At 35.7% G+C, this 72,089-nt stretch overlaps 4 protein-coding genes and 1 non-coding gene across 5 annotated transcripts; 3 read left to right on the top strand and 2 right to left on the bottom strand.

Moving 5' to 3' along the window:
• The first annotated feature begins 12,036 nt into the window (after nucleotides 1-12,036).
• On the top strand, nucleotides 12,037-12,597 carry LOC104235576 (large ribosomal subunit protein eL27x-like). The gene has a single exon (XM_009789368.2). The coding sequence runs from the start codon at nucleotides 12,073-12,075 to the stop codon at nucleotides 12,478-12,480; it is 408 nt and encodes a 135-aa protein (XP_009787670.1). The 5' UTR covers nucleotides 12,037-12,072; the 3' UTR covers nucleotides 12,481-12,597.
• A 616-nt stretch (nucleotides 12,598-13,213) lies between these two features.
• Nucleotides 13,214-13,350, top strand: LOC138874277 (small nucleolar RNA snoR137). Its single transcript, XR_011401318.1, has one exon. It is a non-coding gene; the product is annotated as a small nucleolar RNA snoR137 (small nucleolar RNA).
• A 15,460-nt stretch (nucleotides 13,351-28,810) lies between these two features.
• LOC104250098 (scarecrow-like protein 23) lies at nucleotides 28,811-30,575 on the top strand. The gene has a single exon (XM_009806651.2). It carries the CDS (start codon nucleotides 29,060-29,062, stop codon nucleotides 30,368-30,370), a length of 1,311 nt encoding a protein of 436 aa, XP_009804953.1. The 5' UTR covers nucleotides 28,811-29,059; the 3' UTR covers nucleotides 30,371-30,575.
• Nucleotides 30,576-31,137: 562 nt separating this feature from the next.
• On the bottom strand, nucleotides 31,138-40,119 carry LOC104250097 (COP1-interactive protein 1). Its single transcript, XM_009806650.2, has 6 exons — nucleotides 39,956-40,119; nucleotides 36,363-36,480; nucleotides 32,683-35,928; nucleotides 32,330-32,572; nucleotides 31,949-32,107; nucleotides 31,138-31,630 (listed from the first exon to the last, which is right to left on the bottom strand). Exons 2-6 carry the CDS (start codon nucleotides 36,441-36,443, stop codon nucleotides 31,412-31,414), a joined length of 3,948 nt encoding a protein of 1,315 aa, XP_009804952.2. The 5' UTR covers nucleotides 36,444-36,480; nucleotides 39,956-40,119; the 3' UTR covers nucleotides 31,138-31,411.
• Nucleotides 40,120-48,520: 8,401 nt separating this feature from the next.
• Nucleotides 48,521-55,176, bottom strand: LOC104250096 (gamma aminobutyrate transaminase 1, mitochondrial). The gene is made up of 18 exons (XM_009806648.2): nucleotides 54,923-55,176; nucleotides 53,412-53,545; nucleotides 53,091-53,175; nucleotides 52,941-53,013; nucleotides 51,771-51,868; nucleotides 51,563-51,655; nucleotides 51,199-51,272; nucleotides 51,067-51,105; nucleotides 50,890-50,978; nucleotides 50,731-50,807; nucleotides 50,570-50,644; nucleotides 50,161-50,292; nucleotides 49,994-50,081; nucleotides 49,830-49,908; nucleotides 49,463-49,553; nucleotides 49,300-49,378; nucleotides 49,104-49,219; nucleotides 48,521-48,923 (listed from the first exon to the last, which is right to left on the bottom strand). The coding sequence occupies exons 1-18, from the start codon at nucleotides 54,977-54,979 to the stop codon at nucleotides 48,852-48,854; spliced, it is 1,551 nt and encodes a 516-aa protein (XP_009804950.1). The 5' UTR covers nucleotides 54,980-55,176; the 3' UTR covers nucleotides 48,521-48,851.
• Between the last annotated feature and the right edge of the window lie 16,913 nt (nucleotides 55,177-72,089).

The raw sequence follows: 72,089 nt of genomic DNA, 5'->3' as shown, positions 1-72,089 counted from the left end.
TCCGGAATTCCATTCCAGCTCTGGGATCAAAATCTCACTATCGAACCGGAAACTTCAAAATTCGACCTTTCGGCATTTCAAGCCTAAATTAGCTACGGACCTCCAAAATACAATCCGAACACGCCCCTAAGCCCGAAATCACCCAACGGAGCTAACGGAATAATCGAATTTCCATTCTGAAATTGTCTTCATACTTTTCCGACTACGGTCAACTTTTCAATACTTAAACTCTAATTTAGGGACTAAGTGTCCCAAAACTCTCCGAAATTCAAAACCGAACATCCCGGCAAATTAAAATAGAATAAATAAACTCGGGGAAAGTAGTTAATAGGGGATTGGGGCGTAAATTCTTAATATGACCGGCCGGTTCATCACAAATGATGAAAAATAATATATTTGTTTTTGGTGTAGGGACTCAAGGGATAGAAGTGCATAAAGAGAAATAATCAAAGCTGAAAGGAGAAATCAATCAAAAATTGATTGAAGTATCTAAAAGGAAAAGAAGCAGATTGATTGAAGCGTCTAAAAGGAAAAGAAGCGCTGAGAATCCAACGAGAAAATCAATTAGAGATTGCCTGAAGAATTAAAAAGGAAATGAAGTATTAAAGATGGAAAGACCCAGATTTAAGGAGCAAATCCATCGCTATCAAGGCTAGAAGATGGAAAGCTGTCAAAGTCCATATATCAAGGAAGAGTAACGAAAATTAACCTTATTCTTAGAAAGAATCAATCTCTTTCCAAAGATCAAATCTCTTGGGTTGGCAAATATCTTCAGTAATGGCCACATACTAAGTATTTATACACAACCTTAGAACTTAGAGATTTATACTTTGATCGAACCAATTACCCTCTCTTTGTTCTACTGTAAACAAATATTGTAGCTCTTCTAGATCTGTTGTGTAATAAGTTAGAGAAGAAAGAGAGAAAAATACTGGCGAGGCATTGTATCAAGAAAAGACGAGTGATATAGAAACTGAGCAATTGGTGTAAACTACACCATTCACTTTGTACTCAGGAAACTCAATCACTGAAAGAGAACTCTCTTGCAACCCAATGAGATTGTACTAGGATTCACATTAAATCCGAACCAGTATAAAAACTTCGGTGTCTTTAATCCTGCATTTTACTTCTGTGTTTCTTAATACCTCGCCATTACATCTAGTTGACTAATTGGAAAACTAGTCAACTTATAATAATTAATTTTAAAAATAAGCAATTCACCCTCCCCTCTTGTAGTTTCAGTTTTGTTTTCTACCCTCCAACTTAAGATGTCATGTTCACTCCCATTATCTCTATCATGCGATTTTGGCTTTTATTATACAATAATTTGCTTTGCATCTGTCTTGAAGGTTGATATTGATCTAGCTATATGTTTTCAAGGAAGAGGGTCGCCAAATAAAGCTTGATGTCATAAGATTGAATAATAATTTTGCTGTTATGCAGAGGTTGTATCGACCTAGTGACATCTTTTGCTGTAAGTTCTTGCATTTTTTACTTAAGGAAATTTAGCATTTCTTTTTACCAATTAAGAAACTAATTTTGATTAGTAACAAAATCGTCTATGCGACGCATAATTTTTGTGAAAGATTTGTGCAGCAAAATAGTTAAATGATCTTGGTATTTACTTAAAATGGGTTAGTTTTTCTTCACTATTGAAAATTAGCTCTTAATTGATTCTTCTTAACAGAACATGCAAGAAAACTTTTCTGTATTTTACAGAAAGAGGGAAGAGCATCAAGTTGATGACAAACACATACTTCCATTTAACAGTATATACCGACTTACGGAGCTTTAAATATTTTAACTTAGAAAAGTCTGTTCTTAATAAGGGTAAGCCAGTACGGTATCAGTATATTATGTCGAGAAAGAGACAAACTCGAAAATAAAGAACATAAAGAACACCAAATTTTAACGTGGGAAACTCTTCAAATTAAAGGTAAAAATCACGGGATCACAAAGATCTAAAAACTACACTATAACAATAAGAGGGTAACAAAAGTTCTCTAAATTGGCTACACAACAAGTACCAAACACGGAGCAACAATAGCAACAAGAGCAACAACTAATCAATTGAAGAAAGAAGAGAATCCACAAAAACGAAGTTGTTGTTCGAGGCTCGAAATCAGATATACGGGCCTCCAAATCTGATCTCTACCGTTCAAATCAAACCAAGGTGTTATGAATAATCAGTCAAAATTTCAGCCCAATCCAATAGTTAGCGAATCAAAAAACGTGATTTGAAGTTGGCTGGTTGGAATAAAATTTGCAACAAAAATAAATATTTTTCTCCTCTCTTCTCTCTTGATGAAAGCTCTCTAAAAAATTACTCTTATGTGCTTAAGTCTTTTAAAGACTTGTACCAATGAGCATAGAATAATTCTTCGAGGTTGTTCTATTTATAGATCATGAGTGGTGCTTTCTCTTAAAGCCAAAACCCACTCAAAATAGGAATAAACACTGAATCAAATTCCGAATAGAAATGGAAACCAAAAAAGAATAGGATTAGACCATTGGGCCTTTGGCTGGACAACATGAGAATGTGCCCAACAAACTCCCCCTCCAGCCAAGGGGCCAAATGTGTCTTTAAGAAGAGGAACTATTGACAGGCTTCATGCCTGCCAATTTTCTGCAAAACGCATGCTTATCTGCAAGCTTAACTACAAAGTCCTCATGCTGCTCCATATAATTATATTCGTCTAAATCTCCATGAAAAAAATCAGTGATGACATCCATCTGCTCAACTTCTAAATTTAGACTTGCGGCTAAGCCTAGAACCACCATCTTCACAATAGGGGAGAAAATTTCATCAATGTCAACTCCCTTCTTCTGGCTAAAACCTTTACCAAGTAACCTCGCCTTGTACCTAGACGTAGAGGTATGGTTATCTTTCCATTTGTTAGATAAAACTCTCTTATCTTTAGGCAATTGCACTAACTCATTTGTGTCATTCTCATGGAGTGACTTCATCTCATCTTCTATGGCTTCGATCTACTGATCTTTGTGAGTATATTGCATGACTTCATTATAATTCTTAGGTTCTCCCATGTCAGTCAAAGGTACATACTCATCAGGAGGATAGCGCATAGATTTTTGCTTCTCCCTTGTAGATCTTCTAAGAGAGGTTTCAGGAGCATTCGAAGTAGTTACTTGAGCAAGAACGGGTTGCTAATCAACCACAACTTCATAAACTGAAGCATCCATAACATTTACACCATGATGATCATTTTGATGTTGATCACTATCTCCATCATTGTACCATAATTGGTTTTCCTATCGCATGAAAGAAAGGACAATATATTTACCATAATTAGGTTTTTTTCTTAGAAGGAAAATATAATTCTTCCATAGTTGGCTAGTCCCTTTTTCTTGTAGGAAAAGGTTTGGAGCTCTATAAATTGAAGATCCATCATTCTCATTCATTAGCATCCAATATGTAGCCATATGAGGTTTGAGAGTCGTGTTTAGGGGGAGAACTTTACGGGACAAGTGTTAGTGTGTTACTTGTGTTTACCTCTTCATGAGGTTGTTCTCTCGATATTTTGTACTCTATTTTATTATAGTGTATTGCTTATCTCCTCCGTGGATGTAGGTCAGTTGACCGAACCACGTTAAATATTTGTGTCTTTTTTGATAGATTTCTCTTTTGTTGTCGGACTTATCGTCGTTCAAGGTTTGCATTACTAGCTTCTGCATGATACCTGATTTTTGTTATCCTAACAAGTGGTATCAGAGCAAGGTTTATGACATGGTTTAGTTCTAGTCGCAACCTATTTGACGATAATCATGATTTTTATTTGAGAAATTTGACCGGAGTGCTACACACATTGAGACAAACTTTGTAGTGGAGATTTGGAGATGCGACCTGTTGAAGGCTATGTGAAGAAGGTGGATCAAGTTTATTTTATCAGAAAATTTAGGTCAAGGGGGAGAATTGTTAGGTGTTTGTCCAGATTTTCTTACCATAATTGGTTTTCCTATCTCATGAAGGAAAGGACAACATATTTACAATAATTGAGTTTTTTTTCTAGAAGGAAAATATAATTCTTCCATATTTGGCTAGTCCCTTTTTCTTGTTTGGAGCTCTATAAATTGAAGATCCATCATTCTTATTCAGTAGCATCCATAATGTAGCCATATGAGGTTTAAGAGTCGTGTTTAGGGGGAGAACTTTACGGGACAAGTGTTAGTGTGTCACTTGTATTTGCCTCTTCGTGAGGTTGTTCTCTCGATATTTTGTACTCTTTTTTATTATAGTGGATTGCTCATCTCCCCATGGATGTAGGTCAGTTGACCGAACCACGTTAAATATTTGTGTCTCTTTTGGTAGATTTATCTTTTGTAGTCGGTCTTATCGTCGTTCAAGATTTGCGTTACTAGCTTCCGCATAACACCTGATTTTTTCGATCCTAACACGGTAATCCTTCTTTCTAAGAGTTCTTAGTCCTAGAGTCCTCATAATCCATTAGGAAGAAGGAACCAGAGATTCAAAACTAAAAAAGATATCATTGTGAAAAAAATTCAAAGTTATTAGATCAGTAACACACCAATATAGATACAAAGTCAGAGAACATAATAAAAAGGAAAAAAAACAAGAATGACAAATTAAATTTGTGGTAGGCATTTATATAAGAAGATAATGAGTCCAATTAAACTATAAGCAATCCTAAAAGAAGAAAAAAAAATTTACGTGAGAAAGTAACATAAAAGAAAATAAAATTGCAAAGATTTCTTTGAAGCCTCATTCACTTTGTTTTCTTTTGTGACTTTTTGGTAATAACAATGTAATGTTGGAATATCACTCTTTTATTCAAAAAGAAGTTTAGAATCTCAATGTTTCTTGCTCTTAAATCTGCATTAATTTCCTTCACCGGTGCATTGATGTTGTTTCAGCCATTATGGTACATTGAAATTAAAAAATAAAGAGATGTAAAGTTGGGGATCGAGTGACTTTGCAAAAATTACATTGAGAGGTATTTGGTCCCCCATTTTAGTATTTCATTGCCAATGATAATTTCACTTGAGGATATCATAGTTTGTTCTATTCTTTATTTTGATTGAAAATTTTCGACTCTTGCAATCATTGGGGGAATATATATCTTAGCAAAATCGACTTGCAAATCACAGATATTTACAAGGCAAAAAGGCGTGTATTCCATGTCAAAATTTTAATTTTTTATTACTTATGAGTATGACATGCTCATCTTACTTGGTAAGAAGCAAGAGCATTGATTTGGTTATCTATTAGATATTTTTCTCTTTCTAAAATTATAAAATACATTTAAAACATGAAAAGATCTAACATATCTATCATTGTATTTTATAATTTTAGAAAGATAAAAATCTAATAGATCAACAAATCAATACGCTCTTGCTGCTTATACAAAGAGACATGATTGTTCAGCAGATCTTAGACATATGACTAATATTCAGCAGGCTCACACTCTTGAGAAAAGGGTAAGCAAATTCAAGTAAAAAATTAAATTATTTTATCATAATACTTTATCTGCTCTCTGAGACATGATCTAATAATAGACAGGGGGTAAAGTAAAAATACCGGAGAAACTGGAAAAAAGAAGGGATAAGAAAAAGTTCCAGGCATTATTGATAATGGAAATAATGCCTATTCCGCAACATTTGAATACTTGTACTTCTTGAAAATATATAGGTGCGCAAATGATACTTACATCTGCAATGATACATGACAAAAAATTGAAATAAAATTTATTATCTTCAAGAAATGAAATTTTTAAAAAAGAAGAGGGTCGTTGAAAGTCTCCCGACGCATGATACGCTATCGTGCGTCATCTGTGAATAGCCATGGCTAGGAAGAGAGGACGACCTGCAAAACAACCCCTCGTGACAGTAGGTAGCTTTGTTAGCGCAACTATAATTGCTGAAACCATTGAAAGAGGAAGATCGCAGCAAGTGGTAACACCGATTGGCAACCTTTCCTAACTAGGTCAATCGATTTGGGGGTGAAGAGTGCCAATCCAGATGTACACAAGAAATTGATCTTAAGCCCACATGCAACACCAAATCAACCAAATATGACCCTAAATCCTGTTATTCGAGAAATTTCTACGGGGGAGATAAGAGAATCAAGAGATACTCCGCTAACTAGGGCGGAGGGAGGAGAACAACATGCAAATGACAAGGCTCTGACAAAACCTGCAGCACCATGAACAACTCGTTTTGCTGGAAATAGCTCTATTGAGAATGGCATGCACCTAACTTACATTGCGCCTGAAATTGAGAATGGGCAGTTTGTCGTCAACATAGATAAAATTGAAATTGAGTGTGAAACTGAGAAATGGAAGAAAGCTCTTATTGTCTATATAATTGGGGAAATGCCTAGGTACAATCATATGAGCAAATACATATCACAAGTTTGGAACAATGTGGCTGAACCAAATTTGTTTCTTCATGAAGAGGGATATTATATCGTTAATTTCAGAACCTAGAAGATTTGAAGGAAGTGTTGTACGGAGGACCTTATACCATCAAAAGCAAGCCAATTATTCTAAAACAATGGACTCTAGATTTTGATTTCAATGATGAATTTTTGACAGAAATTCCACTGTGGGTGAAGTTTTTAAAACTTCCGATGAACTGCTGGGGCACAAATACTCTAATTAAAATGGCTAGCACTATTGGTAATCCATTATTTGTAGACCAATACACAGCAAAACAAACCAGGGTGTCATATGCTAGAATTCTGGTAGAAGTAAATGTCACAAAGAAGCTGCCTACTGAAATAACAATGAAAGATCCCTCTGGTAGAAAATTCCAACAGCAGATTGAATTTGAATGGAGACCGGAATTTTGTGCTGAGTGTTCACAAATTGGTCATGACTGTAACAAGCAAAAAAAATGAAGTGAGAAATGGCTCATTGCAAAGAGCCAAACTTAAGGTGGTTCAAGCATGGAAGCCAAAAGCAAACCAGCAATCAGTGGAGAAAATGCAGAACCAACAACAACCTTTACAGCAGAGTGGAACCAATGAAATGGGCAAGTAGAATCTTGAAATTGCAATTGCTGAGAACATTCAAGCAGGATGGACTCATGTGCGAGCAAAAGGATCCACTTCAAGTCAGAAATTACCTGAATCAAGCAGACAACAGGAAATAGCATATGGGTAAGACAGGCAACAGAATCAAACTTATGCAACAGTGATAGTGACCAAGAATGGTTTTCAAGCTTTACCTACAAAAGGAATAAGGGAAGAAAACACTAGACCTCCTGATATAGGAGGGGAACTCATAGTATCTCAATGATATAGCTATTTTGGAATGTTAGGGGTATCAATAAGAGGTACAAACAGAAAGAACTTAAGCAGTATCTCATAGATAAACAAATTAGATTAGCTGGTTTAGTAGAAACTAGAGTCAAAGAAAATAAAGCACAATCTATAGCTAGCAAGGTGGAACCTAAATGGGATAGACTAACTAACTATACAGAAGCAATCAATGGGAGAATATGGATTCTGTGGGATGCCAAAAGCTATGAAGTTCAGCACATAGCAAAGGCAGTCCAACTTATTCATTGTCAGGTGACAGGTAAACTGAATGGTATGGTTTGTATGCTCATAGTGGTATATGGGTCAATACAGTAGATCAAAGAAAAACTTTATGGTCTCAACTTGAACATCTGGCTCCCAAGATAAGATACATTGGCTTATATGTGGAGATTTTAATGTTGTGCTAACTCCTCAGGATAGGCATAGTAATCCTATAACTATAGCTGAACTGAAGGACTTCTCAGAATGTTACAATAATCTGTTGCTAACTGAAATACCTTGGAAAGTAGATTATTATACATGGACTAACAATCAAAGAGTGGATGACAGAGTATGGAGCAGACTTGATAGGGCAATTGCAAATGATGAGTGGATAATGCAGTATGGGCACTTGAATGTAACCTATGGGGAACCATTCATTTCAGACCATAACCCTATGCTTATACCACTGAGAGTACCAAGGAGCAATATTAAAGTTCCCTTTAGGTTCTTCAACATCTGGGCAGATCATGAATAATTTAATCAAATTGTAGCACAAGGATGGGCCAGAACTATGGCAATTAGAAAGATGAGGAATGTGTGGTTTTAAACTGAAACAACTGAAGCCAATCTTCAAGCAACTAAACTCAACAGAATTTAAAGGAGTTTCAGAGAAGATTACACAAGCCAGAGAAAATCTGAAAGAGATTCAAGAAATAATGCAGAGCCAGTATTCTGATACTCTAGCTGATTAGGAGAAAGAATGCCTACATCAATTGGAGAAGTGGTCATTGATAGAGGAAAGTGCACTGCAACAAAAGTCTAGGGCTACTTAGATTAGACTGGGTGATTCAAACAACAAATATTTCATAGCCATAATGAAGGAAAAGAAAACTCAGAAGCAAATTCTTGAGCTCAACTCCTTAACAGGTGGTAAACTACAAGATCCAAAAACAATCAAAGCTGAATTTGTTGACTTTTATAAATCTTTGATGGGAACAGCAGCAACTAACTTACCAGTTGTCAATAGATTGGTCAGGAGGAATGGTCCTTGTCTATCACATATGCAACAGAAAGATTTGTGTGCCCAGTGTTACAGAGGCTAAAATCTATGAAGGACTGAATGCAATTGGGGACTGTAAATCACCAGGGACAGATAGTTTCAATGCTTTGTTTTTCGAGAGATCATGGCCCATTATCAAGAAAGATGCATGTGAAGCAGTGAAGGAATTCTTTGATACATGGATCCTAAGGCCATAAATTGCACCACTGTCACTTTTCCCTCAAAAGTTGCCAACCCAGATCGTAAAGGACTATCAACTCATAGCATGTTGCACAATATTGTAAAAGTTGATTGCCAAAGTCATAACTGGAAGAATGCAAAAAGTTATGAATCATATCATCACTGACTCATAAGCAGGCTTCAGTCCAGGGAGAAGAATAGCAGACAACATAATATTAGCTCATGAGCTGGTCAAGTCATACAACAGGAAGCATATTTCTCCTAGATGCATGATAAAGGTGGATATATAGAAGGCTTATGATTCTGTAGAATGGGTATACGTAGAGCAGGTTCTTAAGGGACCGGCTTTCCCTGAGAAATTTATAAAATGGATAATGGCTTATGTGACAACAGTTAATTACTCTATCTTATTAAATAGAGAATCAGCAGAGCCTTTTAATGCAGCTAAGGGCTTGAAGCAAGGGGACCCAATGTCACCATTCTTATTTGCTATTGCTATGGAGTATCTGAGTCGACTACTCAAAGGATTGAACCAAGATAAACAATTCAAATATCACCCTTGATGCAGCAAGCTTGGTATCACTCACTTGTGTTTTGCGGATGACCTTTTACTATTTGCTAGAGGAGACCTAGAATCAATGCAAAGGCTCCACCACTATTTCTGGACATTCTCATCTGCATCAAGATTACATGCTAATTTGTCAAAAAGTGCAGTCTATTGTGGGGGCATAGATCCTAGGCAAAAGGCAGCTATCATTCAAGCTCTTGGTTACACAGAGGGGCAATTACCCTTTAAGTACTTAGGGGTTCCACTGGATACTAAAAAGCTATCCATTCTTCAGTGGCCGCCCCTCATTACAAAAATGGTAGCAAAAATAACATCTTGGACAACAAAAAAATTATCCTATGCTGGCAGAGCTTAGTTGGTCCAAATAGTGCTGTTCGAAATACAATCTTATTGGGCTCAGTTGTTTACACTTCCAGTTAAGGTTGTCAAATTAATTGAGGCTTACTGCAGAAGTTACTTATGGTCTGGTGGAAATGTGCTTACCAAAAAATCATTGCTTTCTTGGGAAAAGGTATGTCTCCCTAAATCTGTAAGGGGACTTAACCTTATCAATCTGCAGGTGTGGAATAATGTTGCAATTGCCAAGACCTACTGGGATCTAACTCATAAGCAAGATAAATTGTGGATCAAATGGATCCATGCTTATTATGTTAAGCAGCAAAGGATTGATGATATGAGTATCCCTCATGGTGCAAGTTGGATGATCAGGAAGATTTTTGAAGCTAAATAGATAATCAATCAACTTCACAAGCCACTTGATGAGCAAAAGAGTATTATTAAGCATATATATTTACAATTGATACCAATTCACTCTAAGATGGATTGGAGATGCTTAATATTCCAGAACAATGCTAGACCTAAAGCCATATTTACTATGTGGCTACAGAACCATGGAAGATTGCTAACAAAAGACAGGCTGAAAAAATGGGGTCTCCATATGGATGAGATATGTGTGTTGTGCCAGGCTGATAAGGAAACAAGAGAACACTTGTTTGCAGAATGTTCATATGCCAACAGATTATGGAACAGGTTATCTCAATGGGCTCAAGTCCACTCCATTGTTCCTAACACTTGGATACAGTTCTTCCAGCTCATCATTCATCACTTGAAAGGGAAGACATCTTTAGCAATGCTACTTAAAATGATGTATGCTGAATACATACATGTGCTATGGAGAGAAAGGAATACTCGAATATTTAAGGGTGCAAGTAGAGAACATGAAGCACTGGCAAGGGAGGTTGTGAGCATATATTACTTTGGGGCAGAAAAGAAAGTGAAGGGGCTCATACCACATTTATACTTTTGACAAAAAAAAAAATAAGAAGAAAAGTAGTCATAGTGTTTTTGATTTGAGTTTATTAGATTATACATGTATAGGGTTAGAAGGAACATACAGTGTTAGATCTAGGGTAATCATTGTAGATAGCTGAAATTGCTATGCTATGATTTGTAATGTTTTCCTTGGTGATTAATAATAATTTTAATTACCAAAAAAAAAATATATTTATGCAGCAAAGAAAGATGGACTGCATAATACTCAAAGAATGACTAACTATATATATTAAACAAGCTTATAAATGCGAAAAGTTTTCAAGCATGTAGCTAATGAAAGTTAATTATTTATGGAATATTGATAATTTATATGCTCTTTTAAATGTTTTGCAGGAAAATAGACAGAGGGCGAGGCTAACTGATGCCAATTCTGGAGCATGTCTTGAGTGCTAGATTAGATTTATCGATGCATATGATTTTGTGTTCTGCAAATTAAATTGGATATGATACTTTGTGTGCTTCCTCTCTTTACTGGTGTACATTCCCTCAAGGAAATCTCATATTTTTGATATTCCTGTGTTACGTACATTCCCTCAAGGAAATCTCATATTTTTGACATTCCTGTGTTACTTTTAATTGTTCTCGCTTGGTCATATCTTAGTTTACATGGCTTCTTCACTTTTTATTAAATTAAAGTAAAGTGTATCAGAATATTTCATATTCCATAAACAATATATGTCGGGCCCGAACCTTTGCCCGGGCAACACATATCTAGTTTAAGTATAAAATTGACCTTAATTTAAAAAATCTAGACTAGCAATTCGATTTTGAGCAACAACAACAATCCAATAGAATCCAAAAGTAGGATTTGAAGAGTGTAATGTGTACGCAGACCTTACCCTTACCCTAGAGAGATAGAGAGGTTGTTTTAGAAAGACCATCGGCTCGAGATGAAGAATAGAAACAAGTAAATATCAATAACAAGGTCAGGAAATGATACCAGCAATGTATGAACTGGGAAAATCAAAAAAGTAATAGAAATAGCAACAAGCATTAACACAACAAGGTAATAGAAAATCAAAGCAGAAGATAGTACTAAAAACAACCATAATACTAACACTCTAAGAATCGAAGACAATGTACTAGTCGGCTAGCCCTCATAAACATGGAACAGATCAGAATAACACACTACGGCCTATTACCCTTCTACCCTAATTTTTCACCTCCATATCCTCCTCGATTTTGAGCAACTATACTTTAAATTTTTTATAAATTTTGATTATTCTTTAAATAGGGGTCTTAAGCTATTTGTGCACTTCGCCCGACTCGATGTCCAACTGTTATAAAACCCAAGTCCATTACTTAAACCCAAGGCCCAAAAGCCCATAAAACTTAGGGTCTCATTTGCTGGCTATCCTCTCCCATATATATAAACAAACAAAAACCTAGATAGGGTTTTTATCCATCGTTCACAGCTTTTACCAAATCGCAAAAATGGTGAAATTCCTTAAGCCAAACAAAGCCGTAGTCGTACTCCAAGGGCGCTACGCCGGGAGGAAAGCTGTGATTGTTCGAGCCTTTGACGATGGGACACGTGACAGGCCGTACGGTCACTGTTTGGTCGTCGGCGTATCGAAATACCCAAAGAAAGTGATTCGTAAGGATTCTGACAAAAAACAGGCGAAGAAATCACGGGTTAAGACTTTCATTAAGCTCGTTAATTACAATCACATTATGCCTACGCGTTACACATTGGATGTTGATTTGAAGGAAGCTGTTACTGTTGATTGTCTTCAGTCACGTGATAAGAAGGTTACTGCTGCTAAAGAGGCGAAAGCTAAGTTTGAAGAGCGATTTAAGACTGGGAAAAATCGCTGGTTCTTTTCCAAGCTTAGATTTTGAGTTGATTTTGCTCTTTATTTGGTAATTTTGCTGTTCTGATTATTGAGTATTTTGCTTTGATTTTGTTTTGTTTAAACGACATTTGATTTGAAATGATAGATCTGTGTTTTATCTTTAGTTATTGTTGTTCACGAGACTAATGTTTTCTATATATTGATGTTCTGCTTGATAAGTGGTTTGTGGATTGACATTTCTATTGTTTTGCTGGAAATGAACATCACCACTCGTAATGGATTTAGGTTATATACACTGTAGATTTTATACTATTCACTGTATTATCATTTCTTTAGACCAACAAATTAAGATTTAAGTTATATTCACTGTTTGTTATAGGTCATTTACTCATTTAAGCTAAAGATATAAAGAAACAAACACGAACTCGTTAATTAAATTGCTTTCTGAGGCGTTGCGTGCATTGTTCTATTAATATTCAATGGACGTGTCAAGGAAAGCATAGAATAATGTCCATCCAAACTGATTCTTGTGATTTCAGCGAACTGATTTCTTATCTAGTTGGCTTGATAGGTGGATTGCAACATGTAATAATTTGAAAGTGCATTTTCTGGCTGGGCTCAAAGAAATCAATTTTAAGTTCCTGAAAAGAAGTAACCTCGGCATTCTGCTCGTATGTTTTTGTTCCCGGGCTCAGACAACTTTTCCCCACTTGTGGGATTCCACTGGGTGGTGGTTGTTGTTGTTGGTGTTGTTGTATGTTTTTGTTTGTGTATATGTGGTTGCTTCATATGGTGAACTCTCTCTTAAAATTGAAGTGAGGGGTGTTCAAGTTTCCGAAGCATAAATGAATTGTCAGTATTAAACAGCATGGTGTTTATATCAGTTGCACCTTGCTACCTGTCTCCTGCTACATTCAATATTGTCATTTCCATGTTTTAGGATACTCTATAGTAGATCTTGTAAAGTAATGGTTTAGATGCTTTCTCATTCCTAATACTGAATGAACATGTTTTTAAAATTATAGCAAGTGCAATTTACAGTATAGCTATTAGCACTGCATAGTTAAATTTGATGTTATTAATACGGGATCATTTGTTAGACAGTAGTAAATTGTGCTGAGGCTCAAGGAAGCTGTTACTGTTGAAACCCTTTAGTCAGGTGACAAAAAGGTGTCTGCTGCTATAGAAGCTAAGCCAAGTTGACTTACCAAGCTTAGGTTTTGAGTTGTTTATTTGGTAATTTTCTCTTCTGGGTATCAAGGAATTTGTTTTTTCTTGTTTTGATTAAACAACATTGGATTCGAAATGATAGATCTGGTTTTATCTTTAGTTAGTATCTGCTTTTTGTGAGAGGTTTGTGGACTAATCTTGAAATTGCTTTGATGGAAATGAAAATGACTACTCGTAATCCCTATAAAAGTATTTTTTATTGTAGGTCATTTAATCAACTTTGTCAAGAAGTTGAACACCATTTTTGTATACAAGTTAAACATATAAAATTAAATCGCTTTCTTTGCGTTACTTGTGCTGTTCCATTAATATCCAATGGACGTGTCGAGGGAACCATAGAATAATGTCAATCCAAACTGGTTCTCTATTGATCCAAGTGAACTGATTTGTGCATATCTAGTTTGCTTGATAGTTGGATTGCAATATGTAATTCCCAAATAGTGCATATTCTATTTGTGCTTGCAGAAATCAATTTTTAGTTCTTCAGAAGAAAACTCGGTCACTTGTTTGTGTTTGTCAACCCGGTCCTTGTACCTAGCATAGTTTCATATTCAGTCAAAACATGTATTTTAAACTTCCTTTGACATTGACTGAGCTTATGTGGTAGTATTTGTTTTGCTGAGTCAAAAAAATAAGTGGTTACACGCTCTAAATTGCAGAGTGGATGTACTAATTTTAATTTAGAAATATTATAAATCATAAAAATAACAATAAAAAGCAAAAAAGAGTAAAATAATTGCGCTACCTTCTTTCGGCCCAACTTGTCTTGAACCCCTTCCTTGTCTCCCGTTTTTCCCATCTGCTTCTCCACCTCCTTCCTATCGGAAAACCCCCTCCCCCCCCCCCCTCCCTTCTGAAGCCATACCATCCCGATTTTTTCTTCTTAATTAAGATCATATTGAAAATGAAAATAGAGTACTGCATCAAAATTCCCATATGAAGGTTCATTTCAAACTAAATCAAATGCTATCTCTCTAATCTCCCTTTCTCCTCATTAGGTACGCTGCTAGTAGGAGAAGAAAAAAGGATTTTGCGGTATAAAAATTGAAAGTATATTGTTCTCCAAAAAGTGGTTGTTTGCCCCTTTTTTATAACTATACTTTCAAACTAAATTCTTGTGAGGTACACTGCTCGTTTGTTGTTGGCCCGCCTTTTGTGTCTCTGTTCTTGAGGATTTACTTTGTTGAAGCCCGTAAATTCCAAGATTATCATGCTGATATGAATTTTACTTAAAATAGTGAGAGTAAGGAGATTAAGCAAGATAGAAATTTTTTATGAAAATTGAAGAGTTTTATATATGAGTTGGGGTTTAAGATTGTGCTTAGAAAGGAGGAAAGAGAGCAAAACGTTGGAGGCGACTCTGTGATTTTTGGTCTGTTTTACTGTGATAAGGGTCGTTGACAGCAGAGGAAGATGGGGATGGATTTGTAATATATATAAAAAGTAATATTTTAATTAAATAAAGATGTGACGTTAATTTATCTGATGTGGACATGATAATTTCTTTGGGTGAGTGATCAACATGTAATGCCGGAGGGGTTTAGAACACATGTTTTTGACTGAGTTCATGTGTCTGGATGAAATTATGAGGGTGTTTGGCTAAGCTTATAAGCTGGTCAAACTAGCTTATAAGCATTTTTCGGCTTATCTATGCGTTTGGTAAAGTTAAAAGTGCTTATAAGCCAAGTACTTATAAGTTAAAAAAATAAGCCAAAAGCTTATTTTTAGCTTATAAGCACTTTAAGTTTGACCAAGATTTTTATTAGTTTATCCTTAAAATATTTATTTGTAGAACAAAACTCCTGCATCGATACTCACTGCCTCAAGTATTCAACCTAAACCCCCCTCCCCTCCCTTCCCTCCCCCTCCCCCACCTTTTCAAGTCCGCAATTCTTATTGACTATTTAAGATAGGCATATTCTCTATTCCCTTGCATACTTATATCTATGTAATTGTGTATTAATCTTTGAACTGTATGTAATAAATGATGACATCAAATTTTTGGTGTATTGTTTTCTAAGTGTTGTGGTGACGAAGACAATGTTTGTTTTTCTTCAAATAATTTGTCCTATTTAGGTATATTTTTTAGCAAGACATTTTTGTCAATTTATTAATTATTATAACTTATGATTATATGCTTATCATAAAATAAATTATATTTATCATAAAAATTATCTTATCTAAGCACAATTGTATTTAAAATAAAATGACAAATAGAATATTTTATATTTGAATCGATCTGGAATCTAAAATTTTGAAAAAATTACGCCCTTAAGTGTAAATAGTTCTAAGGTTATTTAAGTCATTTTAACAAAAATAGTTTATCAGCACTTTTTTATCAAATACTGCAGCAACTTATTATCAATTTCAGCACTTGTACCCAGACACGTAACTGCTTATTTATTAAATCAGTTTCAGCAGTTAAAAGTGCCTTTCAGCACCTAATGCTTATCAGCTACTTCAAATCAGCTAATCCAAACGGGCTCTATGTTAAGTACAGGGACCGAGATGACAAACACGAACAAGTATAAGTGTATGTCAGGCTATTCTGCCTATGGTGAACCTAACAGCCCACCCCACTAATAATACTATCAGCTTTGGCCTAGGCCTATATGACTTTAAAATGTGCCACTAAGGTCTAAGGCTTGTGTATTTATATACACAATATCTCTCGTGTTTTATTAATGTGGAATTCACCTCACAGAGGTCTCTTAATTGAAGTGAGTGATGTTCAAGTTTCCGGAGTGTAAAATGAATAGTCAGTACTAAATATCATGATTTTTTTTGAGTAAACAGGAATATTATATATTAATAAATAGTTATTGCGTACATAATCTTCATAATTTGTGTCACTAAGGACACTTTGATTTCCTAAGCTTGCTAGGATATTAAAAGCATCATAAGATAAAGTCTTAATACAAACATAGAGTTCCTCTTGATCACTTTCTACTAGAGAGTTTACATAACATAGTGATAATACAAAAACTTGTTTCCCTTTCTGCCTTGCCTTCTTTGCCAAGTGATGTGCAATCTTATTCCCTTGCCTGAAGGTATGTTGGAGGATCACCTTCTGCTGGTGCATGAACAACCTGCATTTATCAATAATGTTGTTATATAATTTGTTCCCTTGTTGTATTGAATGAATCACCTCCGTGGAGTCCGTCTCTATTTCTAGCGGGAACATTCCCCATTCTTGTGATGTTTTTAGCCCCTCAATGAGTGCCTTCATTTCTGCTTGTACTGAGCCATTAGCCTGGTAGATTTAGCAAATCCAACTATCCAATTCCCATAGGTATCTCGGATTACTCCTCCAAGGCCAGTTTTTTCGTTATGATTTTTAAAACTAGCGTCGATATTTAGTTTGAACCGCCCTCTAGGTGGCTTGTTCTATTTAATCTGTATGGGGATTTTGGTACGTGTTAGGGCATTTTTCAGTGAGAAGCATAAATTCTGTTGCTTTTTGGATGATATGGTTAATATTAATAGGATAGTCCATGTTGTTTTGATTGTTATTATTTATGTTGAGCCAAATATGCCAAATGGCAAAAGGGAAGAAATAATTCCAGTTAATAGCACCACTTAGTTGAAGTTGATGTTATTAATAACGCAATATGATATGGATAGCATCATTAAATTGTTAGGCTAAGTGCTCGTTTGGACATAAAATTTGATGGAAAATTTTTCCAAAAAATTTTAACTTTTTTTCTAAATCAGCGCTTGTTCATAAAATTTCTAATTTTCACTGGAAAATGCATTTTGGAAATTTTAGAAAATTTGAAAAACTGCAAAAAGCTGTTTTCCAAAATTTTCACTCAAATTACTCACAAAACTATAAAAACAACCTAAACTGAAATTTATGTCCAAACACAACTCTAAATTTCAAATACCATTTTCACTTGAAAAAAAATTTCACCATTTTTTCAAATTTTACAATTCTTATGTCCAAACGCCTACTAAATTATTTGAGTTTGTGTTCTTGCCTTTATTTAGCTTGCTAGCTTGATAAAGGGATGTCTGGATGTAATTTTACTAAATGTTTTAAAAGGCGGGGCGTGAGGCGAGGCGTAAGCCCTGAGATATGAGACATAAGTCCCATGGATGTTTAAATTTTATAAATTTTAAGAATTTTAAAATAGTGTAAAATAAAAAATAATTACAGAATTACATTAAAATCACAAAAATATAACAAATAATCTATTTAAAATATTTATGAATTATAATTCAACTATGAATAATACGAAAAGTATGACATATATCATAATATGTAAATTAGTTGCAACGTCGTTACAACTCAAACATCAAAAGTAATGTATTCGATATGAAATCTTATATGTATCTCTTAAGGAGTAATGAATCTTGAAAGAATTTCGATATTATAATTTGATTTTTTTAAATAATCCTTTTATTTAATATGCTTTCTATTTGAAAGAGAATTTATATAAAAACATAATTCACAATTTAAATACGATTCTCTAGCATAATTTATTTTTAAATTTCAACAAGTTAATAAAGTGACACATAATTCACCATATAATACCATGATAACTAATTATTTGTAAATAGTTACTAGTTAATACTGAGCTATTAAATTAATAAATATTGTATCTCGTAAATGTGAAAAAAAAATATTTAGGAAAATAATTATAAAAATATTATGGACTATTATATAATAAAGACATAACAAAAATTAATAAATAAATACGTTTTAAATGAAAGATTTATTTAAATTTACCATCGTAGCAGTCTTAGTAGATAACATGCAATAATTTTTATTTTAATTATGACATAAAGTAGTCTCAACTTAATAATTTATTTTTTTTAAAAATAATAATTTTGAATAGTCAATGATTTATTAAGAGAATTTGAGGATTTACACGGTTAGTTACACGCAATTGCATAAAGTTTTATTAGGCGAGCCCAGTACATTGGGCATGTTCTATGTATTTTTCATATACAAAATACTTTCAAAATAACATATGTACGCATATATAAGCATGCCAAGTGTTTTAGTATTTTTTCCCAATTTTTAAAGATTTTTTTAATCAATTTATTTCTCATTTTAGCAGTATAAAAACAAATAATTATTCCCAAAATTATCATTTTGGTGGATAATTTGTTTTATTTATCATATTTATACCAAAATATAGTTAATATAATTTTTATATATTTTTACAAATTTATTTGGTATTTTTAAAGCTAAATTGCATATAATTGCAATTCTAGCCTACTTTAAGATTTAATAGCATTTTTATAATTATAAAATTGGTTCCAACATTTTTAAATCAATATTTATATATTATTAACTGATCCAGTACTTTAATTTACTTTCAAAAATATTTTACTATTTTTTATAAAATAAAAAGGGAAAAACTGGCTATTTAAAATCTGGCCCATTTATATTTCAATCATAGCCAAATTGACCCCACTAATTGACCCAATTTTGAAACCCAATTGGACCGGCCCAATTCTAATCTAACCTGACCCCGACCCAACCAATTAACCCGTCTGGCCCTTTCTTTCAATCCAGGTCATTGATCATTTAGATCAACGACCACGATTACCCCTTACCTTTTTCAATTCACTAACCCTACCCTAATCCCCTCATTTCCATCTCTTATCCGCCTTTGAATACTCTCCCTCTCTCAAACTCTCTCGAAGGTTCCTGAAACCCTAGCCTCTCTCACCTCCCTTCAACCGCAATCTCACCGGAACCCATGGCTTCTCAGGCCATGGATGGCCTGTACTCACCCTCCTCCACCATTAAATCCTTGGTGTTCGAAGTTTCGAGGTCCGACCTCGATGGTGTCCTTTCATATCTCTACAAGTTGTATTGCCTCTCCGGCCTGGCTCCAACGTATTCAAGCATCAGAAGCCTATTTTTGACCTCTCCGACTCAAGACCGGAGCTTCTTCCAAGCCTTTCTCATTTCTAGGGTTTCTTTGAAACCCTAAGCTATTCGAGGTTTTTCTCTTGTTGTTTTCTTATATCTATGCTATGTCTGTGCTCTACTTGAGTTCTTAAACGTTTTCCCTAATTTTCTTTCAAAATTACTTCTCTTCGATTTAGGGTCTCTGAAAAGGTTTTAAAATGTTTTCTAACTCCTCTTCTTCTTCTCTTTGTGTGAATTTGTATATGCTATGTTTTTATGTTCTCTTTTCTACCTCGCATGTCCTTCTCCTGTGTTCTTATGTTTGCCTTTATTTTGCATGTCCTTCTATTGTGCTCCGTTCTTTCTTCTACCGGTTTCTATATCATGCTTTCACATGTTTATCTTATGTGTTCGTTTACCCATATGTTCCTTTACTTTATTTTCTACTAAGCTTTTAGGTCTTTAGTTGCCTTCTTCTGAATTTTGTTTGAGTTCTTTGTTAAACATGTTTCCACTATTGTTCTCTTAAGTGCTATACTATCTCGTTTCTCTTCTGAAACTTGTTTAAGTTTCAAGCTTTCTTAAAACGTGTTCTTTATGCTTCAAATCAGTTCTTCATTCTATTTGCCTTGAACCTGCTATTTTATCTATTTGTTTTCACATGAATCCCTGAAAGAGACCTCTGATCCTGTTTCAGTTGTTTGTCTTCTCTTCTCTGTATCTGACTCGAGTTGAAAACCCTGGGATTTGGGGGGGTTTTGGCGAGTTTGATCTTGTGTTTTGAATTAGGGTTCTATTTGGGACCCTGGACACTCTCAAACTCATTCTGAGTCTATGTACTGGATTTGAGCCTCTTTGTTATGACCAAGAACTCTTCTATACTAGGCTTTTTCGCATGATAGTTCTTTCTTGTTCGATATGTCTGTATGCTTTATATGAGGAATTTTTACTTCAAAAGTTTTTGTCAACTTGAATTCCTCTTAATAAGGTTTGATAGATTGTTACTGATTTTCCTTAAGTAAAACCCTTTCCTCATTTTTCCTGACTTGGTTCCTTCGAACAAAGCCTGCAATTTTGATTTTACTGGTTGTTGAGTGATCGCCTTTCCTTATTTGCACAAACCATGTACCACTGGACTTTTGCCTTAAATAACTTATGTGTATTTACCCTTCTTGTGCTACTTTGGAAAAGATTTTGATCAAACTCCTTCCTTAATTATCTTGCCCGTTTGAAATCAGAATCCATTAATTGAAGGGAGACCTTATGTGATTGATTTCGAAACTATTTTCTTACTTTTTTTACTTGCTTTCTGCACTATAAAGGGCACAACCCTTCTGCACTTTTACACACTTCCAATTCAATACTCTTTAAGACCTTGAGTTCAATACTCTGACAACACTTATTGAACACTTTCAATTTCAATACTCCTACATTTTCAATTCAACACTCTACTCTCTTCTGAAATTTCTGGCTTCGTGTTTGCAATTTGTCTTTACTACTGCTCTTCTCTTCTTTATTTCCCTAAAACTGGTATGTTCTAATTTAACTTTCAGCTTCATCCCTATGTGTTTGCTTTACATTTCAACAATCTTGTCTACTTTGTTGTTTATGTTCTGTATTGAATATGTTGTCTCTTTGCATCTGTTGCTGTGTGAATTCCGCATACCCTTATTCCCTTCTATGTGTTTGAGTTAAAGTTCAAAGAATGGCAACATCCAAATTGTTGCTCATGTTTGGACTTGATCCTTTAATGGATCCTAACTCCCAAACAATGTGGCTAACATGCTGGTTGGGGTGTGCCAACACTTCCAATTGCTGGGAATGACCACCAGCCTGTCTTGGCTTTCCCCAAAATCTCCTCTATATACTTGCACTCTCTCTTAGATTCTAAGTTCTGACCCCCTCCTATGAGACTTTCTTTGGGACCTTGAGCTCCCTCTGAACTTGGACATTTGAGGGTTGGCCCTTCCATACTGCACTATAATCCAATTCTGTAATATATTTGGGTGTAAGCACTGTCCGGAGTCCACTTGAGACTCTTAGGAAACTCTGACACATCCCGAATAGGAGAAAGGCTTTGGAATTTGATCTTTGGAGTTGGTTTACTTCATGCTTCAGACAGAAGTCTGAATCAGACTCTCCTTGGTTGGGATTTTTAGCTTTATGATGTAATTTTGTTTTATTTTTCTTTATTCATTCTGGGCTGTAATAATTTGTAATAACTTATGGGGTTTTAGTGAAAAGGGGAGGGTCACTCATGTATGCATAAGGGTAGATATTATGTTCATTGGTATTTACTGCTGCAACCATGTCTTGTTTTCACTTCTGCATTTTTCATATAGAAATCATGTTTACAAGTCCTGCACTTCTGCGTTTTTCATATAGAAACCATGCCTACAGATTCTGCATTTCATATAGAAATCATGTCTATAGGTTCTGCATTTCATACGTAGATACCATGTCTATAGCCTCTGCATTTCATACATAGATACCATGTCTATAGCCTCTGCATTTCATACATAGATACCATGTCTATAACTTCTGCATTTCATACATAGAGACCATGTCTATAGGTTTCTGCATTTCTGCCTATCACACAGAGAACATGCCTATAGAGTTTCCTAAATTCTACATATGCATCTATCACTAGGCAAACACATTTATAGGTTTAAATAATAAAAATCAGCATTTTAAACACCATGCATATAGGATTTCTGCATTTTCGTAAAGGTTAAACTCAATAACGCTTAGAAAGCATGTCTATAGGAGTAACCAACTGATCTGAATCGTTTACAAGTCTAAAATCAGTAGTAACGTTACTCAATGTCTGCAGAACTTATGTTTTCTATAATCAACAGGCCTTCTTCTTGTAAAAATCAGTACACTTCTGCATTATTAGATGTCATGCCTGTAGGTTTCACTTAGGCAAGCTATAAGGTAGAATTAGCTAATTGAATCAGACTCTGTTAATTCCAACCAGCAGGCAGGTCTGATTCCGGTTTCTCATCTGAAATGTGTAATAGACCAGTCTGCCTCCTTAACGTTTAAGTTTAATTCAGACCATAACCAGTATCTGCAAGACATGCTAAACAATCTGTCTTTAAGTGAGGAGGTCCATCTGAGCCTTTTAAATTATTATGTGTTTCCCATAATCTGCCTTATGTGTTTTTGTTTGTCGCTTTAGAATTTTATCCTTTTAAACCATACAAAACCCACATTTCCCTTCCCTTTAGGCCTAGTAGTCCCAAATGCCTCTGGGACTGATAGGATTGGGGCGGGTACTATCATGCAATAAGCAACGAAACCATTCCGCGTTTAAATACCTCAACGGGGTGGGAAAGGGTAGATATGGATATGATGACTGATGCGCTAATACCACGTGTAACCCCTCTTCTGAGGAGTGATTACCGGGTATTGCATTGATGTGATCCATATTATTTATAAACCTAGGACCCCCCCTCCCTTTACTTATTTATTTTATTACTTTCAAAATTTCAAACTCTTTTTTCTCAAATTTTAACTTCCTTGTTTCTTCAAATTTTGACTTATTTGCAATCACAATATGACAACCCATCATATTTGAAACACTTAATTGCTTATTTAGTGTTTATACTTAAGTCACAATTGTAGCATGACCGGAAACCACACTAGTGGATCTTGAGGAGTGCATAACACCTTTCCCTCGAGATAATTTCCAGCCCTTACCCAAACTCTGATTTTTCTAAACAAATTCTTCCTAGTGTCCTAATGCACTTAATTATTAGGTGGCGGCTCTTCAAATAAAAAAATCTAATTCCCAAAAGGGAACGAGTTGTCCTCCCAAATGTCATAAACCCGATTTCGCGAAAAAAGGGGGTGCGACATCTGGAGCGTAAGCCCCGACGGCCGAGGCGTAAGTTTCATGGAGCTAAGCCCCACACATAAGCCCAAAGGCGTTTTACGAGTGCTCCGTCCCGGGGCGAGCTTAGAATGAATCCCAATTTTGCCTTTTAAAACAGAGATTTTACTGTTTTAGCTACTTGTACGTGCGTTTTTATTATTTATAAAAAGGAACTTAAGATGTGTAGATCCGTTTTTATTATTTATGAAAAAATATCATAGGGGAAAACATGCTGAAGTTAATTTGTCAATTAATGAGTCTGAAGTCTGAACAGATGATGGCCTGTAACCCTCGTTGCTTCTAATAAGAATGAACAAATCTTTACCTTTCCCGGGGGCGGATCTAGCATGTTATATATGGGTTCCGTAAACCTAGTAGTTTTTGTCCAAACAGTATAAATGTGTTCTAAAAATTCATTAAATATCTATAAATATTTAAATGTGAACCCAATTACTATTAAAAATTTACTCGAAATCATTGCAGGAACCCATAAACATTAAATCCTGGATCCGCCTCTAACCTTTCCCCTTACGGAGCAAATGTTCACTACTCACTGGCTGCTGGAAAGACATTCTTACTCAAAACCATGATCAAGACATTTCGACATAGGAAATTCAAATTGAAAATTATGGTAAGTTTTAACGATACTAATGAGATCTACATTCTGAAGAAACAAGGCTTTTCGTTGAGTAAATACTCCAACGAATAAGCAACTTGAGAAGAAATAAGGGCTAGTTTGATTGGAAACAAGTTATTCATAATTAATTATTAGTTTTCTCACATTTTCATAGGGATAAAAAAATTAATATATTTTCGGGATAGCTAATTTTGGGATTAATTATATCGCTTTTTTTTAATCCAAATCATATATGGGATAAACTCATCTCAAATTTAATCTCAAAATTAATTATCCCTTATCTCTCGTATCTAACGAGCCCTAAAGTTAGGTCCAGCGAACTTGTCCGGCACAAAGCACAAGTGTTAAAACCCCGCCAACACCCATTGGTTAATTAATCTATTATTACTCAATGCTTAAGCTAAAACTGATCGGCAGAAATATATTATATGTATATATTTTTGTAAAATTAATATATAATTTATATGTATCGACTAAAATCATAAACAATGTATTCGGCCAAATAGTGAGAGGCGTCCAAAACCCCCTAATTTGGGGTCCCACAAGAATGGAAACAAATACGAGTCCATCACTCAAATGATTACTTAACTATCCCAAATTATCTCCTAAAGTCACTTTTCTTTTGTTTGTAACAACAAAATTACAGAACTATGTCTATTGCACTCAGAAAGGTCACTCAACTAGATTTTTCAAATTTTGGATTGTCAAATATTATTTTACCCTCTAAATTAAACATTTATCTTCTTTTTATTTTATTTTTTAAAACTTTTTAATATTATAATTTTTCCTTTTTAATTTACATTATGGACTTACCTATAGAATAAATAAATATTATTTATAAATTTAAAAAATAAAAAATATTTAAGCATATATAATGTTGGGATAACAAAATAATGAGCATAGTAAAAAAGTTAATTAGAATAATTTGTTAATAATAATAATAATTTTAGTATTAACAATAAAAATTCAAAAATTTATTTACACAATTCAGAATGAAAGAAAATAAAGTTTTTAAAATATATATTCCATGCACGTAATATAAAAATAATTATTTAAATAAAGGTATTTTTATAATATACATTATTATGCTCAATTATATTATATATATATATATTCCATGCACGACTTAACAAGAGGTTGTGAGTTCGAGTCTCCCCAAGAGCAAGGTGAGAAGTTCTTGGAGGGAAGGATGCCGGGGGTCTATTTGGAACAGCCTCTCTACCTCAGGGTAGAGGTAAGGTCTGCGTACACACTACCCTCCCCAGACCCCACTAAGTGGGATTATACTGAGTTGTTGTTGTTGTTGTTGCACGACTTAACATAGCATATTTGATCCTATACAGATAGTACCCCTGCTTTCCGGTGACATAACTTTGTTTAAAAAAAATAAAAAGAAGATAAATGTTTAAAATTTAGAGGGTAAAATAGGTATTTGGCAATTCAAAATTTGAAAAATCTAGTTGAGTGACCTTCTGAGTGCAATAAATATAGTTCAGTAGCTTTGTTGTTACAAACGAAAAAAATAATTTTAAGAGATAATTTGGAATAATTGAGTGACCATTTAAGTAATTTACTCAAACAAATACATAAAACTCTTTGTATGGACTACAGCTTTTTGGTCCACATATCCTTTAATTCAATTTCAATCCGGAAAGGGATCACACTCAACCAGCCACGTGAATCTAATGCAAAAGCAATATACTAGTCATCTGTACATATTTTGCCTGTACATCTTATCGCTTCTACATTGTTTCCATTTTTCATTTAATAAACTGATATAGATAGAGAAAGTTTGTTTCCCCTTCTTTTGAAAAAATCAATCAAAGATAAAGGGGTAAATCTTAGCTGAATATAATAATTTTTAGAAAGAGTAACAGATAAAGAGAAAATGGTCATTAAGTTTCTTTTCGCTCAAGAATCATAATCTCTCTAAAGTCCGGCCCCTTTGTTACTTGGTTATTGTTCCCCTTTTATACTAAGAGAGAAAACTCTTCGAACTTGTAAAAGACAAAATACAAAAAATATTCGACGGAATATTCCTAATGTCCCATAATGGGCTTGCACTATTACAAGGGTCGTATAGTTTCTTTTTTGCCTTAAGGTCGTCTCCCTCGGGACGCCGACTCAAAGAGACCCCGTCGTTTATCGTACTCGTCGCTGATCGTGGTCGGTCAAATTTGTACCCATACATCAATATCTTCCCTAAAATTATGGAATATGTTGAACGTTATTTATAATTACATGCGGTGTACAATTTGGATGTGTCTTGTCTTGTTGGCCTAAGGTGTACTATTTATCACTATGTATATAGGCACTGCAGCATTGCACATGCTAAACAAATTTGTATTTCTTACCTATAGTTATGTATTTGAATGAAAAGGAGAGAACAAAAATAGGTATTGCGCTGGTGGGGCATGCACTATACCTATTTTTGTTCACAATTGATTTTAATCCTTTGTTTGGATTCTACACGCAAATTGTAACATGTTGTCACACATATAATTTCAAATTTTAAAAACTAAAATTTATAATTTAAAATCCTTTTCAATTCCCTAAAAAATAGTTTGATTATGCATCCAATTCCCTAAACGGATTGCTCGATTTTTGTAGTATTTTTTCGACAACAAAAGCGACGAAACTTTCGCTGATCTCATGTTTTTGCTTTTTCTGTTTTTCTTTTCTTTTCAAAAAGCAATTAGCGATTATAATTAAAGAGTTTATATTCATTTTTAGTTGAGTCAGTCTAAAATTGAAAAGAATATGATAACAACGAAAAAAAGTGTATAAAGGATAATTGGTGTTTCACTCCCGTACAATTAGTGCCGCCTCTTAGATGCTCACAAAAACCGAATACTATCAGAAGATGTATTAATTTAATAGTTTCAGACAGACGTTGGCATTGTTTTTTTGTGACAGTATAATATCACCAAAGCCAATAATTGTTATAAAATTTTCAGATTCGGATAACTAATTCATGTAAAACAAGACATTTTTAATGCTTAATAGAGTAAAAGAATATCTTTTCTTGTTTAAACCGAAAATCTAAGCAAATAAAAGAGAGAAATCGTATGTTCTGTGTGTTCTAAAGCAGCTAAGTAAAATTTGTTGAATTGTTAACAGCTTGTTTAGGTGGTTGTTACGTATCGTTTCATAATATGTATCATATTGTATTGTACTGTACTGTATCGTTTGATGAATATAATATTTGGATAGATTGTATTGTTTGCCGTTGTTTCATGATATCATGTACCAACAATATGAAAAATAAACCTGCAATATTATAAAGAAAAAATTATGATACGAGGTAAAATTATTATATAAAAAGAAAGGATAAATAATAAAATAAAATTATTTAATAATAATGAAGGGTGAGATGAGAGAAAAAGACAAGGTAACGATGCGATCACACCAAATCGGTCGTTACAGACACATTTTATCGTTACGTAACGACATACATTAAAATTTAAGTAACAATCAAAATAAATATCGTATTCAAAGTAACAATCATACGATACAATACTGTAATAACCATGGAAACAAGCTGTAAATCGTGTCATGAAAATCACGTAGAAAGAGTCTTAAAAAATGAAATAAAGAAAAACTAAATGACAACGCACCTAGATTGATAAAAAGAAAAATCGAATGGCTAAATGCTAGTCAAACAAGCAAACAAACTAGCCAGCAACTATGATAATGATATGATCATAACATCAACCTAATAAGTTAGCAGAAAAATAAAGGTAACAATAGCCTAACGATGTCAACAAAAGACAGTATATGGATTCCCAATTTTACTTTCTCTCTTGGTAAAATGACAGATGGAGAAATTAAAATACTACAGTATAATTTAAGTTTTTGGTCATTCACTGCGTTTTCGATATATTTTGGATTTAATTCAAAAAAGTTAAATGTATTCTAAAATTAATTAAATTAACCATAAAGTCAATTTACAAACTTGTTTGGATGGTTGTAATTACTTATCGTATTGTTACTTTAAATATAATGTTTGTTTTGATTATTATTTAAATTTTATTGTATCATATCGTTAAATCCGTTTTTACGTAATGATGAAAAGTATCACTTTATATAACAATAACGACCAATTTAGTATGGCCGCATTATTACTTTATCTTTTTCACTCATCTTTCCTTTTATTATTATTATTATTATTAAATAGTCCTATTTTATCCTTTGCACTACATTTCTATACAATACTTCTATCTTGTATCATACTTTTTTTTTTAAAATAATATTGCAAGTTTATTATTTATATTGTTAGTGCATGACATTATAAAATATCGATAAACGAATAAAATCTATACAACAACAACCCAGTATAATCCCACTTAGTGGGGTCTGAGGAGGGTAGTGTGCACGCAGATCTTACTCCTACCCTAGGGTAGAGAGACTGTTTCCAAATAGACCCCGACATCCTTCCCTCCAAGAACTTCCCACCTTGCTCTTGGGAGACTCGAACTCACAACCTCTCGGTTGGAAATGGGGATTGCTTACCATCAGAGCAACCCCTCTTGTCTAAAATATAATATATTCATCAAACAACACAATATAATATAATATCATATAATACAATATATTATGAAACGATACATACCAACCATCCAAATAAGGCGTACAACACCTAATATTATTCTCCAACCAAAAGTAGTCCATGTTTTTTCTCTTGGAACACATAAAGAATATTATATGGTAATATTAATAACCTTTTCTGTTGGAGTAGAGGATAATACTACTACCAGTATTTGATGTTAGAGGAAACATTCAAACACTAAAGACAAAAAGCTCCCTTCAATGTGCTTTACAAACATCGATAATTCCAAAAAGTCATGACCCTTTTCACATATCTCCCCCACCTCCATTACCACGCCCTTTCCTTCCTCACCACTCATTTTTTCTGCTGCAAATTAATTCTTACATTCTTGCCATGTTCTTTTTCTGACAACAAACTCCATAGCTAAGCTCCTTCATTTCTCTTTCTCAGTTTGGTGATCATGCTCCAGAGTCTACAATTCTCTGTATCTGCTTCTGCTTCTAATTCTAATTCATCTTCTTCTATGTCTTCTAAGCGCTCCATTGCTGACTTTACACCTGTTCACTCCGATGAAGATCCTCTTCATCTTACTAAACGACCTCGCAACAACGAAGAGGAGCAATTCGAAGAAGGCGAAGACCAACTCCCTGTCGATACTGACTCAGTTGGTCTTCGCCTTCTCGGATTACTACTCCAGTGCGCTGAGTGCGTTGCTATGGAGAATCTCGACGATGCGAGTAATTTATTACCCGAAATCGCCGAGCTTTCCTCTCCGTTCGGCTTTTCGGCCGAACGGGTCGCTGCTTACTTCGCGGAAGCTCTTTCCGCGAGAATCATCAGCTCACATCTCCGTTTTTACTCTCCGCTCAATCTCAAAACCCTAACCCTAACACACTCCCAAAAGCTCTTCACCGCTCTTCAATCTTATAATACGATAAGTCCTCTCATCAAATTCTCTCACTACACCGCAAATCAAGCTATATACCAAGCATTGGAGGGCGAAGATCACGTCCACGTCATCGATCTCGATATCATGCAAGGACTTCAATGGCCAGGATTGTTCCAAATTCTCTCCTCTCGATCAAGGAAACTCCGGTCCGTTAAGATCACCGGCGTCGGATCCTCCATGGAGTTGCTGGAATCCACCGGTCGGAGACTCACGGAGTTCGCTAACTCGTTCGGATTGCCGTTTGAGTTTAAACCGCTGGAGGGCAAAATTGGAAATATAACGGACCTGAGTCAACTCGGGGTGAAAATGGGCGAGATTATAGTAGTCAATTGGATGCACCATTGCCTTTACGATATAACCGGGAGTGATTTAGGGACGTTCAGATTACTAACTTTGTTACAACCCAAATTGATCACGATCGTTGAACAGGACCTAAGTCACGGGGGGAATTTTTTGGGCCGATTCGTTGAGGCGTTGCATTATTATTCGGCTTTGTTTGATTCATTAGGGGATGGATTGAGTGTGGAGAGTGTAGAAAGGCATACGGTGGAGCAGCAATTGTTTGGTTGTGAGATTAGGAATATTGTAGCTGTAGGTGGGCCCAAGAGGACAGGGGAGGTACCAGTAGAGAGGTGGGGTGATGAGTTGAAACGAATCGGGTTTTTACCCGTTTCGTTATCGGGTACTCCAGCTGCTCAAGCTAGTTTGTTACTAGGGATGTTTCCAAAAGGGTATACTTTGGTTGAAGAAAATGGGTGTTTGAAATTGGGATGGAAAGATTTGTCTTTGTTGACTGCTTCTGCATGGCAACCGTGTGATTAAGATGCTTTTTTGAAGTTCAATTTGAACCGTTGGATCATGTTCTAATGGCATTGTGCTATAGAATTTTGGACATCCTAATAAGTGAATTGCTCTTGTTCACTTTGGTCCTATTTCCGAGAAGTCTATACTTGTATTTGTCATTCTTGAAGATTATTCTTTTAAGAAATAATTGCAATAGATCTGAGAAATTTTTTGTCCTTTTGTATATCTGACTCTCCTTTTTCCATTAGGGGTCGTTTGGTAGCTGGTTACAGGTAAATTACTCATATAGTATCAGGAGTAGTATGACTAATACCATGTTCGGCAGCCTTTTAGTTACTTTGTAAAAAAGTTAGCATAACTAATGTCACGTTTTGTTGCCTTTTCCATTAGAGATATAAGCAATATATGGATAAGTTATACAATAAATCTATGGAGTATAATTTACGCAAGGTAGAATGTGAAATATTAATACATGTATTAGTAATACATGGATTAAACAATTAAATGACCAAATATTACAATCCATAAATTACTAGTCTATACATTACTAACGAATCCTTTTATAACTAAACCATGCACAACAAACCCGTGCATAACTAATTCCTACCGAACTAAATCTTTCAAAACTCTATCCAGCAACCAAACGATCCCTTAGTAAATTACCTATGTGGAAGATTATCACTTGCCAATTCGGGATTTAATTAAAGCAAATGACACACATATCACAAAAAGCTGCAACTTTCCGGACTTGAGCAAGAATAAAAGTTTGGCCAAAAGCTGGAATCTTGAAATCTTCAACAATCGATGCTTTCTTAAATAAACAAATTCATGACCAAAACTAAATACAACTTATGATTACTACATTAATCAATTAAGTTGAGGGAAACATGAAAACCAGTTCCCCAACAAACTTTTAGCCCCCAACTATCAAGTAAGATACCAACAATAAAAATCCAACTGCTTTTCAAAAATCACAAAGGGGGAAAACAAATGTATCCCCCAAAAATAAAAAAGAATAACCCATTCTCAAAACAAGACCAAAACTCGAACACCTTGATACTAATATCTTTTACCAAGAATTATTCCCACGATCACTGAAACTAGAGCAACACCCAAAATAAATTTCAGAGTCATGGCAGAAGATCCTTCGATATGCTGAACTTGTTGTTCACTGGATGATGGTTGAGTTGAAGAGACTTCCGTCTTCTTCTTGCTCTTTCGCTTCGTTGGAATTGGGAGCATTTCTCCAATATCCCTAGATTTCACCTCTACATTATCCTGCAATTTGAATTAAAAGCTATTACAACTCATTGATCTTTCGAGCTATTTCACAATCGCTATGGTCACAGTTATTAGTACATAGTTTACATTGCTCTCGTCCATAATAATTTTAGGCAAGCAGTCATCTAAAAGACTCGAGATATAAGATTAAGAGATGTCCCTGTTCATTTTGGTTACTTGTATATGCCATGTTTTTTAATTCTTGTAAACTAGAGGCGATTAAAGATGTGAAATGGTAGAATTAAAAAATGCAGATTCCATTCAACTATTCAAGATACCCCATCCCAGCAAATATGCTTCAAGAAAAAAACTGACCTTATGCTTCAATGTAGCATCAGCCTGCTGCAGTTTCTCCTCAAGTTCCTTAACTTGGTTTTGTAGAAGTAGGAGTTCTTTGCTTTTGACTTGCAGCTCCTCTGATGAACTCTTCAGAGTTGCCTCCTGCTCTAAGCCCTTATTGGACATAGCCTCTTTCTGTATTATTGGACATTTCAAATGTGAATTAGTAATCAAGCTTAAAATGTAAATGTTTAATTGTTATGCCATGGTAGAAGAAGAGGAAAAACCAGAAACATTTACTGGGATGACAACCTAATATTTGAAAAATGCTACAGAATTGGTTATAATTTAGTTAATAGTAGTACTATTAAGGAAGGATACTTGGTTGTGTATTGAACTGTCTAAAAATTACATTACCTCCTTTTCCAGTTGAGCCTCAGCACTAGCTAATTGCTCTTCAAGCTCCTTGATACGGCTTTGCAATTCAGACTTGTGATGAATCTCAGCCTGGAAAACTTCTAATTGACTTTTCAGAGAATCTTCACTTGACTTGAGTTCTTTCAACTGTTCTTCAAGATGTGCAATGACATTTTGCAGCTCCTTCTTGGAGGTTTGATGTGTTTCATTGAGCAAGTTGTTTTCCTCCAAAATGGATGATAACTGTAAACAGTGAATTTTTAAGAATAGTAAGTTGTCAGATGTAAAATACCTCCTGCAGTAATCGTTGCATAGTATGAAAACATCGTTTCAAAGTTTAGGTAGGCACTAACCTGAAGTTGTAGCTTTTGGCCTTCAGAGGTAAGCTGCTCTTTTAAGTTGTCTATAACTTGCTTTGAGGATGTAAGCTCTTCAACTGCTTCATTCTTCTCGGCAAATGCAGCTGACACTTTGGCTTCTAAATCATTGAGTTTAGACTCATTTGAGGTCACTTTTCCCTTTAGCTCTGAGTTCTCTTGAGTTAGTCCTTCTCTCTCCTTTTCAAGTTCGGTACACTTCCCTTTCAGCTCTTCAACGACGCTTTCAAGATCACTCAAATTCTTGCAGCTCTGCTCTAGTTCCACCTTTTGAGTTTCAGCCAGAGTAGCTGTTTCATGAGCCTGCTCTTCATATGTTTTCACCAGAGCTTCAAGAGACTGTAGCTTATCCAATAACTCTATACCTTCTGACTCTTTCTGGCTGAAGTTTTGAATGGCTTCGTGCAGCTTTGCCTCTGTTTCTGAGATGCGGGCTTCAGTTGCCGATTGAAGTTCGGAGGCTCTAGAATGCTGCTCTGACAGTTCTGTGATAGTGTTCATATGAGAAACTAGTTGTTGAACACTGGCCTCCTTTTCTGCATGGGCTGAGTTTAACTGTTCTTCAAGATCACTCACCCTGTTCTTAAGCAGCATATTCGTCTCCGCTAACTGTTGATTTTCAGATAAAATGTCTGCAGCTTTACTCTCTGCCTCCAAGATTTTCTTTTTGAGGTCTTCATTATCAGTTTCAGACGAAGCCAGCTTCGCCAACACCTGATCCAGTTCTTCCTTAACAGCCGAAAAACTTTCAGTAGATTTAGCAATCTGCTCCTCGTAACTCTTTAGCTGATCTTCAAGAGCCCTCAGTTTCTCATTCAACGTTTGTGCCTCTGAATCTCTTGTAACAAATTTGCCAGTGGCCTCTTGGATTTTGAGCTCCGAATCCCTTTTAAGTGTATCGTGCAATGACTCTAGCTCTATGCTTCTAGCTGTTGCTTGCTCCAAAACTCTTCCTTGTTGCTCAAGCTGCTCTTCCGCTGACTTTAGCTTTTCCATCACCTCACTCTCTTTCAACCCAGCAGCGGTAAGATCGTTCTCAATACCTTCCAGTCTCTGTTGAGTGGCATTCAATTCATTACGCAGGACCTCAAGCAGGTTTTCTGTTTCAGCTAGTTTTTCAACTGAATTCGTGTAGACATCCTCTAAGTTTTTCTTCTCCTCTGTCACATTGTTCAAGCATTGACTCAATTCCTTTTCTTTCTCCTTGGTCTCCTCCAGAGCAACCTCAAGGCTTGATGATTTCATTTGGAATGCCTCTACTTCTGCTTCAAGTTCAGATGCCCTGTCAGCGTGCTTCTTTGATTCTACTTCTGCTGCCACACATTTCTTCTCTAATGTGCTTATTTGTTCTTCAAGCTCCTGAATCCTATATTTCTCTGTTTCGAGCAATAACTCCAAGTCACTAACCTTTTTGCCTGCTTCATCTACTTTCGAGTGGGATACCAGCATCAAGTCCTCCAATTCACGGCTGCGTTGATCGGTGATGTTGGCCCGACCCTCATGCTCGGTGCACTTCTCAGCGACAGTCTTAAGCTCCACTTCAAGTTCTAAATTACGAGCAGTTGACTTGACCAACTCAGAATCCAAAAGAGCTATCTTCTCCTCGTACTCCTGCAATTTAGTATCCAACTGTTTCCTTTCTTCCAGGGTCTTCTCAAGAATGGCATTCAGTTCAGAAACTTTCCCAGAGAACTCCTCTAGTTCCCTCTTAGTATCATTGCTTTTCAGTTCCACCAGATTTATTTGTTGTTCTAGTTCCACATTCTTTTCTTCAGCTGCAATACAGCGTTTCTCCATTTCTCCAAGTAGTGATTTTGCTTCTTCTACCGCAGTGTTGGAGACTTGTAGCATGTCCTCAAGCTCAACATGTTTCTGGTTGGCAGTAGTTATGGCATTTCCAGATTCATGGTGAAGCTCTTCCAATGATGTTAGCTTCTGTTCTAGCTCGGCACTGTTTGCTAAAGCTTGAGAAAGAAGAGAATCTGCTTTGCTGAAATTCTCATCTGAAAGCTGCAATTTCACCTCTAGATCACCACATAATTCCTTCATCTGGACCACAGTGTTGTTTAGCTCGGCTACAGCAGCTTCAAGTGCTCCTTTCTCTGTAGATAGTTTGGCCAGCTCCTCCTGCGACACTGAGAGTTGTGTCTCCTGGCTTTTCAGTTTAGCATCGTATTGTTCCTTTAAATCTGCTTCCTCCTGAAGCTTCAACTTTATGTCTTCCAACTCAGATACTTTAGCTTGAAGATCTTCTTTAGTGGATGATAATAGAAGCTCAAGAGCCGAAAAATCCTCTTTTACCTGAGATTCAGAAGCTTTTCTAATATCCAACTCTTGGCTTAATTCATCTATAAGAGCTTCTTTTGATGCAAGTTTACTCTCAATATCTTGTACTTGTGATTTTGAGATCTCTAGCTCTCCTTGAACTCTAGAAAGCTCCGAAGCTGTACATGTGAGTGCTTCTTCAACCTTCTGATTTTCAGTAATCTTCTCATTTAGGCCCTTGAGTTCTTCTTGTAAAGAAGCCATCTGGTCTTCAAATTCTTTTGCACTCTGCTTCGACAACTCCAGCAATCTCTCAAACTCTAAGGCCCTCGTTGTCTCTGATTCTGCAAGTGAGCCACTTTGTTTGTGCAACTCCTCAAACTTTTTGGCCTCAGCTGCAGAAGTCAGCAGCTCGTGCTCGAGCTCCTCCATCTTTTTCTTTGAGCTTTCAAACTCGAGGCTAAGCCTGTCGAATGCCTCCTTAACATTAACATGATCCTTACTATTCAATTCTTGAGCTTGCAATGCCTCTTGTAATGCTTTAAGCTCAGTGTTATATCTACTTTCTGCTTCTACAATTTGCTCTTGCAATTTCTTGTGATCAAGTTCAAGCCCTTCAAATTTCTTATCAGTTTCCTGCATCTTCTCTTTTGTGAGCGACAATTCATCCTTTAACTTCACATTTTCAGATTCGATGTCTTTTAATGCCCCAGCAACTCTTTCCAATTCAAGCTCAAGGTCTTTAGCTTTTTCTTGTGCTTCCAGATATTCTCTGCTAGCCGATGAAATACTTGAGCTGTGCTCCCCTTCAGACTTTTTGCCTTCTGCAGGAGAAGTTTCAGCTGCAGCATGTGAATCATCTTTCGAATCCAAAGCTTCCTTTTCTACTTTTATGAACTCTCCATCAAAAGCAGACTCTTCATGTTCCTTCTGTCCTTCTGCCTCGCCATTGGGCACCTGTAATAAGATTTACCCCAAAAGAAGATAAGGAAATTTCTTAACCAGTGCATTCAAGCATAATATTTGAGCTTTAAGCTGGGGAAAATAGAAAAATGATTTAGTCGAAATCAAGTAAATTGATCTCCCATAGTTAATGCATTATATGCAGTGAGTAGAAAATATTAAGATTGTCATAGACTATTTATTGCATAACATTTGACAACAATCTGGTAAATTCATGTTTTTTTTTCCGGTGCCACCTTTACATCTAAAACTATGAGCTTAAAATCACTTTAAACCATATAAATATCAATATCAAACCACAGCCATTTATAAATATGGACAGCTTACCAGCTCCAACATTGATACCATATAAATATCAATATCAACCACAGCCATTTAAGAAAATGAAATTCTTGACAGTGAAGTAAAAAACAAGTAACGAGCATTACCTTAATAGGATCGTCTTTGCATTCTATCTTTTCTGAAACCTGTACCACTGGTACATCTGTGGTTGCTGCCTCTGCTTCCATTTAAAAATAGTTTCACCTTGTGAAGTTCTTACAGTATCTGGATTATAGAAAACAGCAACGTTAGTAAGTTAAAGATCAATTAACAAGTATTGCTTTTAAAAAAGGTTTGGACATGCTGAAAAGTGAAAACTCTTCAATTCACAATAACATATTTTACTTCTCTATATGAATATGGTACGTTAGTTCCAAACATTATAATTTAAAAGGGATTGAAAAGAAAGAAGAAAAGCTATCTGTGTGGATTGGTGTATACAAAATACTGGCATATAATTCGTGCCCATTTTTGTAATATTCACAGTTGTTACCAAATTCGTGCCCATTTTATATAAGTATCAATATAAAGAAAAATTGACTTTATCATTTAAAAAACAAACGAAAATAAAGGAGCAATAATTCGATGTGGACATAATATTTATATTTTCTCCAATCTTAAAGTTAATTTCCATGGTTTCGTAAAGCTCTGGTATCAAGATTTCCAGATGACATAGTTCTAACAACACAACTATAGTGATTGAAATGTGACTTCTTTTATTTTATTTTAAATCCTTGGAACGCCATTCAAGGAATAACAATTATGTCTATTTATTAAGTTTGCGTGCATACATTCTTGTGATATTCTTTAATAAAATCACAGAGTATATATTAACAAAACAGAAGAAAATAAAAAAGAAAGCGGAGGTAACTAAACCAAAAAAGTTACACAATATTGATTTTCTTTTTTCTATTTTGCCTTTTCGGATGGGGGAAAGTGAGATTATTATTAAATATAGTTATGGATCGAAAAGCAAAAAAAAAAAAAAAAAGAGTATTTGGTGGCTCTACAGACAAAGGGCATAGAAATAGTAATACTAACTCAATATTTGACGGGTCGGGCTTAGACTTACCATCTTATCCTTTCGAAATATTATAAGCTAGTAAATGCATTATTTAATTGAACTTTGCTTAAATGACCCGAACAAATGATAGCATTACTCTATCATGCCGTGCACGAATTCCTTGGTGGGACAGACACCAAAAGTCCAAAACATCATAAACATGGCAATTGGCATCTTCTTAGTTCTTGTCATCATTTGTTGCATATAGCGTGGCCTCCTGCCTCCCTGTTGGCTGATAATGGAGATTCGGTTCCTAATATTTTACTCCTTCACGCGGCTTCGATTTAGAGGCGGATTCGGGATTATAATGAAGCGGATGAATTTATATTTACGGATTTAATTTAAGTCTTTTATGATGAATTTATTGCACTTTTAAAATTATATGTTTAAAATTATACTCTTTTCGAAATTTTAGTGATTTTTACATATATATCTATTCTCCATACAGAAAATAAGACCGTCTGGAGTAGAATTTGAACCGTCAATTTGACTTGTAGAGGTGCACCCAATAATAATTGCACCATAAGAGTTTTTGAGCATGGGCGCACACACATATATTTAAATAATATTGAAAAATTATTAATAAATACATGACATGTATTTTGTATAAAAATTTCAATCACTTATGACTTAACCATAGTAAATTATATACATTTTCATCTTATTAAATCGCTTATCTATGGTAATAATATAATTTAATATAAACAAAAAGACGTATTTAACCATACTATTTAGCGATTTAATAATCGTCTTTCAGTTTGCTTCATTTAATATAATTATATACCTATCTACCCATTTCTGCTACAGTCAATTTAACAAAGGAAAAAGTACTAAAGTTAGGTTGGCCAAGTGAGCCAAGCCAGCTTATATATAATAATACTAGAAATTAAAAAGAACTTTAGACTATGACAAAGCACATAACAACAGCGATAACACGATGAGGTCACAAATACAACAAAAAAGAAATTCTACCAACTCCCGCTACAAAGTTAAGAGTCCATTACGTTGCAGTTTATAATAAATTTACCACTATTATTTTCCGATTCCACCTATGTTATATGAAAATATTTACCTCGGATTCCACCTATTTTACTATTGTGTTCTTCGATATTCCTCAACCTTTTAGTGAATTAAATAAAGAAATGTAAAACAGATCGAGTCTTAAGCCGTTAAGCGTCACGGAGTCTAAGCGTAGAGTCAAAATAATGAGTCAAAAAGTAGAATAAGAATACCTTAAATTATTCTACGCGATTGTGTAATATTACACTAATTTTCTCTTCGTAACGTTCTAACGCATGTCCTGTGGTAGATAAATAAATATCCCACAAAGCAAGAAAATGGAATAGAGTACCCAAAATTCTTAATAAATGGACAACTGATAGAAACAAATCCCTATTAAAAAAAGAGAAATGAAAAAAAAACAAGAAATTAGAAAATAAGAATGCTAAGTTGTTATTGTTTTTGTTATTATTATTATTATTATTATTATTATTATTATTATTATTATTATTATTATTATTATTATTATTAATTCCTTGCGTAAAATTTCAACAAAAACACGAAGATGGAAAGCAAACTAAGATGAAGCAATTAAATGAAAAATTCTACCCAAGTGAAAGCCACTACAGTATTTAGCCTAGTGAATAGCAAATTGTATTTAAGATGGAATCAAATCTAAATATGCTACTGATATTTTACAATTTTAAAATCACGCAAATTTTATGTTAAAGTAAACAAAAAAGCATGTGGATCCCACAAAAGGCGGGTTATATTCCGATCGCCTTGACGAAAATTAAACTACAGCTGAGCTAGCATGTCCTCATTCCCAAAGTCCAAAGGATCTAATCGTAACGAAAGGGGAAGAAAAAAGAAAATATTTATTTGCATCATATTGTAAAACTTTTTTACATTACAAATGTAATTTAACTTACGATAACTTATCAGTTATTACTTTTATTAGGTTATAAGTTAATGTCTTATAAAAGCTTAAAAGCTTAGTATGTAATTACTTATTACTTTATAAATGTTCTGATTGTGTAAAAAAATATAACGCATACAAAAACTTAAACTCTGATTGAAAATAAAGGCACGAAAGCTGTGTGTTTCCGGTAAGAATCACTAAGTTACCATTTCTACTGATTATATTGCACTATGAATATAATCAAATCCACCACTGATTTAACCTCTCAACTAAACAATTCTAAATATTTTCTACAGAATTTTAAGTAATTATAATTAAACAAAATTAATACATGATATGAACTGGTGCTTGATGATAAAACATGTAAGCCAAGTAAGACGATCAAAAGCGAGCAACAATTTGAAGATCATAGGAAAAACAGTACTCTGCTAAAAAATTCAATACTGTAAAATGATTACTAATTAGCGATCTACATCGAACTAAAAAATAAAAAAATTAAAATTAAAACTGAAACGAGATCTTCATGTAGAAGCTCTATCAACTGATCAAATACTAGAAATTTCACATTTTTTCCACAATTTCGAAGCACAGTACTGATTAGTGAGCCGAAATACACACTATAACTTCACAGATCAAAGATATATGCAATAATAATACACAGAGAGAGTAACAGAGAGATCGATGGAAAAAAAACAGAGAAAATGATGAGTTCTTACCTGAGGGAGAGAGACGACGATTTTGATTTTCGCTGCTTTACTTTTCGGAGTGAAGTTTTTGTTTTTGTTTCGAACTTGGAAAAAGTGCCAAATGATTTAAGAGAGAGAGAGAGAGATGAAGAAAGATTCTGGAGAAATTGTTGGTATTTAGTAGAAGAAAATGGAAAGAGGAGAGAGACCTTTGCCCTTCTTTGGCTAGTAGAAGAGCGGTGGGGGCCAATGAGGAGGTGGATTGGCTGTGGGCGGGGGCCACCCCTATTTGGAATTCTATTGGAGAATAGTTTTGTTCAAATTTTGCCCGCTTTCCCCTACTTTTCTCACATTTGCCACTCATTTCTTGTATTATTACAACTTTATCTCTCAATCACTACTATAATAGTTTTTTACCTTGTTACTGTATTTAATTCTTTTTTATCCTAATTCATATACGCGCTCATTTTTATGCAACTTTTACAAATTACATAAATTCAAACTCATTTGACGTTTTAAAATCAAAATCTAATAATATGATGCTTTCACAAACTTTTTAACGTCTCTTGTAATATTAAATATGGGTTAAAATTTTATCCAATCAAACACTACTACATAAATTAAAATATCGAGATATTTGGTTAGTTCAACATTCAAAAGTATTAGAAAATTCAAAGATTTCATGAATGGTGACTAAATTTCAGCTTTAATTTGCAATGGTGTTTGTGAAATGTTTATCGGGCATTCTATTTGATATAAATTAAAAAAATATATAGTAATATATCTTTTGATTTGGTAGCGTTAACGGAAAACCTTATAAAACACCATAATCAACTCCTTGCCACTTTTATCATCGAAATTTGAAATGTGATACCAAAATCAAAATTTGCATTACTATAATTATGCTCCAATTAGAAACTAATTGAAATTCTCATTAATCTGTTATAGGAACTATTGTTATGATTTTAAATTTCAACCAAACATTTTTTAATGTGTTTCCTTAAGCTAATATTAAAATTATATTCTAAAAAAGAACCTGCACTCTTCATGCTTTTCTTTTTCGTTATTATAGAACCGTCCCTCCTTAGAAAAGTTAAAAAGAAGAGGTTGATAATCATTCTGTATCATTCACATTATTTTTTTAATTGGAGTTCAAAAAATAAAATAATAAGGTTAATTCTGTCAATACAAAAAGATTAGGCAAAGTTCTCTTTTTGAAGGTGAGGTGGTGACGGCCACTTGATGACCGGCCAAACCGCCCTTTCCTAGCTAGTCTTCTGTCCCTACGATGAAGACATTTTCTTTTTCCTTTTTGGATTACCAAATATTTTCAGGCCCTCAGCTGCTATGCTTTACAGCACCCACATTTCTGTTAATTACTCATCTTCCCCCTTTGATTCCTCATTTTATGTCTTTTACATCCATCTTACATGGTAATGAAACCATTAGCAGTAACTATACTGTGTACTGTTGTTAGGTAAAATTTTATATATATATCTCGAATTTCATTGTCTTTTCTTCATATTTTTTCTTCATATTTTAATTTCTTTGTACATGGTTGTGAAACCATTAGCAATGGCAGAGCCACCTTTAAACAACAATTTATTGCAAATTCCACTGTAGTTAATACATACATATATATATTAAAAAAAATTACTTCTTCATGTATTTTTTTTATATCTATTTTAATTGACTCGGTGAAAATTCTGATTTTTCCATTGATCATTTGTAATAGACAAATGAATAGAAATTGATTTCTTGATCCCAGCTTATGCAAACAACAAAAATAATGGTTTGCTTATGGGACAATTTTTAGTTAATCGAACTATCTATATGGAATATTAGATGAAATGTCTAATCCATTTCCTCATCTTCTTCCTTGAAATGGGTCTTTTTTTTAAGATGGTTTGTTCGTATTACGTTGTACACATGAATCTAGATTTTACAGTATAGAAGATGGCAAATATGTAGCATATTAGAATTGAAAAGCCAAACATTACATACCTGAGATACCTTAAATTTTTGAAATAGCCAAGATATACTATCAATCTATCATGATACCTTCAGAACCTCAGAATTTGCCTATTGATCAAGTACTCTAAGGGGTCGTTTGGCAGGAGACTAGGATGTATTAGAAAAAATAATGCAAACACTATTTTTGTATATTACTAATCCCTTGTTTGGTATATTTTTTCAACTTATGTATAACTAATACATAGCAAATCATGGTATTAACAATGCACGAGTTTCTAATATTTGCATAAATATTGTTAAAGACATAATTGCCCCTCAAACCTATTCCAAGTACTTTTCCCATATTTTGGAGGATATTTTTGCAAACAATTTTTTTTTTTTAAGAAATTATGCAATGCTTTTAATACACCAAACTAAACAGTGGATAAGGCATAATTTTAGCATAACTAATGTCACCATAACTAAGCCCAACATTACTAAAACACCATATTCAGTACTATTCTTATACCTCTTACCAAACGACCATCAAGAGAGTATAATTATACAAATACAATTAGTGGCATTTTAGATGTAAGAATAAACGGAAATACATTAATCAATCATATTGATAGCACGTTGATATCTTTATTGCTCACATTGTAACGTCCAGTCTAAATGGTACGTAGCCAAGCTAATTAAGCTTCTTAATTATTGGTCATAACTCTTTTCACGATAATAGCAAAACTCGTACTAGAAAGAATCACATCTCTCCTCAATAATACTAACAAGTACCTGCCAAAAATTGTATCCTTATTTTTTCTTTGATTTCATTTTTATGTCGTGGCCATGTTAGTTGGAATGTCACTCTTTTCTCACCCTTTTATACCCATCGTAAATTTGCATTTCATAATTATAGTACTCGTTGCATATCTGGCTTCAAACGAAACAAATCTTAGACATATGATTTAATTCCTTAACTTTAATATGTCTTCCACAATTAGCTACAGTACGGTAGGGCAAAACAAATTTTATGTCCGAATCATTTTAGCCTCTCTTCTCGCATCTTGTCCTCTATATGGGCCAAAGAAGTACCGGAGAGAGATGATTAGGCAAGACATGGTGATGCTTCAGCTTGCTGAGAACATGACCCTTGATAGAAGGGTGTGGAGGTCGAGAATTAGGGTAGAATGTTAGATAGTCGAAGTTTTCTTTGTCCATACCAGTAGTATTAGTTTTAGTCTTATATTTTCATAGTTGTAGATTTCTATTACTGTTTGTTGTTTCTTTCGCTTTGATTTTCTTATAACTTGATAGCTGGTGTTATTACTTGTTGCTACTGCTTCTTTTTTCGTCTTTTTTTTTAGCCGAGGTCTACCAGAAATACAGGGGCGGCTCAAGCATATGGGACGCCAAAGGCCAAAGCTTAATATGAAGCCTAAATTTTTAAAAGAAAATTATAAGAAATATTTTTATTTGAAGTATATTCTTCTAACTTTTTGAGATATAAAGTTGTTAATAATCTTTTTTACAATCGATTTTCTGTTATAATTCCTTTTCAATTGATAATATAATACTCATTTAATTTTTCTTGAGATATTGTTTATCTTAGATAAGATTATAGAGAAATAGAAGTATAGAACTATTGGAAGTTTAAAAGTATTGTTGAACACTTGAACTAATGAAATATTGGCGAAAGAAGGTGAGTAAAAATATCAAAGAGAAAGACAGAAAATATGTAAGGGTTTCTGAAATATAAAGAGTTTGGAAAAAAGAAAGATTGACCTGAACAAATTAACGATGAGAGTAAATATTTTAATGGAGTAAGAAGTGGAAAATTAAAACCTTGGAAAAATTATTTATCTACCTATTTTTAAGCAAGTCAAATTATTACTTTATTTATATATCTAAAAAGTTTTTTTATATATTAAAAACTCTACTTTTGTATTGAAAGTACTAATATTATTTTTTAAATACCTATGAACCTATTATTTTTAAAAAATAGTTTCTTACACGCTTAATACCTTTTTAAAAAATATTTATAAAAAGAACATCAATTTTTTGTTTATTCCATAAATAGCAATTTTTCTTGCAATACTAGCATAGATTAAATATTATGCATAACATTAATGTGTAAACACAAGGCTATTTTTATCCTTATTAATGAGTAAAATTTTAGAATGTTTCAAAAAATATAATTAGAATAATTAATGTGGATATAATATATTATATTAATATTATATTGTAAACATAATAAAATTATACTGAAATTATACAATTGAAATATTTGGGGAGTTTATTTAAGTGAATCATATTTGAAATGATACAGTGTGTATAAATATTATATTAAAATTATACTGTAAATGTCAAAAAAATATAAAAATTATATTGCGAATATAATAAATTATACTAAAAGTATACAATAAATATAATAAATTATACTGAAATTATATTGTGAATATAATAAATTATACGAAAATTATATTGTGGTACACTGGTACTCGTGAAAGTTATCTATGGTCCTATGGGGAGTGAATCGAATCATACTGAAATTATACTGATGGATATTTCGAAGACAAAAGTATATAAAAGTTTTATACCTAAACACAATTAGAAAAACAGAATATACCAAGGATTTTTAATTGTATTTATGTTATGGAATAGATTGGTTTCAAGAGAAAAAATAGGGAAAGATATTAAACAGCTTTTTAAACATCTTGATTTTCGCTGAGTAGAATTGAATGAAATCTTCTATATATATAAATATTTTACTGCCATATCGTTAATTATTAATTAATGCTAATCTTTTGTATTATGTTTTTAGTAGGGTGCTATTAATGAAAGTCTCCCTTTAAAAAATGGGGCCCCTAAATTTGGGGGCCTAAGGCAAATGCCTCACTACATATAACATTGGAGTCGGCACTGCAGAAATAGCCATTCTACCTTCTCAAGATAGGGGTAAGGTCTGCGCACACAATACCCTTCTCATGCTCTACTTATTGTTGTTGTTGTAATTTGTCCTGAACACTACCAATGGGTTCTTTTTGTTTCCGGAATAGGTTTTGGTTTGTTTCAAAAATATTATACAATATCAGCAACAACAACAATAATTAGGTCTTAATTCTAAGTTAGTTGGAGTCGGAAAATAAATTTACACTATTTGTCAATTTACCGCGATCCTCCTATTTTATAGGGTCTTAGGACGGTATACAGGCGGAGTTTTTCGAAATAATTAAACGATTGACTTTAGTAAAAAGTATCTTTACACAAATAGCCGGCCGGATTTACTGTTTTTTTTAGTCGGTTTATACAGATTATATACACATTTATATATGAATTATACATGTATTATGCATTTGCCTCCTATTTTTTGTTTTTATTTTGAATGGGCGGCTATTTTGATTAATTCTTCGGAGTAAAATGGACAAAAAAATATTTAGAGAAAATACATGGAGTTAAATGAATATACGGTCTGAAAGAAAGAAAAAAAAAATCAGCTCTGTGACTAAATCATAGCCGGCCAAAGTGAACTTAGACCAGTGGTTCAACATTAGAGTTGAATTTCTGGAAAGTTTGTTAAATGGTCAAATTGATCCCCAAAAAAATGCAAGTTGCCAACTACGGCCGCTGCCAATTAGCTGGAATTTATTGCATAGAAAAGACCATAGTCAAAGAAAAATTCTAATTGTTAAAGTCATTAAATTTGTCTTAAACATAAAATATAAGAAATTTTTCGCATGCAACAACTTCGATTATTGTCATTAGAAATACAAATTTAAGAATTAAGAATGTCAATTCTTAATTATATTTCATGGTAATAGCATGCGACATGCTAAACCTCAATATTTCTTTCATTTCAAAGGACTGTCTAATGTTACAAAATAACTTTTTTTTATTCATTGCAAGCTACAAATTTAGTCTATTTTAGTCGATAAGGAAGAAAATTTATGCATTTGTTTTTGGAGTTTATTTTGAAACTAAAATCACAAGACAATCTTTTGCATAAGAACTTATTTAGATGCTAATCAACTCGTGGAACAAAAATAAATTAGAAGGAGAATGCGTCAACCAAGATTCTCAGCCCCCACCCTACCCACCCCCAAAAAAACCACGACGGAGCTAGTAGCCCAGTTACGGATTTGGAAGAATTCATTAACTTTTGTTCAAACAATGTATTTATTTTTAGAAATTCATTAAATATATTCAAATATTATTTAGATCCCAATTATTAAAACTTAAATTCATCATTTCAAAATCCAGAACTCATAATGTCGAAATTCTGGTCGGCCTCTGCCCCCACCCCACCACCAACTCATATGGTCAAAGTGAATAAGAAAAGAGGAAAGAAATGTATGTCTTTGTCTAGAATGTTAGGTTGGTTAAAGAATATAGACGAGTTGTTTGAAGTTGAAAGTAGGTGTTTAGGTAAAAGAAAGCACAAATCTAAGAAGAAAAGTTTTGTTTACATATATTCTAATTAATTAGAAATGGTTTCAATTTATCAGTTAGCTTACTAGTTAATAAGTTTCCTAATAGAAATCAAAAATGATTCATCAAAGAGCTATAGCCTCTTTAATGTTCTTAACTTTTTTATATACGAGGAATCTTGAAACTTTTGTGTCCTCAGTTTCAAAAGTCGAGTTTCTCTATAAGAATTTTTTATGGTATTTTGTAAGATTAGATAGCAAGAAGAGGAAGAAAAATTCTAAATTAGGAAAAATATTCACCATTTTTTGTGCCCCATAGTAAGTCAATGAAATATTAGGGCCAAGCTGCCGAGGCATGCTACACAATCCTTCCCTTTTTGTCTTCTGCGCTTCACTTTCAAACAATCACTTGCATTTGAAATGAGATCACATAAATTCTCGGCCGAATTCAATAGTTACTTTTTTTATAACTGATATATATAAATTATACATTGATTATATATCATTATATTATTTTATATATTTATCAGTTATTTTTAATTTAAGGGATTAAGTTGACAGCTATTTAATTTAAGATCTTGGCCTATAAGGAAGAGACTAAAGCCTCTCAAGTTAGTTTACTTTTCGAGAAGGGGAGTTTCCAAAAAAATGCTACAAATATGTTTCAAATTTTTTTCTCAAAAACTAATCCATGACACAACTTTTTAAGAGTTTAACTTCTATACATGATAGTATAAAAGCACTCTAATTTATCAGGTCACATAAAAGGTAATTACATGTCACTTGCAAAATAAAATAAGACAATATATTTATGACAATCCGTGAAGACTAGTAAAAGAAATGATCAAGATTTACCTATTACAACAAATTAAATAAATTATAGTGTGAAATATATGAACTAAATCCTTCCAAGATTAATGCCAAAACCAAATCGAAGCAGCACGTTGACTTAGTGATTCCAAAAAATATGATTCCTTGATTAAGAATTTGTATGGTCTTTTGAACCAGGTTTATTGTTTAGTTTGTCACCTTACAAGTAGTGCACTAAAAATTGTTTACCCATGTAATAGTTAGAGAAATATAATCATGGAAACTCCCACTTATACTTATTTATAAGTAGTTTATTACAAAAATTAATCAATTTATTAAATATTACTAATATTAGCCAAATATTATTAATATTAGTCAATTGCCTATTTGTAGCCAAAACAAGGTCAAATTTTTGCTTTTTTTTGAGTGGGTGTTACTAGAATAGATTGGGTACATCTTAAAGAGTTTGAATCTCAGTTTTGGGATGATTTGGCGGAGTTTTGAGCTGGTTTAAATTGAAAATTCGAAGTAAAAGATGAAATATGAAAAACAAATTATATGCATATCACACTGTGTATCATTTTTGTATCACATATGTAATATATTTGTATCAAATGTGTATCATGTGTTTATCCATGTATACATGTATGTGTAATACATGCGTGATACATGTTTAATACATGTATCACAGAAGAAATTTTTGAACTCGATTTTAACTACGAATTTTGATACCAAATCAGCTCCAACCTTCTTCAAAAATTGTATATTGACTCATCTACATGGTTTCAATAAATTTCAACAATACCCATTGAAAAAAGTTCTTTTTTTGCTTAGATTTTTAGAATCTTGTATATATATATATATATATATATTGTATTTCATCACCTTGTTTGCTACCTCATCCATGGAATTTTATATATTTTGTATTTCATCACATTGTTTGCTACCTCATCCATGGAATTTTCTTTCCATCTTGCATCTGATGTTGCTGATCACACTTAAAAATATGGAAGGAAATCTTTGAGTGTAATTTTTGGAGAGAAAGAACCTTATTTATTTAAGTTTTTAATTTTATGTGCTTGGCTAATTTTAGTAAATCTATGATTAATGGCTAAAGGTTGGTAAATTAAAACTTATTTGGGACATTTATGTAAAAATCCCATATAATTAATGTCCAAAAGATTGGGACGACTCTTGATAACAAGTGAAGTTTGGGCCACTCCCAAGTCATTATCCAACCTTATCAACTCATTTAGATGATATCTTATTAATGTCGACCAGAACACACACAAAAACTTATCCTTGTAAACGATTATTTCAGAGGTAATATCATGAGATATTATTGTTATAAATTTTATTTATGTTAACTTACTTCATGTCAATTACTCAACATACAAGCTCGAACATATAAAACTTAAAAGTTAACAAGCATATGTATTAAAATTACGATAATACTTGGCCGCATTTGATACAAACTACCTTGGGAAAGTTTTGTAATACAGTATCTTGAATGACAACTGGTGAAAGGGATAGCCATCTTCATTTATGGATCAAAAGCTGGAATTTTACTGCAAACAAAATTACAATCCAAAGAAAGAGAAGAGGAGCAACTTGGACTTAAAATTATATTTCTTACTTCATTCATTCTGGACATTTTACAGTATAGCCAAGACATTTTGGTTTTAATTGTGCTTGTATATCTGTTTTTTTCGCCATCATCAAGCTTTTTCTGTCAACTATTACTTCTGAGACTTGAGTTCTTCCACCCTCTTTTCAGTTTCCTTTAATGCTTTCCCATAGATGCTAATCAACTGCACAAAGGAGAATGGTTTTACAGCTTTTCAGATTTCATGAGATGGTTTATATTTACAACAAGATAAGAAACAATAACAGAGAAGGGCAGCTGCAACATCAATCAGCAAAGCTATCAACAAGAAATACACACGAAGACGCACACAAATTTATATATTAAATACAAGGCATAAACATACCTCATCAACTTCTTCCGGAGTCACTATAAATGGAGGAGACATCATTATGGTATCACCAGCAACACGCACCAACATACCATTCTTCTCACACTGTGCTCCAAAATATGTACCAATACCTGAGCATCAATGAGCAGTTTGAATGAGCTAAGAGTTAAATACGGCCTTTGATTGAAGAGCCAATGAAGAAATTACATACCCCATTCAGGAGGGAAAGGATCATTGGGAGATTTGTTATTGGCAAACTCCGTTGCAAGGATCAAACCAGTTCCCCTAATCTACAGAAAAGTAAGAGGGAAGCGAATGAATAACTATTCGTTAGGAAGTTATGACACCACTTTTATATAAGTGATTAATTCTACCTCTCCGACTATGGGACTGTCAGAAAATGCCTTCAGACCTTCTTGGAACTTTGGGGATATTCTACTTACTTTCTCAACCATATTTCGTTCCCTGAAATAATTTGAACATTTTCAGAGCTTTAGCACTAGCTAAGTACAATTGCTAATCTGGGGAAGTACAGTTTTAACATATATTCTTGATTTTCATGCTCAATGCCTACGTACTAAACTGCAGAGCTGTCAGCAATCGTAATGCTACAATAAGCAGACTGTACTAGCAGATAAGTCAATTGCAAGTTACAAATAACGGCAACAAATTATAAGCACATGTTCATACAATCCTAAACTGGCAGGAAGAAAGTTGAAAGGCAATTTGAAGCATACGTACTTGTAGATCTTAAGAGCTTCCAATGCCACCGCGCATGACACAGGATGCCCAGAATAAGTGAATCCATGAGAAAAGGAACCTAGTTCCAGAAAAACTTTCAGTGCTTCGACTAACAGACAAAAAGGAAATGATTTGTTATGCTATCAAACTAATAGTAAGCTCACCAAGTTTATTGCTTTGAGAATATATTACATCAGAAACTTCAGGGCTTACAAGGACAGCTCCAATTGGCATATATGCAGAAGAAAGAGCCTGAAAAACAATTCAGGAAAGAAAATTTATAATCCAGATATAAGTTGGGATAGCCGAGATAGGATGTTGTTTAATCTACCTTGGCTAGGGAGACAAGATCGGGTTTGATGTTATACTTGTCACAGCCAAACATTGTTCCAAGCCTCCCAAAGGCACATATGACCTCATCCGCTATGAAAAGAATGTCATATTTCTTCACTACAGCTTGGATCTATAAAAGAAAGGGAGAAATTGCTGTTTCAGTTGTATATAAGCATAATCTGTAGGAATTAAAAAATATAATTGCAAAAATCCAAAAACTGCAAGGAATAAATAGCTGATTGCCTTCATTCTTCAGAATCACACAATAGAAGAGCTCTTACATCCTAGATTGAGCATTGCATGCCGCATTTTAAGTAGTAATGCGAAAAACTAGCAATGCAATAGCAAACAGCTTCCTCCCGCAAGAATGAAAAGGAACGGATAAAAGGCCACAAAAAAAAAACTACCTTGTCAAAATAAGTTGCTGGAGGAGGTATGACACCTCCTGCCCCCATGACTGGTTCAGCAATGAAAGCAGCTATCTGAGGTGAAAAAGTAAATTAATCAGCAATAAATCACCCCCAATGCAGAAACTAAGCAGCAGTGAGTTAAAGTTGACAGAAGTTACTGTTTCAGGCCCCTCTTTGAGGATAAGATCTTCCAGATTTTTAGCCAACCTGGTTGAGAACTCCTCCTCCGTCTCACCTGGCCGGTACATTTCAACAAAAATGGTATATTACACCATAAGAACAGGACAAACCTAGAGCCAGTAAGAATAAGTAATAACCTGGCAGATGATAGCGCCAATAATGAGGGCAGTCAGTGTGCAGTACAAATGGAGCAGGAAGATCAAATTTTTGATGCAGTGCAGGAAGACTGCAAAAGAAAGTATTAGCCAAACAGATACTTGAAACACAAAAACAAATCTCAGCGATTTGATGTCCAATAGTGTTTATTATATTACCCAGTGAGACTGGCAGAAATAAGAGTTGAACCGTGATATCTGTACAATCGAATGAGCAAAAACATTATGTAAGCTTAAAGAAAAAAGGGACAGAAAACCAAAAAAGAATAAACAGTTGAGGTATCAGATTACGCTTTTGCTCGAGCAATAAATTTCTTTTTGTTTGGCCTTCCAAGAGCATTGTTGTAATACCATACCAGCTTCACCTACAGTTGAGGTAAAAGGGGTACATATTATCCGCATATACTTCTTCAGATAAAATCCTGCTATTGGTTATGACACTTCTACACAAAAAAGAAAATCTCAAGGCAACTATTGCATTCATTTTCATTGAATACAGAACTGCCACATGCCCAAAAAAAAAGAGCAAAATGTCCAATGCTCTTTCACTATCCCCAAGACTATGGACTGTTCTGATGGTTAGCAAGTGTTTTAAGAAAAAACCTGAGCTGCAGCTAGAATATATAATTATGTGTTTGAAGGCAATAAGCAAAACCTGGGTATCATTGGCTTCTGATCCGCTATTTGTAAAAAATGCTTTCGCCATTTTATTTGCAGTAAACATATCCAGAAGCTCCTTCGCAAGATCCTGTATATTTCAAAGTGCAATCAGCCTGAGATCCAAGTAAAACTTCAAAACCAAATTCCGACATCACTGAGATTTTCCTTTTCCATGTAAGGACATTGCTCAGTGTTTGCCATACCAAAGAAGGTTTTGTAGTACGGTTCCAAAATGAATGGTAAAAGGGCAATGTGTTCAATTGCTTAGTGGCAGCATCAACAAGGCGAGGCTCGTTTCCCCCTACAAGAATATTTAAGTTGTTTAAAAAAGTGTAGACATGTTCCAGATACATCATGAATAAAAACTCATTACAAAGTTCCATAGCTGTCAAGAATTAGCCATTGTCTAATAAACAAGTTCTAAACTGTTTTTGTTTAAGCATACTTGAGCAATCACATAAAAGTCTAAGGCCCTTCTGGGGCCTCTCCAGTTTTGAGAATTTGGACCGCCCACTAGACTATCACAGTTCAACATGTGACACGTTGAACAGTAGAGATATAATATGGCATACTTGTTGCAATTGTACAGCAGTGATAGATCTTTCCACTTTCTTTAGAAAATTAGTTTGCAGCAATGGAATAACAACTTCTACAACTGATACATTGAGTAGACAGGATAACGGCCTCCCAACTGAATATAACGTCGTCGAGTATTTCCCAAGATAAAAAAGTTAAGAGATTTAAAAGCAAATATCCAGTTAACTGTAGCAATGTGACAAACACAGAGCTACATCACAAATATGAAACACGAATAGACCTAACACAATTTTCTGAAAGGATGGAAAGTCCATTTCCCAAAATGGACGTATGGAACTATAATTATCCCTTAAAATTCATAAATCTAAACAACTCAGACTAAATTATTTTCTTATACTTGGATAATGAAAAAAAAAAGCTTTTACCAAGATTAAAACAGTTACGAGTTTTCCTTAATGGTAACCTTACAATATATGGTTCAAGCTGTCATCCTCCAACACGTTTCAAATGCAACAAAATCCGGATAACAGAGTAAACATTGACTACAAAACAAACTGAAGATGCACAACAATTTCATTAATGGAGTTAAACATCAATTTAAAACAAATTGCTTGGTGTTATGATCATGATGCAATTACTTATTCTCATTACCGAAAAGAATTAGCAGCTAAATCGTGTAAGAAAAATATCTGGCATAATGAGTGAAAACTTAAGCTTGTCAATGTCTGGCTAGAGAGTTAACCAAACAGCAAAACTTACTTGAAAGATATACATATTAAAACATTTGGAGAAAGAAGGGTGCACACCAAAGACTTAAAAAAAGGGATCTTACGTACCTAATGCTGTGCACCACAAACCAGCTAGAGTATCAAGATACTTTCTCCCTTTTATGTCATAGACATAGGATCCCTATGACAAATTTTAAAAATTGGTAAGGAAAAAAAACGTTTTCTCAAGTTAACATCCAAAGTAGCCATAAATCTAACCTCAGACTTCTCAATAATCAAAGGATCCACATCAGTACTTTGCCACCCAGCAGTGAAGGGTGCCAACATATCATGACCCTTAAACCTGCAAAAATGGAGATGTATTGGTTAATGAAAAATATACGTACTTCGTAGGTGCACGCCTTATATGTCAACTGAGTGAAATATATTCAGATATATACTGAAATTTATTCAGAGATAATCACACATGGCTTAATATACTACACATGAAGAAATGGCAAGTTAAATTGGTAATGACTGTCCACAGACATGGGAGGTGAAAAAAGAAATCAAGTGGTAAGAAAGAGAAACAGAATTTACCCTCTATTATCAGTTGATGGAATATCATTTTGCAAAGATGCCTGTGTACTATTATATCTAGCCTGTGTTGAATTCCGAACTATATGCTCCTGTAAACTGCTGACAGCTGGAATATGTTTTGCATGGAAACTACCCTACAAAGCCAGATTAATTAGAACAGAAACAACATAATGGCAAGTCGAAAAACAAAAACAATACTGCTTCATGGAACTAAATTTACTTAGTCTTCGAAATCTGACATCTAAGAACAAGTCTAAGAGATTTAGCCCCTGCACAGTGCTAAACCTATTTTTGTGTAAGGCTCGTTACTTTTTTTATACCTCTTACCAGGGTTTTCCCCTATACATCAATAAAATCATACTTATAAAAAAAATATTATAGCAGAAAATGAACTTAAAAACACCAGAAAAGTGCCTCAGGAAACTTCATTCCCGTATAATCCAACATTACATTTTGACATAGAGTCTCTGCATAGTGCAGACTGTAAATTCTTAAAAAATGATCGAATGAAAAACTCCTCTGTGCAATACATTCTTTTCCTTGATTTTCTCAAGTCTGTGTAAAGCCAACGCTTGTGCTCAGACAATTCACCAAAATGTGAATCAATAGATGGTGATGCTCCAAATGCAATTTCGACAGCCACTGCTCAGTTGTATATCATAGTTGAATGTTTCAGATTAAGCAACAGGCTGTTCAAGAGACAGTCAATCAAACACCATGAAAGAGTTTATTGATCTTTTGGTTTGTCCACAATCGGTTGCCCTCTGATTAATTTCACTATTCTTCAGCAGAAAGGTGATCAACCCAAGGCTAGAAAACAACTAAAAGAATTCTCAGCTTAAGATCATCCTAAATAAAATTTAAAAAAAAGGGCAGCCCGGTGCACTAAACTCCCACTATGTGCGGCGACCTGGGAAGAGTCGGACCAGAAGGGTCTATTCTATGCAGCCTTACCCTGCATTTCTGCAAGAGGCTGTTTCCACGGCTTGAACCCGTGACCTCCTGGTCACATGTCAACAAAGAAGAACCTGAAAACAGTGACTTGATGACAGCTCCTAAAAACATACTACAAGTTATTATGTAAAATTGAATGTATCAATCAGTTCCAACTCCAAAAAGCTTAGCTTATACTTGAGCAGAGGCACTCCTTTTTTTCTTTTCTTTTTTGATAACAGTGTATTTTCCAGATCAATTTTCGTTTTCTCATTTATGATATCTGAGAATGAGAAAAGACAAAATGAAGCTCCGTATTATCATTCTCTGTCCCAATAAATCAACCTCGGCTGTCTCATTCTCTATTTAACAAGCTTCTGTATAAAATCAAAAATAAAACTTATAGCCACTTTCAACTCAAAACAAATCCACTAGAAATGCCAAAAACACATAACAAACAGACAAAATGATGATTCAACAAAGAAACTCATTAACTTTACACAAGAAAACTAATACATAAAATAAAGCTTGAAAAAAAAAACGGAATTTCATAATTAATAAACGTTAAAAAAACAAACCTGGGCGGTGATAGCTGCTTTAACCGTGGATCGAAGCAAACGAGAAATCATGGCCATTTATATGATTCTTCAATACCTTTGGAATCAAACTAATATAAAATAAAAATAAATTAAAAAAAAAAAAGCACCTTTCTCTTTCTGTCTCAAAGCTTTAGTATATGCGTTAGAATATGGCCATTTATGCAAAAGTTGTAAGAAAAGATTGAAGCTGCAAAGATAGAAAGAAATGAGAGGAGCAAAAGAAAGAGAAAATTGATAAAGTTGACGACTCAGTGATGACACAACTCCAATCAATAATGAGTCATCTAATATAAAAATAATATACGAAAATATCTTTTTACTTTAAAAAAAACAAAAAAGTAATTTTATTTCTGGGTTAAACTGAAGGTGTGCTATATTTGGGGGGAAGCTAAAGGTTGAATAAACAAGTGAGGGAAACTTCTGGTACATTGCATTTGGGCACCAATTATTTGAATACTTTATTTGTCATGTATACTGAAAGTAATTATTTTCAAATACTTGCAAATTTAAAAATTAAGAGAGAATTAATAATTTTTTCTAACTTTTCCCTTAGCAATAATTATTCCTATAATTAATAGGCATATAAATAGACAAAGATTAAAGAATTAATAGGAAAATATATTAGTCAATTTACACACTTAATTAATCTTTTCATAAAAATTGTGTAAAACCTTATCATGACAAATAAATTGGAACGATGGGAACAAATAGTTTTTATTTAATTTTTATAATAATTAAATTTACTATATCATGTAAGATGCAAGTAGAAGGTAATATGAATGTCGTTGAAGTACGCAAAAGCCGGCCCAAATATCATCACTAGCAAAAAAAATCCATGAATGCATTTAAATTAAAAAAAGAAAAGGAAAAAAAGGAAAAGGAGGAAAGGGAAATTTCTGGTTTGGAGAAAAAAAAAAGGTTTAAAACTCTTGTCACTGAGAATAAAATTAAAAACTCTATTTATGTCCAATCAAAAAGTGGTAAATGTAACAATTTTAGTTGGGAGATAGGAGAATAATTATTTGACAATGATGTCCGATGTTCATTTGGCCAAGTTGTGGGAAGAAAAAGGCCATGACTTCTGTAATCAATTATCATTGCCATGTAATCTTTAAAATTTATAGCATTTAACTTATTATATTTTTAAAGTTATAAATTTATATAACTTATTATATTTTTAAAGTTATAAATTTATATTTATAATTTATTAAAATATTAATAAATTTTTATATATAAATTTATAATTCGCATGGGAAATACTGCCGAATCCGCCCCTGAATGCCATGCCACTAGCCCTCGGGACATTGGCCGAAATTTTGACTTATCCGCCAGATCCAAAAAAAGAATCAAACTAGTCAAAGGCAAACACAAATTTGAACTCTCTCACTAACACGTCCAGGCAAAGTTAAGCAAGAACACGCAATCTTCATCGTATTCCGCTCCTCTCCATTATATTTTCTCTTCATTTTCTCGTCTATCGGAAAAGTCTCGCTATCCCTTGGGTAGGGGTAAGATCTGCATATACAATACTCTTCCTAGACCCAACTAGTGAGATTTTACTGGATCGTTATTGTTGTTCCTCAAACATTAAGAATAATATGAATTAATTCAGAGGCGAAGTTAAGATTTGAACCTTATGGGTTCAAAATTGAAATTATTTTAAAATATTAGGCTCCAAATACACAATTTGTACATATTCATTAGATTTCTTGATATAAATACAAGATTTGACGAAAAACTATTTGATTTAACCGAACCCGCAACTCACACTATGGCTCCGCCATGGGCGGATCACACCCCTTTACAATTGGGTAGCATGGCACTCGCTAAGGTGATAAAAAATTTATATACCTATATTGAAATTTTCTTAAATTAGGTTAAATATCTGATCCTACCACCCGCAACTGTAAATTAGACAATGTGACATGACTGGTAGATCTTTTTTAAAACTTTTCTTGTGTGTAAAACTCTAGTTGGAAATTGATCACGCCCAACTCTAGTCCTAAAAAGGATAAGCATGCGCTGCAAATATAATCCGGTCTAAAAGTTTGGAGTCGAATCTCACAGAGAACTCAGGCTTTGCTACAACTGTTCAATATCACTAAGAAGTCAAGCTCGAATAATTTCTAAATTATAAATATTAAGATTCTTATGCCTAATTAATTAACTAACAAAATTAAAATAGTAAATTAATAACTAAAGACATTAAGAGTTGGAGACTAAATTAAGGAGTTCTAGAGTTATGATTTTTTCAATTGTCGAAATCTTTCCCGCTACGTCTTCTATAATTTCGCCTAAGTATTCTCTACCGATCGTGAGTACTTTAGGTGTCGTAGCTCTCTCTCGAGCACCTACCACAATTTATTAGACGTATCCTCTCGAACTATGCTAATTGGCACTAATTCATCGCTCACTACGATCACACCAAGGTTTCATTATCTCTAATCATCCCTTTAAACCCTCCGCATTGATCTATCATACATTAGGAGTGATGTTGTTCAACAATTACCTAAATGTGTACTTTCTCTCGAGCAATATACACACTAAAGAGGCACAGTCAATTGATGGCCATTCAATCAACAGCAATAAACACGTAGTTAAACAAGTAGAGAAATCCAACGGCTCAATTATATAAAAATGTCACAAGAATTTATCCTACAAAAAGTTCCATCAAAACCCTAGATAACAAATTAGCTATTCATAATAATATGCAAAATTACAATACTAGAATACATAACCAATAATAAAAATAAAAAGAAGGAAGTGAAAAACTCGTAGAAGAATTCTCCGCCTTGCTCCTAGCATGTTCTTGCCTCCTTGGGTCGAATACCCTCTCCAAAAACGTCTCTCCCTCAAAAGTAAGTTTAAGGACTATTTATATGGGGTAGGGTTTGATTAGGGCGAAATAATATAATCCAAATTCGGAACAGCCTTTTCAGGTTAGCTCGTTCATTCTCTCGTGCGCACTCGAGAGTGAACGAGCAAAGTTCTTCTCCTTTTCTTTTCCTTCAAAGTTTCTCGTGCTCTTCCATGCCTTTTTGCCATAATCCGTTGTTTTTTCTCAAGCTTTTCCTTAGCTAGCTCGTTCACTCTCTCGTGTACACGCGAGAATGAACGAGCAAAGTTCTTCTTTTATCTTTTGGTCCCGAATCAACTTCTTTTGCTCACTTTTCGTCCAACTTGCTCGTACACACAAGAATGTACGTAATGAGCATAATTCACTACAAAAACTCAGGTAACTTATGTAACTACACAAGTTATGAGATGAAAGTACACCGAAAATATACATTTTTGGCCGTTTATCAGAAATTATCTTGAACCTTGTCCGACTTTCCCTTTTCGTGTGCTTTTTCTTTCTTTTTTGGCTACCTCCCAATTTTATTTATCGTTTCATTATTTTTGTATTTTTCTTTCTTTATTCTATCTTTTTTTTAAGGGATCTTTATTCTATCATTTATATATGGTCTCTAACGAGAACAATAAAAAAAAGAGACCCCAACACTATAAAATTCTATAAAATAAGCATTCCTCTTAATCTCAAATTTATGAGTTTTATTCTTTCATATCCGAAAAATTTAAGTCTTAATGGGAATTTTCGATTGAGATCAAATTTTTTTCATCTTTTTTTGTTATATCATAAAAATTTGTGTTATTCTATGGTTATTAAATATAATTCAAATCTCTTTACTATTAAATTATGACAAAAATTTCGTAAGCATTGCGTAAAAAATATGAGATTTATGATTTTGATTTTTGAGAATGTGCTTCTAGTTTATTTAATTCTATACTTGTGGGATATAATTTATCTATTAAAGATATTTTTAAAAAATTTCTTATTCTGCTTGATGTAGTTTCCTTATTGAAGATGTTATTTTGTGTAAATTTATTTTTAATATATAAAAAAAGATGTAATTTCTTAGTGAAAATATTAATTTTACTTGTGTTGTTATAATTAAGGTATGATTCCTTATTTAAAAAATCGAATAAATATTCCTAACAAATTTCATATTAGTCATTACAAGGTATACATTAAAAGAAATTATGGTACCGACCACTTTCAAATCTTAGATCCGTCTCTGGGTTGTGCCCCTGATTACTATTGAAAAAGAATTTTTTAATACAGAGTGAAATTACAGTACAAGGAGCAAATTTCAAACATTCAATCAAACCAATAAACAATATCTCAATATTCCAAGTTTAAAAAAGAAGGTTATATTAATCTTTATATTCACTTACTATATTATATAAAGATTATAGCTAGTGCGACCTTTACTCTTTATATATGGATATATAGTATGGATATGAACCGACAATTATTCGCAAAAATAGGCTGAGTCAATATATTTCAAATAGTAATCAAAATAAAAAATCCCGAGATGTGCTATTTGAAGTGAAATAATTGGAAAATATGCCTATAACAAGTACTTGAACAGTTGCAATAGACTACAAGTAGGAGTCCGGAACCAAATTGTGGTTCTTTTGGACTCAAAGAACCTATTTACTCTAAAAACAAATAACAATTGAATTTATATGTGATTTTAAGGACACGTGATTTTACTTGGCACAAACTGAGGAAAACGTAAATTGATATCGAAATTGACTGTAAAGGAACAAATGCAAACCAAACTAATCAAATAGCCTTGGCCATTGAATTCGATCACCCTTAAACCAAGTGAAGATTCAGTTGATACAAGAATAAAGTAACAAGATAATGAAAACTAGAGAAAGATAATATATTGATTTATGTAACATGAATGTCCCGCTTTACAAATGATCAGACCCCCTTTATATAGTAGGGGAGTCCTACCCTTAATACGATCCTAAATATAGTAAGAAATCTCATGATTAGCTGATTAATTAGCCTCTTCTTGATACCTGCAGAGAGTTCCATCGTGATCCTCGCCCGATCACGGATATCTTGGCTTTCCGTTATTTGGCTCGGCTGGCTTCCCTCGATCTTGCTCGATCTCTATCCCGCTCGGTCTCGATCTTGGCCGATCTCGATCTCGATCGGTCCCTGAGTCACGAGCTTGACATTCTAACTTCGTGCCACGGTCCGGTATGACATGGTGTCGAACCTTGGCCTGCCACGCCCCGGTCTTGATTAATTATACAAAAAAGGAAAGCCTGATTTTTACCGTATACAGATAGTCCCTTCGTTTTTTGGAGAGTAATGACAAGAAATGATTTGAGCCCTCGATCTTCACCTCGATCATCATGACGTAAGCAGCAGAGGTAACCGAAACGTCTCATCGGTATAGTTTCCCAGGCATTTAATGCGCGTCAGTCGACGATCGGCCATTACCTGCTTTGAACCGTCATTAAGAAATTATAAATATCCTCATTCTTCATTTTTCAAACTTTAATTTCAAATCTTCTTCACTCTAATCTTCAAAATCTTCTACATTCCTCAAAGCCTTGTATTTTCAGATATTTGGGTTTCTTCGCATGTCTATCCTAAAATACTAAGTATTCGTTTTCAATTTCTATTCTTCTTCATCCAGAAAAATTAAATGGCTAAAACTTCAAAAATTGTTCCGCAAAAGGAAACTGCTTCCTCGTCCCGGTCGGTGAGGAACCAGCGGAGGAGCCACGCCCTGAAGAGTTCTTTTCCATAGTGTGTGTCATCAATTCCGACTTCAAGGTTGAAAAGACCTCATCGGTTTCAGGTCGATGCGAGACGGTATCGAGGTATATATGCTCGATACCTAATAACCTGCTCTCCTAGGTTAAAAAAGATTGTAACTGGGGTAAAAAATGTGTGGTGGTGCCTGCTCCAGAAGAATCAATCACTACCCACGTGGAGGGGTTCTTAACTGTTTACACTTACCCCTTCACGTTGGGTCCCTTGGATCCGATTATCATAGATTTCTATAAGAAGTACGAGGTGACCCTCGATCAGATTCATCCCTCTTTTTGGAGGATAGTGATATTACTTCGTTTCTTCGTAAGTAGAATCGACGGGCTTCCCTTTACCCTCGACCACCTCATACGCCTGTATAGCCCCCGACTATATGGAGAAGGACTAATAAAGCTTCAACGTCAGGCCACCATGGCACCTTTCTCGAGCATAGATAAGTACAAAGACCGGGGTTGGATGGGCCATTTTGTTTGAGTGAAGACCTCGGACTTGATCCTAGCCAAGAGTATGAAATGGAATATGGATCGTAAGTATAATTCCATCCTAAATTTTTGTTTATTGTCTTCGTTTTTCACATTTTCTTATCAGTGTTTTACTTGATCCAGTCGTTGCCTGGATGCCGAGTGCGGTCCCCAACTCGAGGACTGGGTCAGGAGCCTAATATAGTCGACACATGTTGAGCGCTCATGACACGATTTGTCGAAGGGTCGATGGGAGGCCCGCAACCATGGTAAAATTTCCTCTCTGACTCAATGATTTGACCATTATTCGAATTTCTTCCCGAGCTTACTCATCTTTTCTTATTTTGTAGGTCTCGGTAAAGATGTGGAAATGAGGCCCCCATCTAGTGACGAAGAAATCCTTCCCCAACCATATGTTCCGAAGCCGGTGCGGGAGAAGAAGAGGAAAAGGGCTTCAAGTTCCACGAATTCTGATGGGCAGAAACCCAAAAAGAAAATAGCCTGTAAACCCAAGGGAAAAATCATCGCCCTATCTTTGGATTCAGTCCGTCGGCTATTGGATGAGTCCGAAGAAGAAGAGGAAGGATCCAGGTTGGTGGCTCATTCGAGGTCGGGCATTATAATACAAGAAACCCCCGAGCCGGTGGAAACTGAAATTGCCCTGCCTCGAACTGGTGAGCTCGAAGGGGAAGCCTCGACCGAAGTCCCATAGCCAGAAACAGTTGAAGACGCTTTGCCTCGAGGTGAGAAGGCTATCGAGGAGGCGATTGATGCTGGTGTAGAAACCATGTTCGACGCCACCCTAGATGAAGGTAGTGACCCAAAATATTTACTTGGGATGATAGATATTGGAGATTCCCCCTCGTTTCCTTCATTTATTGAGTCGATTATCAAGGATGCTCAGGCGGTGGATACTTGCCATGGTGAAGGGTTCCATGGAACAAAAGACCCTTTCTGTGGCTATTTTGTTGGAATGGAAGATGTCACCGATCTGGGTGACTTGGAGGTACCGAGGAAGAGCTCGAGTGATGCTTCCTCGAGCTTTAAACTGACTAATAAATTTCCGGCCCCCAGTATCGATCCCGGGCGTAAGCGATCACTTATCATCTCGGTCCTAATGGATGATCGTGTCCTTTCTGCCCCCGCAGGGGTAGCTAGCTATCTCCGATGTTCGATTACCAAAGAAGACCAAGCTAAGATGGATGAGGTGGAAACACCCTGTCTTTTCAACGAACCCCAACAGGCGCTAGATTGGGTAATCTCGGATTGACGATGTCAATTCTTTGTACTTATGCTTTGTTTTTACGTAATCTTATTTTTTGTGCATGTAGGCTTCAGTGCTTCATCATGAAGCCTTTCTCCGATTCCGAGGGGAGTTGAGCCGGTATGAGGTTGAGGTACGAGGGCTTACTGAGGAAAAAGATGCCTTTAAGCTTCTCAATGAGAAAAGAGAAGGGGAAGCTAAAGGCCTCCATGTTGAGCTAGAAATGGCTCAGAAAGAACACGCCCAACTGGCCGAGCAGGTAAGAAGAATCTTTGAAGTTAGTGACGGTGACTCGAGCGTGGTGGCTAATGGTTCGAACCCGTAGGTCCAAAAAATCTCGACGTGATCGGGCAACTCCGTGAAGAAGTAGACGCAATGAAAAATGAGGGCGAAGAATGGAAGAAAAACATGGATCCCCTAGCCTCAGAAAAGGAGACTGCTCCCGGGCCCAGTTGGCCTCGGCTGAAATCCAACTCTGAATTATGAAAGAGAAAGCCTTGGAGCACGCCAAGAAAATCGAGGAGCTCCAGTCCCAATTGGGTTCAGCAGATTCTGTTCGGGAGAACCTGGTCATGGAACTTGAAGAGGCCAAATAAGAGGTTAAGGCAACCAAGGCTAATGCTGATGCTGTAGTGGCTATTTACCGGGCCGATGCTAAAGTCGCTCAGGTTATAGCAAAAGCGGTTGCCGAGGCCACTCAGATTCGAGTAGAGGGGATTACTGAGCATGCTAAATGTCAACCTCGAAGGGAGACCCTTGAGGAAATCCATGCTGGGGGATTTGATCTTTCAACCGAGATCGAGAATGCTAAGAAGCTTAAAGTTGAAGCTGGGAAATCAGCTTATCCCGATGATGATGACGAATCTGAAGGCTTGAGCGAATTCGAAAGTGGAGAAGACCCCAAGGGTGGAGGTTTCACTCCCGGAGATGACCAGGCCACTTAGGCTTTTAAATAGTTTTTGTATTTCTGTCGAGGCCGCTTTAGCCTTTTGTAAAGAACTTCCATCGGTCCGTGTTGCCCTTGTAAAAAGATTTTGATGAATATATAAAACTTTTTCCCTTCCATGTCTTCTGAATTTGTTGTCTTTTTGTTAATTTATGTAAGGGTCAAAGCGCCTTAACATAAAATTATGAAGTTGTATTCGAAGGTCCAAGGTTTGAGATGGTAAGGACCGATAGTAAGTACTGCCCTTAGACATTTTCTGATCGGTAATCCCTAAGTGAATGTTCGAACTTGAATTAGGGTAGCCCTTAGGCTTAATAGTCGAGTGAGGATTTGCTTGAACTCGAAGTAAAAGTAGCCCTTAGGCTTTATGGTCGAGTGAGGATGTTACATCCCGCATTTCGTACGTTAAAGTTTCGTCGTAAGTTAATCGACGCAAACTTGGGGATGAGATTATTTTTGAGGTTATAAGCATTTATGCTATTTATAACATGCGATAAGTAAGTGTCGTGAAGGTTAAAGGGTAAACGAATCAAAGAAAATGAGTTTCGTTGAAGGTTGTCAATTTGGGATAAAATACGGTCCGAGCTATAATACCCAGTGTTTATGGACTAGTGTCATACAAGGTACCCCATGATCACGATAGTAGGGTACATAAAGTATGTTAAAAGTGAGTAGTATGTTAAGTAATTTGAGATAAATTCTTAATTATGTGGGTAATTGATTGATTATTGGTTAATAGGAGATTAATTAGTTAATTAAGGAATTAGTGAATAATAAATTATGATTTTGGATAAGGCCTAAAAGGCCCCAACGTGGAAGCCCACCATTCCAAATTAGTGACTCTTAAGCCACACTTCAAGGTGGCAAAAATTGGTGAGTTAATGGCTTAGTCACCTTGCAAAGTGGGGTCCACCTCTATAATAAAAATGTCTCTAAATCACTCAAGGAGATGGATATCTCTACAATAGGAGGAAAGGAAGGCTTTAGCCAATTCATATGAGAATTCATGTGGTAATAACGTGATCCTCTTGAAGCAAAATTCAAACGAGAGTTCTTAATATCTTAGAAACGTGAGATTTTGTAATTTTAGGGGAGTACGGTACAATCTTTCTCAAGAATATCATAAAGATTTTTTCCTACTCCGATCTTGTCATCAGATGTTTTGTCGCAGTTGTCATGTGTTAGAGAGATTGTCCAGAGAACCGGATCAGGTATGTTAAGGCTAATCCTTCTTTCTTTTGGCATGATCCAAGTAACGATACGTAAACGCAATGTTGTCACGACCCAAATTCTACATTAGACCATGATGGCGCCAAACACCATTGCTAGGCAAGCCAACACTAATCAACTAGTAAATCCTCATTTAAATAATTAGTACGTGGAAACTTTTCCTTATTGATAAAGAAATTAGGAATTTGAAACATAAACACAATTAGATGAAAGTAATAATTACTAACTTAAATCATGATAGTAATCCAAAATCATAAGTCTACCAATGTGTGTGCCAAGACCTGGTGTCACAAGTATGTGGGCAATCTAGTAGAATATACAAAACCAAACTATCCTACTGTCTCGAAAAGAAATAGACAGGAAAAGTAAAGACATAGAAAGACTCTAGCTGCTGCAAAATGACTCAAAAGGGTAGCTCACCGGAAGTCTCAAGCTGAGGAGTCCACACTATTACTGATGGCCAGATGCACCTGCCTCAAAGCCTGTCAATCAAGTGTAGAAGTGTAGCTTGAGTACATAAAAGTATATACCCAGTAAGTATCTCGCCCAACCTCGCAGAAGTACTGATGAGGGGTCGACTCCGACAATAACTAGGGCCAGCAAATATAATAATATGAAGTTCAATATTTTAATGTAGGTAGATAAATCCAAGCTCAAATAAGAATAATACTGAATATCCTTTCATCCAATTTAATAAATCGAGGCACTTTCTTCATTTAAAACAAGGGACTTTTCAAGCAATGAATCATATGAATTATAAGGGGTTTAGGTTCTATTATCACACACACAAATACCACCGAGGACGTTCGGCCCGTTCCAATATAAAAGTAAATTGTGCACTACCGAGGGTCGAACGACCCGAACCATATATACATTTGTTAACCTGCCGAGGGGATGAGAATAGTGGAAATCATCACCCCGCTTGCAAGATATACTTGCGATGCGGTTAAGTATAAATATAACTTAATGTTTCCTCAATTCTTTTCAAAATAAATATTTACTTGAAATCCTTGAAATCATGACATCCTCAACTTAGTTCCATTCAATGCAAATCAATAATTGTAATCATATAACGGTACCCACAAAGCATGGTGTAAGCCTAGAACATCCCGGACAGAATAGGAATAATAACTACGTACGGACTCTCGTCACTTCGTGTGTACGTAGCCCCCGCAATTAATCATATATTAATTAAAGTCACCTATGGGAAAATTTTCCTCTTACAAGGTTAGAAAAGAGACTTACTTCGTTTTAAGCCTACTTCCAACTCAATAATGCGCTCAAACCCTCAAACCAGAGCCGAACAATCCGAAACTTCAAAAGTTTGGTGAAAAACCCCTCTCAAGAAGCTCAAAAATCTCCCAATAATGGTGTGAAATGAGCCAAAAATATCTAAGGCCCATATTAAATGAATGCTACCGCCTTCAGTGATTTCTGCATCTGCGGTCCTGCGCCGCACCTGCGCCCACCATATCTGCAACAAATAATCCGCTTTTGCGGAACTTCACTGGGCCGGCTGGGTCGCTTCTGCAGAAGTCCAACCGCTTCTGCGGTTCCACTTCTGCGGAGAGAGGGCCGTGTCTGTAGTTTTTGGGCTAGCCACCCTTAGCCACATCTGCGAGTCAAGGCCCACACTTCCGAACTCGCATCTGCGGCTGGCCAACCGCAAGTGCGGTTATGACAGAAGCTGGGCATTCAGTTCTTGCCCAACTTTCCAACTTGGTCTGAGCCTCGTCCGATTGATGCTAGGGGCCCCCGGGGCCTGCTCGAACACACCCATAAGTTTGAAACGATAAACAGACTCACTTAAACCCTCGGAATGCTAGAAACAACAATAAAACTAGTAATCACAACCTAAAACCATTTGATTCAAACTTATGAACTTCAAGTTCTTCAATTTACTTCCAATATGACAAAACACACTTATACTACTCGTATTGATACCAAATTTTGCGTGCAAGTCTTAAATGACATTATGGAACTATTTTCGATCTCAAAATTCTGTTCGGACCTTGATATCACCAAAACCCGCTCTAAACGAAATTTAAAGAATTTCAAAATCCTTAAGGAATCAACTTTTACTATTAGGCACCAAGACTCTCCCGGGTCATTTAAAACCCAACCGGACATATACCCAAGTCCGAAATCATCATACGAACTTATTGGATCTGTCAAATCCCAATTCTGAAGTCGTTTATACAAAATGTTGACCGAAGTCATACTTGGCCTTTTAAGCCAACCTTAAGGAACCAAGTGTTCCGATTTCAATACAAACTCTTCCAAATCCCAAACCAACCATCCCCGCAAGTCATAAATTAGTAAAAGAAAGTACGGGAAGTCTTATTTAAGGGAACGGGGTTCTAGAAAGTAAAACGACCACTCGGGTCGTTACATTCTCCACCTCTTAAACAAATGTTCATCCTCGAACGGGTTTAGATTCTTACCTAGAGTGCTAAATAAGTGTGGATATCTGCTCCGTATGCCCTCCTCGGACTCCCAGGTCGCCTCCTCGACTGGTTGGACCCTCTACTAGACCTTTACCATAGAAATCCTCTTGGATCTTAACTGGCGATTCTGTCTATCAGCAATGGCAACCGGCTCCTCCTCATAACCCAAGCTCTCATCTAGCTAGATAGTACTGAAGTCTAACACATGAGACATGTCGACGTGATACCTCCGAAGCATAGACACGTGAAAAATTGGATGAACCACTGATAGGTTGGGAGGTAGATCAAGCTCATAAGTAACCTCCCCAACTCGCCTCAACACCTCAAATGGGCCTATAAACCTTGGTCTCAACTTTACCTTCTTCCCGAATCTCATAATACCCTTCATCGGCGAGACTTTCAAGAGAACCCTTCTCGTCGACCATGAATGATACATCACGTGCCTTCTGATCTGCGTAACTCTTCTATCTGGATTGTGCTGTGTGAAGTCTCTCCGGGATCATCTTTACCTTTTACAAGGCACCCTTCACCAAATCAGTACCATATAACTTAGCCTCGCCAGGCTCAAACCACCCGATAGGGGAACAACATCGCCGACCATATAAAGCCTCAAATGGAGCCATCTCGATGATTGACTGGTAATTTTTGTTGTAAGCAAACTCGCCCAAGGGCAAGAACTGATCCCACTGCCCTCCAAAGTCAATCACACATGCTCTCAGCATGTCCTCTTATATCTAAACTATCTGCTCCGAGTGTGTTGGTCTGAGGATGGAATGCTGTGCTGAGCTCCACATAGATCCCTAACTCTGAACAACTCTCCAGAAATGTAACGTGAACTGAGGGCCTCTATCCGATATGATGGAAACAGGAACACCGTGCAACCAAACTATCTCTCGAATATAAATCTGGGCCAACCTCTCTAAAGTATAGGTAGTCTCAACTAGAATGAAGTGTGTCGACTTGGTCAACCTATCGACAATGACCCAAACCGTATCAAACTTCCGCAAAGTTCGCGGCAACCCAACTACGAAGTCCATAGTAATGCACTCCCATTTCCACTCAGGTATAGCCATCTGCTGAAGTAGTCCCCCTGGCCTCTGGTGCTCATACTTGACCTACTAGCAATTTAAGCACCTAGCTACATACTCCACTATGCCTTTCTTCATTTTCCGCCACCAATAGTGTTGTATTAGGTCACGATACATCTTCGTAGCACCTGGGTAAATAGAATACCGCGAACTGTGTGCCTTCTCAAGAATCCTCTCCCTCAAGTCGTCGACATTAGGAACACATAGGCAACCTTGGAGTCGCAGAACACCATCCTCGCCAATAGAAACCTCATTGGCACCACCATGTAGTACTGTATCTCTAAGGACTTCTAAATGTGGATCATCAAACTATCGGGCCTTGATCTACCCCAATAACGAAGACTGGGCAACAACACATGCAAAAACCCGACTAGGCTTTGAAATATCCAACCTTACAAGTCTGTTAGCCAAGGACTGAATGTCCAAAGCTAGTGGCCTCTCTTCTGCTAATATGAATTCCAAGCTACCCATACTCTCTGCCTTCTGGCTTAAGGCATTCGTGACCACATTTGCCTTGCCCGGATGATAAAGAATGGTGATGTTATAATCCTTCAGTAACGCAAGCCATCTATGCTGCCTTAAATTGATATCCCTCTGCTTGAACAAATATTGCAAGCTGCGATGATCAGTATAAACCTCACATGATACCCCATACAGATAACTCATCCATATCTTAAGAGTTTAAATAATCGCGACTAACTCTAGATCGTCCGCAGGGTAGTTCTTCTCATGAATCTTCAACTGACATAAAGCATATGCAATAACTCGCCCCTCATACATCAACACATAACCCAAACCAATATGTGAAGTGTCGCAATACACAATATACATCCCCGAACCGGAAGGCAATACTAGGACCGGTGCTGTAGTCAAAACTGTCTTGAGCTTCTGAAAGCTCGCCTCACAATCATCAACCAACGGAAAGGAGCACCCTTCAGAGTCAATCAAGTCAAAGGTGCTGCAATGGAGGAAAAACCCTGCACAAATCAGCGATAATAACCTACTAGCCCTAGGAAACTCCTGATCTCTGTCACTGAAGTGGGACGTGGCCAACTCTGAACTGCCTCAATCTTCTTGGGATCCACCTTAATACCCTCTCTTGATACAACATGCCCCAAGAATACCACAGACTCTAACCAAAAATCACACTTAGAGAACTTAGCATATAGTTTCTACTCTCTCAATGTCTAAAGCATCACTCTCAAATGTTGCTCATGCTCCCCTAGGCTACGTGAGTAAATCAAGATGTCATCAATGAAGACGATAACAAAAGAATCAATATATGGCCTGAACACCCGGTTTATCAAATCCATAAATGTTGTTGGGGCATTAGTCAAGCCGAAATACATCACCAGGAACTCATAATGGCCTATCTGGTACGGAAGGTAGTCTTTGGAATATTTGAGTCCCGAATCTTCAACTGATGGTACCCCGATCTCAAATCGATCTTAGAAAACACCCTAGCACCCTGCAACTAGTTGAACAAATCATCTATGAGCGGCAATGAGTACTTGTTCTTGATGGTATCCTTATTCAACTAGCGGTAATCAATGCACATTCGCATAGTCCCATCCTTCTTCTTCACAAACAACATTGGTGCACCCCAAGTTGACACACTTGGTCTCACAAACCCCTTTGCTAACAACTCCTCAAGCTTCTACTTCAACTCTTTCATCTCTTTCGGAGCCGTACGCTATGGTGGGATAGATATAGGCTGGGTACCTGGAGCCAAAGCAATACAAAAATTAATATCACAATCTGGTGGATGCCTAGAAGGTCAGAAGGGAACACATCGGTGAACTCCCAGACTACTGGCATTTAATCAATCATCAGAGACTTTGCGGTGGTGTCATGAACATATGCTAGATACGCTAAACAACCCTTCTCGACTAGATGTCAAGCCTTTAGAAAAGAGATATCCTAACTAGATGTACTAACGGAGGAAACCTTCCACTCCAATCTCGGCAACTCTGGCATCGTTAAGGTAATAGTCTTGGCATGACAATCAATGATGGCGTGATATGGGGATAACTAATCCATGCCCATGATGACCTAAAAGTCGATCATATCAATTAATAGAAGGTTTGCTCTAGTCTCGTAACCACATAATGTAACCATACAAGACCGGTAGATCCGATCCACAACCACAGAGTCGCCCACAAGAGTGGATACATAAACAGGAGTACCCAAAGACTCACAAGGAATATCCAGGAAATGAGCAAACAGAGATGACACATATGAATATGTAGACTTTGGATCAAACAATACCAAAGCATCCCTACCGCAAACAGAATTAATACCTATGATCATGGCATCTGAGGCCATTATATCTAGTATGGCCGGAAAAGCATAGAATCTGGCTGAAGTGCCAACTAGCTAGCCTCCACCTGGCTGAGCAATGGCTGATTGACCTCTCCCTGCCTGGCCTCCACCTCTAGGACGGCCCCTACCTGCTTGACCTCCGCCTTTGGGCGGCCAGACGACTGGTGCTACAATCATGGGCTGATGACCCTACTGTACTTCTTTGCCCCGAAGTTTGGGATAAAATCTCTTCATGTGACCCAGATCCCCACACTCGTAACAACCTCGCGATGCCATAAACTGCTATCCTGAAGCCTGACCTTGATGGCCCGAATATCCACTAGAAGAACCCTGAATGGCTGGTAGGCGGTATGAACTCTCTGGCATAGCACTGAAATGGGTACTAGAAGAACCCTGATGACTAGAATACCCGCTAGAAGAACCCTGAATAGCTGGCCGGCGGTAAGAACTCTCCGACATCGCACTAAAATAAAGCCTCATTGGAGCACCTCGAGGAGGTGGTGGTGGTGCTGAATATGGGGGCTTGGTGGGCTAACCCCTCACAAACTGATCTCTGCCCCTAGCTGGGGCACCTTTAAACTCTCTAGAGAATTGGGTCCTCTTGTCCTGCTGCAACTGCTCTCTACTCTTTTGGTAGTAACCCTCAATCCTCCGAGCAATCTCCACCACTAGCTGATACTCAGTCCCCATCTCAACCTCTCGAGTCATGCTAGCTCGAACACCGGAGTGTAACCCCGCAACAAATCTCCGCACTCTCTCTATGTCCGTAGGAAGTATCATGAGTGCACGGTGAGATAACTCGGAGAATCTCGCCTCATAGTCGGTCACAGACATCTGACCCTGCTCGAGATGCTCAAACTGACACCGTAACTCTTCCCTCTGAGAGGGTGGAATATACTTATCCAATAGAAGCCGTATAAACTATCCCAAGTCTTGGGAGGAGAACCTGCTGGTCTGCCAAGAAGGTAAGACTACCACTATCTATGGGCCCTGCCCTCTAACTGGAAGGCAGTGAAATCCACTCCATGGGACTCCAATATCCTCATGTTGTGCAGTCTGTCCCTGCACCTATCAATGAAATCCTGGGCATCCTCATGACGTTCACCTCCGAAGATAGGAGGTTGTAGCCTAGTCCATCTGTCCAATAACTTCTACGAATCGCCGTCCGCAGCTGGTTTAGGTTCAGGTGGCACTGCTGCAACTGGCTGGGCACCGCCCGTGGGTAGAGTACCCGAAGTATGATATATGGCAGTTGCATGCCTAGGAGCCTGAGGAGTAGGGGTCTCTGCCCCCCTCCCGCTTGAGATGTGGCTAGGTCTGCTGGAAATAAACCAACCTAAGTCATAGAGTCCATGAACCGCAGCATACGACCCATGACCTCCTGGAAACCTGGTGCTGTCATGAAATCCGTCGGGGTAGGCTCTACTGCGGGCACCTTGCCCTGCTCCTCAATAATGGGATCCCCTACTAGATCCACCGGTGTTGAAACTAAGGCAGCTTTGGGACACCCTCGTCTCCTACCTCAGGCCGGTGCCCTCCCCCGGCCTCTGCCTTGGCCTCTAGCAATGGGGGGAGCAGCTCCTCCCGGGTCTGGAACGTCTGCCGTATGCGTCCTCACCATCTGTGAGAGAATAGAAGAAGGAAATTTAGTATACTATCAACTGCACTATAGAAGATGAATAAAAAGTAGTTTCCTAACACCATATAGCCACTCGAAGATAAGTACAGACGTCTCCGTACCGATCCA

This window comes from Nicotiana sylvestris, chromosome 7, assembly GCF_000393655.2.
Source record: "Nicotiana sylvestris chromosome 7, ASM39365v2, whole genome shotgun sequence".
Lineage (NCBI taxonomy): Eukaryota > Viridiplantae > Streptophyta > Magnoliopsida > Solanales > Solanaceae > Nicotiana > Nicotiana sylvestris.
This window is presented reverse-complemented; position numbering and strand designations above follow the sequence as displayed.

What these genes read in the sequence shown, in the direction of transcription:
- LOC104235576 (XM_009789368.2), top strand. Translation starts at nt 12,073, where the DNA reads ATGGTGAAATTCCTTAAGCCAAACAAAGCCGTAGTCGTACTCCAAGGG.
- LOC104250098 (XM_009806651.2), top strand. Translation starts at nt 29,060, where the DNA reads ATGCTCCAGAGTCTACAATTCTCTGTATCTGCTTCTGCTTCTAATTCT.
- LOC104250097 (XM_009806650.2), bottom strand. Translation starts at nt 36,443, where the DNA reads ATGGAAGCAGAGGCAGCAACCACAGATGTACCAGTGGTACAGGTTTCA. An exon ending in GCAAAGACGATCCTATTAAG is followed by an intron (nt 35,929 to 36,362) that starts GTAATGCTCGTT and finishes ATCTTATTACAG; the next exon opens with GTGCCCAATGGCGAGGCAGA. An exon ending in GCCAAAAGCTACAACTTCAG is followed by an intron (nt 32,573 to 32,682) that starts GTTAGTGCCTAC and finishes CACTGTTTACAG; the next exon opens with TTATCATCCATTTTGGAGGA.
- LOC104250096 (XM_009806648.2), bottom strand. Translation starts at nt 54,979, where the DNA reads ATGGCCATGATTTCTCGTTTGCTTCGATCCACGGTTAAAGCAGCTATC. An exon ending in TTTGTGGTGCACAGCATTAG is followed by an intron (nt 51,869 to 52,940) that starts GTACGTAAGATC and finishes ATATTCTTGTAG; the next exon opens with GGGGAAACGAGCCTCGCCTT. An exon ending in CAGAAGCCAATGATACCCAG is followed by an intron (nt 51,273 to 51,562) that starts GTTTTGCTTATT and finishes CCTCAACTGTAG; the next exon opens with GTGAAGCTGGTATGGTATTA.